This window comes from Solanum stenotomum, chromosome 5 (assembly GCF_019186545.1).
Source record: "Solanum stenotomum isolate F172 chromosome 5, ASM1918654v1, whole genome shotgun sequence".
NCBI classification, from domain to species: domain Eukaryota; kingdom Viridiplantae; phylum Streptophyta; class Magnoliopsida; order Solanales; family Solanaceae; genus Solanum; species Solanum stenotomum.
The window spans coordinates 55,058,989-55,131,077 of record NC_064286.1 but is presented as its reverse complement, the minus strand read 5'-3'; the positions used below and the strand labels follow the sequence as shown (position 1 = coordinate 55,131,077).

Genomic DNA, 72,089 nt, shown 5'->3' with positions numbered 1-72,089 from the left:
CCTTGAGGTTTTGATAGAATATGTGGTAGTTTGGAAGTATGGTAGCAATTGTTTTTTTAAAATCCCTGTTGATTCATGTTACGTCCACATTCTTCATAGTTAGTTTTATTGCATATTAATTTAAAGATATATATACGAGCTTGAGAATCAACCGAAACTAGAATTTATTCATAGTTTGTATGTCATATGTACCTTCAAATATATGGATTATACCTTACCTTTGAATCCTTTGTTTGAGAGACACATATGTATAGTTTGTTCCCTTGAAAGTTTGTAGTATTTGTGAGTATGCATTAAAGCAATATACTTGTTGCTTTTTCCACTGTAACTAGTAAGGTGCAAATTTCAAAGTCATTTGAGTCATTTGACTAGTCCATAATATTTCTATTGATAAATGATTGTCGGTTGAGTTTAGAAATCTAAATATTGTTCATTGTTTTTATTTATTTATTTTTATTTTATTTTTAGAATAAATATGTTAGAATAATCCTGTCCTATGCTAATATGATTTTTTTTCTTGTATGTGTCACTTGCAATGAGTTCATATGAACTTTTTCCATCACGGGCATTTCGAGTCGAGATAAAACCCAACTTGAGTTCTTTATCGAGTTAACCTTGTCGTTCCAAGGATAGAAGCTGATATACAGGAGGCGGAAGAAGATGATTAAGCTAATGTACAACTTATAAATAGCCATCTACATATACATTTGTGTATACATATGCGGCAAAGAAAAATGGGCCCAAGCCCCTAATTTGTGCTAAATTTAGACTTAGGACAGGTGAGCCTAAAGCCCAAGTCTAATTATCTCCTCTCCCTATCTTATTATTTGTATTTTATTGCATTTGACTAACGCTTTGATTATCTTATGATTTAATTTAATTAAATTCCCCAAGAATGGTCGTTTCATTTTACTTTCGAATTAAAGTATAAATATATATTTTTTATTTTTTTTTACTATTTAATTTTATTTTTTTTTAAATATTGGCCTTGTCATTAAATTATTTTTCTTTAGAAAAAAAAATTCCCTCTTGGTTCATTTTCCCTTAAGATAAATAAATGACAATAACAAAAAATAAAGTGATGAAAATAATAATAGTAATAAATAAGTTTATTTACTTAGTTAAAAGTTAAGTAAGTTAAAATAAATGAGTTCATTTACTTAGTTAAAAGCTTTTAAAAAAAATAATAAGTTAAAATAAACGAGTTCTTTTATATAGTTAAAGTTTTTTAAAAAAAAATAAAAAATTAGTTAAATAAAAATGAGTTCTTTCACTTAGTTAAAATTTTAAAATTAGTCAAAGTCGTTATGAATCCTTTTACTTAAGTTAAAATTTCAAAATTAGTAAAAATCATTTTGGTCAAATTATCGGTCAACCGCGAGTTAGCGGGCATTCCGAGGGCCTAACACTTTCTCGGAATGTACATTTGAACTCGAACCCTTTTTCAATTGACTTTATCTGTTNTCAGTTAAAATTTCAAAATTAGTCAAAATCATTTTGGTCAAATTATCGGTCAACCGCGAGTTAGCGGGCATTCCGAGGGCCTAACACTTTCTCGGAATGTACATTTGAACTCGAACCCTTTTTCAATTGACTTTATCTGTTTAAGTTTTTTGAAAAATCTTATATTTTTTATTAAAAATTAAGCGGCGACTCTGTTCTTTTGTAAATTCGATTTCTCTTAAACCATAAATGTAATCGATTTTTCAAAAAACTCAGTCATTTTTCCTTTATCTATCTTTAAAGTAAAACATAAATGACGACTTTGTTGGGGAGTTAATTAAGTTCTAACCATAAGATTTGACTTATGTGATTAATTGTTATTGACTGTTGAATTGGTTGTTTGTGCTTAAAGTGCTTAAAGTGCTTAAACTGCTATAACTGTCATTGTATTTAATGGCATCTTCATATTATATGTATAGATTATTAAGGACAGTTTCTGCATAATCGCAGCCGGACTTTTTATACTCAACCCTTTTTCGGAAGGATCGGCAATTTATTGGTACGTCATGCGTCCAATGGTTGTCGTGAATTCCAGCCTAAGTTGTCCACTTGGGTTCCTGGTCTTTCAAAGCCACTCTTAGTCAACTAGCGTAGAGCGAAACCAAATATCAATTTTAGCGCATTTTGAACTAGGTCGACCCAACAACCAAGGCGTGTTGGGCCCATTAGATGCCCACCTTGTGTCTATTTGGCCCATTTGCCAATAAAAGGACAATCATACTTATGTATTTTAATTGAAGGATGTTTATGTCATTTTTAAACAAATCGATTATCAAGTGGGGGTGGGGGTTAACTTACCTTTGTTTGTTTTTCTTGTAGGATGAATTCGACATTTGAGCCGTTGAGAACCCGAATGGTGACTATACCTAACTCTTACCTCCAAGTTTGGTGGAAATTCATGAACAAGGAAGATAAGAAGAAAGTTCAAAGACACATAGGCCATCTCCCGTCATTAATGGAAATGGTGGCTTACCCCGAATTGATTGGAACAATGGTGAAATTTTGGGACATCGACAATATGATATTTTGGTTAGGGGAAGTAGAGTTGACCCCGACTATAGATGAAGTTCTTGCAAGTTACGAGAGCGTCGGCATGTGCAACAAGAGGAAGCATCAACCCGATACTGATCTTCTCTTTCCAAAAGTATGAGATTTTGCCGAAATCAAAGAAAAATTGTCACTCGTCAAAGCTGAATGGATGGACAGGCTTCCCGGGCCAAATATTCCACTTCGAAAGTTGTATTATCGATTTGGACGTGCAAGAGCTTATGAGAAGTTCAAAGAAGAGTTTGTTTCGGAAGAACAATGGAAGGAAACACGCCCCCTAGCTTTTGCGATATGTCTACTTGGGACAATGGTGTTTCCCCAAGGACCAAACTACACCATCCATCCAAGTGTAGTAATGGTTACTCATGCTATTTTTTATGGAGTAGGCTACGGGTCTGCAAGAAAGTACTATAATTTGGCTCTTATGATCCTTGCCGACATTTATAGGGCATTTGATAGATGTAAAAGCGGCACACATTTCTTTCAAGGGTACAACCTGATACTTCAATGTGGATGATGAGACACTTGATCAAAGCTCATGATCCAACAGAACCAGATCCCTTGGAAAGACCGAACAGGCTCGAAAGTCACGATTGGTGGGTGCAACGTAATCATTTCAACAGGACTGGAGGCCAAGAGTTTTGGTACCCGAGACTTCAGGGTTTGAGAGAGGAAAATATGTAGTGGTTGATTCAATGCTTGGTAGTAACAAAACAAATTGTGATCCGAAGTGGAAAGGCCCCCTACTTGATATTTGCTGGGTTAAGAGGAACTCGGCCATATGCTCCTTCTCGAGTACTTAGACAGCTAGGAGGGAAACAAGAGCTTCCTCAGATCGAAGACATGACAAGATTTGCGACGAATCATGAAAATGGCGAAGTCGCTTTTAATAAAAATATGCTTCAATTATGGAAGACTCGAAGGGTATTGGGTGAGCCTGTGCCGAATAGGTTTCGTCCAGAATGTTCTAAGGATTACAAAGAGTGGTTAAAGAAGAGTCTCGCCGGAACTATTGAGCCCAATCCAAATGTTCCCCATATTATTGCAGATGTTGGAGCCAAGCATCAAATTCGACTTTATCAACTCCAAGAGAAGTTTGATAGAAATGAGTTAGAGCATCAACGTCGACACTCAAAAGACGCCAAAATCATAGCTCAGTTGAAGCAAGAGCTACAAAAATCCAGGCAATTTATGTTAGAATTAGATGATAGCATGGAGCAGCAGATTCAGTTGGTCGAGAGGTTCAGACATCAAGAAGGGCTCGGTTGGCAAGAGATCACCTATAGGCGAACAGATATGCTATATGGGAAGAGGTCAACATAGCCAAGAGGAGCAGACTTGGAAAAAGATCAGAATGAGCTTGGAGTTTGTTATCATCCACTGCATGGAATTGCTTTATTTGTACTTTGTCTTGTAATTTATTTTTCGAACTCTTTTCCCCAATTTTATGTTTGTCAAACATTTTTGAATGCTATTAATGAAACATTTTGGGGATAACGAATTGGCTTAAAAAGACATATACATCCTTCAATCCGCTAGGCCTACCCTTGGCACAAAAGGGTCACATAAATGTTCAGGACGCGATATTTGTCTATTTACTTGTGTGCTTTAACTGTTTATGTGATACGTTGCTTTGAATGAGGACATTTTTAGCCCACTCCTTGTCAAAATTTTCTGAAAATGCCAAATACAAGTCACTACCAAAATGTCCGACCAAAATTTCACGAGTCTTGAGTTTCCCAGCCAGAAATAATAGCTTACTACCAAATCCTAAAATACAACTCTATCATCTCAGGAAAGGTGAAATTGCCGCTATGATGGAAAAAGGCAAGGATATCGACATAGAGCTAACCGAGGAGGATTTGAGGATGGAATTGTAGCGGCTCATGCAAGAGATCCAAGAAACCAGAAAAAGGAGAATAGAAGTGGAGTTCGCCACCGCGGTCGCACAAGCAGCAAATGCGGCACTAGACGCGAAATTGGCAGCCAAGAGGGCTAAACGCGATGTTATAAGTGAAATGACAGTTGTTGTGCGGAAGGAACATGACGTCTTCAAGAAAGACATAACTATGAGACTTCAAAAGATACGCGGGAAATGCTCTTTATTCAATAAAGAAGCAAATAATGGTCCCGAAGACACTCACCCTGAAGCTACTGAAGGAGATGTCGATGAGGAAATCATTTATATGTCTCTCTTCCTTGGACGTCTAAAAGGAGGAGACCAAAAGATCACTCTCCTGGCTTATGAGCGAACACATAGCGTGGGAGCAAGAGTCGTGTCGTGTGCTCTCATTTACGAGCACCTTAAGGCGTCAGGTATGTTGAAGCCTCTCGAAGGAACCACTTTTGGGTTTGGGCATGAAAGCTCTCAAAAGACATGTGCCTACCACCCGAACCAAAAAGGACACACTATAGAAGAATGTGTGGAGCTTAAGGCAGCAATCCGCAACCTGATCAACGTTGGGGAGATCCCGTATATGTGGGGTGGGAACACCGTCCTTACCTGTGACCAACAGGAGCCTAGTATGTCGGTCACTAAGGACACTTTGTTTTATTGTCACTACTTCACGTCTTTTAAGAAAACTTTGCTGGACATCTACAGTCTGTTAGTTCAAAAAGGAGTCTTGGCCTCTATCAGAAAGGATGACGAAGTAATCGATCCAGTTGGAATTGAGATCTGGAAGCCCTGCCCTTATCATGATGCCATCGATTACAACATTGGGAGGTGCCTCAAGTTTCACTATGACGTGGAATCCCTCGTCAACATGGGAAAGATTCAAGTTGAGTTTTTCCCCCGTGGCTAATACGGCAGTCAGAGGAAGAAGTTTCGGTGAAGGCACCATCTATCTTTTAGGACGCTTTATTATCTGTTTTTCACTTTCCTTGTAATCACCAAAAATGAATAAATGAAAATGAAATTCCCTTTTGTATTCGAACTACGTAGGGCCTGAATTCTCCTTGGGAGATACGTAGGCAGCCTTTCAAGACCCGGCCCCTATCTTTTTCAAATTTTCTTTTCCCCCTCTTTCATCCTACAAGGAAACATTGAGTTCAGATCAACAGATGCCAGAAGATGCAGCAAGAAGACCTTAGCTCAATGCAATTTAGCCTTTCTAAGTCACTAGCTCCAAAATGAAAAGAGCAAATTCGTGCTTGTTCAAAAGTCAGTCCCATTATTCGTGGGTTAACATGTTCTCAGACAAAACAACTTTTATGTGTTTACCTGCTTTCTATGTGATATCTTGCATTATTCCTCCAAAACTAATACTGACAGATTTGCCTTTGAGTTGTTTTTCTCTACAGGTAGTTAGAACTGATCTGTGTTGATACACTGGCTGAACACCCCTATTTTACTAGATCAAAAGGGCCTACAGATTCCTTTCCCAGTCAAAGTTCACAAAAGGGAAAAGCAGCAATGGGTGATAACAACGAAGAAACCGGCCTTACTGATGTCGTAGTGGTTCAGCCCGTCCTTGCCGACCAGAATGAACTGATCCTGCAATTGATGCAACAAATTGTTAAGATGAGGGTCGAGATACAGAAAAAAAAAGATTTGCCTCCTCCGATATTTGCAGTCAACACTCAACCAGACGAAACACCTCCAGCTCAAACTCCCCTTCCTAACGTGGAACAAGCTCAGAACCCGCCTTCAAGTCCTGCTCGTAATCCCTCCGTCATTGACCTTACCACCCAAAACCCCCACTACGCCTCAGCCTCTTATCCAACACCACCCCCTCCTCAAAATACCAACCTCCAAGCATCACTCCTTCCCCCTAATACAAACCACCAAACTAGCCTCNCCCCCACAACCAAAACGCTAATAACCCACGCACTTCCCTCCTTCACCAAAACCAATACATCAACGCCCAGACTTATCCCCAAAACTATCACACCCCTTTAAATGGCCAGAGTCCCTCTATCGCTCTGTCACTACCGCAAAAAGCCGTTTTGCAAATTTTAGTCCCCAACGAGCATGATGTCATGGTTCAGAGCTTGACCACTATGAGGAGAAGGAGAGAGACTAGAGGTCAAAGGAAGAGACCGGCAAGATAAATATGAAGGAGGAAATTAGAAAAGTCATGAAGGATTTGACATGTGCATTCACCTGAATTTGGACCTCCCGAAAGGGTTCAATGTGGCAAAATTCGACATCTTCGGAGGAACGGGGAACCCTTTGGCACACTTGAGGGCCTACTGTGACCAACTCGTGGGAGTTAGAAAAGACGAAGCTTTGTTAATGCGGCTTTTTAGCTGAATTTTAAGCGGAGAGGCTCTAGAATGGTTTACGTCTCATGAAATGAAACAGTGGTCTAGCTGGAACGCTCTGGCTAAGGACTTCATCGAATGATTCGCCTACAATTTGGAGATCGTTCTTAATCATTACTCCTTGGAGAAGATGAAGCAGAAGCCGACCGAAAGTTACAGAGAATTCGCATATAGATGGCGAAAGGAGGCAGCTAGAGTCAAACCTCCTATGTCAAAAAAGGAAATTGTCGAGGTGTGTGTGCGGGTGCAGGAGCCCTAATATTATGACAGAATTATGTTGCTCGTTGGAGCAAAATTTGCTGAGATAGTCAAGGTAGGTGAGACTATCGAAGATGGATTGAGAACCGAGAAGATTGTCCGTGTTGCTGCCTCGCCCGAATATTCGGGCTTGTTGAAGAAGAAAAAAAGAAGATGTGTCCTCTATCTCTTACGTGGGGAAAAAGACCCCAAAGAAATCCTCATCATACCAAGGTCCTTCTCGACCTTCACAGAGTTCATACCCGACTTGTTATGCACAGGCTGATTACCAGAATACCCTTCCCCCTAGTTACCAAAATACCCCCCTCCCAGTTATCCAAATACTCTCCCTCATAACTACCAAACTCCCCCCACTATCTACGAAACTGCCCCACCAGATTACCAGACTCCATCTCATCACTACTGAAATGCCGCCCCCAACTGTGCCAACATTCAGACAAATTACCAAACGCCTCCCCCAATGTACCAAACCCCAGCTCAACTTTACCAAAATACCCCATTGAACTACCAAGCTCCACAACCAAACTATCAAACTACCAAACTAACTCATATCCCAGATATCAAGCCCCCCGTCCAAACGCTCCAAATTACCGTCAAATGCCTCCTCCTCAGCAAGGCAATTACGATCCCCCCCCCGTCCTAGATTTAAGAAGAAGCCTACTAGAATTTTCACTCCACTTATTGAAAGCCGAACAAAGTTGTTTGAACGATTAACTGCGGCAGGATATATTCATCCAGTAGGGCCCAAGTCGGTTGACACTAGCTCAAAGTTTTACAGACCTGATCAGAGGTGTGCGTATCACTCCAATAGTATTGGACATGATATCGAGGACTCTATCAACCTGAAGCATAAGATCCAAGACCTGATTGACCAGAATGTGATCTCTCTTCAGACAGTCGCCCCCAATGTCAATAGTAATCATTTGCCAAATCATGGAGGCATCACTATCAATATGATAGAGACAGATGATGATTGGTGCGTGACAAAGGCAATAGTTTCGATTGCTCCTGATGAACTGGAAAAGGCTATAGCTTCGTTGAGCATTAGAGAGAAGAAAGAGTTTATTCGACCAAAATTTGTGATTGAAACGGTTGTTACCCAGGGTATGACCATATTCAGCAAGTGCTACACACCGGAAGAGTTAGCTCAAGGAGGGCAGAAGAAGGACCAAACAAAAAGGCCGATCAGTGAGGCCGAGGCCGAGGAGTTCTGGAGAAAAATGCAGCCGAAAGATTATTCGATTGTGAAGCATTTGGAGAAGACGCCGACTCAGATCTCTGTATGGGCCTTATTGATGAGTTCGCAGTTACATAGGCAGACTCTGATGAGGGCTTTGGATAATACTTATGTGCCTGTGGGTACTAATAGTGACAATTTAGCAGCCATGATAAACCAGGTCATCCGAGGACACCGAATCAGTTTTTGTGACGAAAAGCTACCCTTTGAAGGGAGGATGCACAACAAAGCTCTGCACGTCACATGTATGTGTCGAGAAGAGATAATTAATCGCTTCTTGGTCGATGACGGATCAGGTCTTAATATTTGCCCACTTTCGACTCTGAGGCAGCTGAAATTCGACTTGGGAAAGCTTCACCAGAACCAAGTCAATGTGAGGGCCTTTGATGGAGTGCAAAGAAACACATTGGGTGCAGTAAACTTGGATATTCAGATGGGTCCTGCGGATTTTAATGTAGAGTTCCAAGTGTTGGATATCAACACCAGTTACAACTTGCTTCTGGGAAGACCATTTATTCATATGGCTGGGGCTTGTCTTCCACCCTTCACCAACTAATGAAGTTTGTTTGGAAGGACAAGGAATTGGTCATATATGGTGAAGGGAGTCATTCCAATGGATATGCACCGATCGTTGATGATGTCTCTCGAGGTTGTGATTTCTACACGGTGGAGCTGGTAAATGCCACCGGTGATGACTTGGCTCCACAGCCTCCTATGCCTGCCGTGTACAAGATGATTGCTACTGTCATGCTCCAAAATGGTTTCGAACCAAATTTTAGTTTGGGGAAGCATTTTCAAGGAATCATCGAGTCTATCCAAATTCTCGCCAAAGGAGCAAAGTTTGGTTTGGGATATGTCCCAACAAATGACAAAGCAGAGATGAAGAACAAGAGTGTCGATCAAGCATTAGTCAGGCCAATTCCTCATCTGTACCAGTCATTTTCGGTGCGAGAAAATGTCAACGACGGTGGTCTCAGGGAAGGAATCTAGGGCATTTTTTAGGAGATTGATGCGGTCATTGAGAAAGAGGCTGGGACATCAGGCATCCGTGATGCAGAACATGAGGAGCGATTGCAGAACTGGACCTCTAAACCACTCCTAATTTCCTGCTCATCTAGATAGAAAAGACATGTGTCTTTGTTTATTTTAAAATCGGNACCAGTCATTTTCGGTGTGAGAAAATGTCAACGACGGTGGTCTCGGGGAAGGAATCTAGGGCATTTTTTAGGAGATTGATGCGGTCATTGAGGAAGAGGCTGGGACATCAGGCATCCGTGATGCAGAACATGAGGAGCGATTGCAGAACTGGACCTCTAAACCACTCCTAATTTCCTGCTCATCTAGATAGAAAAGACATGTGTCTTTGTTTATTTTAAAATCGGTGGTAGTTCGGAAAAGGCCGGAGACCCACCCTTTATGCAGTTTTATTTATTTGAAGTTTTTAAATTCCCTTGTGATGTTTAAACAAGCAAAATGGTCCTCGGGCTAGGCTAAAGTTTGTGCTTGTTTTTTCAATTTAAATAAAAACCTGTTTTATCAAAAATGTTTATTTATCTGTTTATATTTTACTTTTCTAACTTTGTCTGTTTATGATTTCAGTAATAATAATTTAAAACCTGTTAATGTCATGTCATGTCATGAACCGAGTGAACAAAATGAGGCAGGTAATGATGAGTGCAAGGAAGACGAAGAGGAAAATAAGGTACCTAAACATGTTGTTGAAGAGTTTCGACAATTCGAGAATCAACACAAGCCAAATCTTGAAGAAACTGAAACTGTGAATCTCGGGGATGAGGAATGTGTCAAAGAAGTCAGAATCAGTGTCCATCTGACTGAAGCCCAAAGAAGAGACCTCGTTTATTTGCTCAGGGAGTACATTGATGTATTTGCCTGGTCTTATAAAGACATGCCAGGGTTGAGTACGAATATGGTGTCCCACAAAGTGCCGATCAATCCAGATTTCAGTTCAGTAAAACAAAAGACTTGAAAGTTCAAGCCTGAGTTGAGTTTGAAGATCAAAGAGGAGATTACAAAACAGATCGAGTCTCAAGTACTGGAAGTGACGCAATATCCGACTTGGTTAGCCAATGTTGTTCCGGTTGCCAAGAAAGACAGAAAGATCAGAATTTGTGTCGACTACAGAGATCTCAACAAAGCTAGCCCGAAAGATAATTTTCCATTGCCAAACATTCACATTCTCATTGATAACTGTTCCAAGCATGAGATGCAGTCGTTCGTGGATTGTAATGCGGGTTATCACCAGATCTTGACGAATGAAGAAGATGCAGAGAAGACAGCTTTCATCACGTCTTGGGATGTATATCATTATCGGATGATGTCTTTTGGTCTCAAGAATGTCGGTGCTACTTATATGAGGGTCATTACAACCATCTTTCACGATATGATTCACAAAGAGATCGAAGTGTATGTAGATGATGTAATAATCAAGTCCCGCGAGAGTTTGGATCACTTAACTCACTTGAAGAAGGTTTTTGATCGTTTACGCCGATACAATTTGAAGTTAACTCCCGCCAAGTGTGCTTTTGTAGTGCCAGCTGGCAAGTTGTTGGGATTTATAGTCAGCAGGAGGGGCAATGAGCTTGACCCTTCCAAGATCAAGGCAATCCAGGAATTACCTCCCCCGAAGACCAAGAAAGAGGTGATAAGTTTCATAGGAAGGTTGAACTACATCAGTCGGTTCATATCATAATCCATTGTGGTGTGTGAGCCCATATTCAAGTTGTTGAAAAAAGATGTCACGGCCAAGTGGACCGGAGAATGTCAAACTATTTTTGATATCATCAAGAACTATTTGTCCAATCCACCGATGTTGGTCCCTCCACGAGAAGGGAGTCTGTTATTGCTATATTTGTCGGTCTCAAATAACGCATTGGGATGCGTACTTGGTCAACATGACGAAATTGAAAAGAAAGAACGAGCAATTTATTACTTGAGCAAAAAGTTCACCCCAAATGAGGCTCGCTACACTCTTTTGGAGAGAACATGTTGTGCTTTGACTTGGATCGCTCAAAAGTTGAGACATTATATGTCTTCTTATACCACATACCTTATTTCCAGGATGGACCCGTTGAAGTATATTTTCCAGAAAGCAATGCTGATCGGGAAGTTGGCTAAATGGCAAATGTTTTTGAGTGAATTTGACATCGTCTATGTGACTCAGAAGGCGATAAAGGCACAGGCCTTAGCCGATCATCTTGCAGAGAATCCAGTTGATGAGGAGTATGAATGACTCAAGACTTATTTCCCTGACGAAGAAGTTTCATTCGTAGGTGAAGATATTTTTGAAGCGTACCCCGGATGGAGAGTATTCTTTGATGGAGCGGCAAATCATCAAGGGAAAGGTATCGGAGCGGTCTTAGTATCAGAGTCCGGCCAACACTATCCTATGGCAGCCAAACTCCAATTTAATTGCACAAACAACATGGCTAAGTATGAAGCTTGCATCCTCGATCTGAAGATGGTAATTCATATGAACGTTCATGAGTTGTTGGTTATTAGAGATTCAAATTTGCTAATTTATCAAGTTCAAGGAGAATGGGCTGTGAAGAATCCAAAGATCACACCGTATGTGCAGTATATACAGAAGTTGTGCAAGAGATTTTGCAAGATTGAGTTCAGACACACTCCCAGGACACAAAATGAGTTGACCGATGCTCTCCCCACTATTGCCTCAATAATTAAGCATCCAGATACAAGTTATATTGATCCAGTGGATATAGAGGTAAAGGAACAGCATGTTCATTGTTCACACGTCGAAGCGGAACCAAATGACTTGCCGTGGTATTTTGACATCAAGAAGTATTTAGAGGACGTGACTTATCCTGAGAATGTAACGTTCAACCAGAAGAAGTCGATACGCCGCATGGCCCTCAATTTCTTTGCAAGTAGGGAAATCCTTTATAGGAGGACTCCAGATTTAGGTCTTCTCGGATGTGTTAATGCTAGTGAAGCTGCAAAGCTTCTAGAACAAATACATGCCAGAGTTTGTGGTACTCACATGAATGGGCTCACTTTGGCGAGAAAGATCCTTCGAGCAGACTATTTTTGGATGACTATGGAACATGATTGTTGCAAGTTCGTGCAGAAATGTCAAAAATGTCAGGTGCATGGAGATTTGATTCGAGTGCCACCTCATGAACTCAATGCTATGAGTTCACTTTGGCCATTTGTAGCTTGGGGCATGGATGTCATTGGTTCGATAGAGCCAGCCGACTCTAACGGACATAGATTCATTTTGGTTGCCATTGATTACTTCACCAAGTAGGTGGAAACAGCTTCGTATAAGTCGGTGACCAAGAAGGTTGTAGCTGATTTTGTTCGCAACAATTTGATATGTAGATTTAGAGTACCAGAATCCATCATTACTGATAATGGAGTGAATCTCAACAGTCACTTGATGAAAGAGATATGTGAACAATTCAAAATTACTCACCAAAACTCANNCAATGCTATGAGTTCACTTTGGCCATTTGTAGCTTGGGGCATGGATGTCATTGGTCCGATAGAGCCAGCCGACTCTAACGGACATAAATTCATTTTGGTTGCCATTTATTACTTCACCAAGTGGGTGGAAGCAGCTTCGTATAAGTCGGTGACCAAGAAGGTTGTAGCTGATTTTGTTCGCAACAATTTGATATGTAGATTTAGAGTACCAGAATCCATCATTACTGATAATGGAGCGAATCTCAACAGTCACTTGATGAAAGAGATATGTGAACAATTCAAAATTACTCACCAAAACTCAACCGCCTATCGTCCCCAAATGAATGGAGCCGTAGAAGCTGCCAACAAGAACATAAAGAAGATTTTGAGGAAAATGATTGATAATCGCAGAGGTTGGCATATACACTTTGTTGGGTTACCGAACGACTGTCAGAACATCAGTTGGAGCTACTCCGTATCTGCTGGTATATGGAGCAGAAACGGTCATACCTGTAGAAGTTGAAATACCTTCGTTGAGAATAATCCAAGAAGCTGAATTGAGTGATGCTGAATGGGTTCGAAAGCGGATTGATCAGTTAACATTAATTGATGAGAAGAGAATGGTTGTTGTTTGTCATGGTCAACTGTATCGACAGAGAATGATTCATGCTTTCCACAAGAAGGTAAGAGCCAGAATGTTTGAGGTTGGTCAGTTGGTCATTAAAGGATGCAGCACAACGTGGAACCTTTTCTTAGCAGCGAACTGGGACATAGTCCAAAGAGGAGTGTCAAACTCTTAGGACGCGAGCAAAGGAGCGACTTCCACCATAATCAAACCGCACCCCTATCAGAAGGCATGTGGGTTTACCTTTGAGTTTGACGGTTTCAGTTTCGCATCTGGGAAATTTTGGGTTCACAGAAATCAATTTTCCAATCTGAGTGACAATGCACCAAGAGCTTTGAGAATTATGTCCGCATAAGTTCTTAATTATGGGTGTGAGCTGCACCACATTCATGGCTAAGAGGTTATATGACTCTTTTTCATACTCGACTTATTTGTCACTCCTCCAGAACCAAAGGACATCTTAGCATAATAAATTTCCTTTTCAACCGATTGAGTCGAACTACAAGCAGCATGATTCCCTAAGTCAAGGGATATGCAGGCGGGATCAGTGTTGAAAACTCGATTGTATTTCAACATTCGCTCTTAAATATTATATTCGAGCATTTTGATATCTTCATAATTTGATATCAGATCGCTTTTGAATTCTTTCAAAATCATGCGTTAAATCAAGCGTATCGAACTATAAGTGGCCTAAATTCTCATGTAGCCTGAGATATGTAGGAAACCCATTTCCGGGGTTCGGCCATAATTCCTAAAGTCCGTACCAAATTACTTTTCCAAAAGATGAAGATGTGGTCGGTTGAAATTGGATTAGTCAATTTCATTTTCCTCGAATTTCTTGCATCAATCCAAGCAAAATGAGGGACAGTTGTTGACACCCAATTTTGACCCTCCCCGATAATAATTAATTTCTGAGTTTTTTAATTTTCAAATGATTTAAAATAATTGACTTTATAAAATTCAAAATATTTTTCAAGTTAGTTTTAAATGGTTTGTCACTTTTTATNGGACAGTTGTTGACACCAAATTTTGACCCTCCCCGATATTAATTAATTTCCGAGTTTTTTAATTTTCAAATGATTTAAAATAATTGACTTTATAAAATTCAAAATATTTTTCAAGTTAGTTTTAAATGGTTTGTCACTTTTTATAATTTTTGAATAATATGTGTATACTTTTGAACTTTATAAATATTCAAAAATCGTCTCAAAAATATTTTGTTTAAATAAATGTTTGGTTAGTTGGTTTAGTTATTTAATAGTTTACAATGCCGAGTTAATTAGTTAGTTTATAATTAAATTAATTATTATATAATTATGTGTCTAATTAGTATATTTTATGAATGTTCGAAAATTGTCTCAGAAGGATTTTAGCTTCATTTAAACATTTGGTTATTTAGTCGTTTACATTGTTAAATTAATTAGTTTATAATTGAGTTAATTATCTTATTTCGTTAAGATTAAGAAGCTCATTAATTAATTAATATTGATTTGTCTTATTTAATTATTAGTCGAACTTCTCCTAATCAACTAAGTTTGACTACATTTGGCTATAATTTAGATTCGTGTGGCCAAAGTCTAAATACAATTCTAGCTTTTTTTTTAAAAGATCAAATTTGGGCCTCTTTTATCTTCAGCAGACCATCCCTCCAACTCCTTAGACCCAACTACCTTTTATTTTCGGCCCAAGTCCAATCAATTCCCAATACCCGGCCCACCAATTCCCCATTTCCAAGGAGGAATCGATAAAGGATCCTCTTTGTGTGCTCGCCGCTCAAAAGGCTTGTCGGAATCTCGTTGTGGTGGTGAAGTTGCCGTTCCTCCGCCCGTTCGTAGTCCCCGTCCGCTGCCCCAAAAGAGGTCCGTTCTTTTTTTTTCTTTTTTTTTTCTCTCCCACCCTTCTCTCGCTTGTTTAAATCGAGAACGATGAAGTGCTATGTGTGATGTGTCGGAAGGCAATGGATTTATTTTATATTTTTTTTAGTTCCGATGTTCTATTTTTGTTCTTAGAATAGTACTTTGTTGTTTTGTTCTACTTGGGGTTGGTTTCATATTCACTTTGGTTCCAATGTTGACCATATATGTTTATGGTTTTTCTCATACCTCTAGCTCATTGTTAGTCTTTAGGTGGCAAAATTTTCAGCCCGTTAATGTAACCCGTCTCGTTGTCCAAATGTCGTTGTTTTGTTGAAATTTTTGAGGACCCTATTACTATCTTCCTATCGAAATATGTTTGTGCCAGTGTATTATGTATACGTTAGTCTAGGTCTTCCAGTTGACCTTGAGGTTTTGATAGAATATGTGGTAGTTTGGAAGTATGGTAGCAATTGTTTGTTTAAAATCCCTGTTGATTCATGTTACGTCCACATTCTCCATAGTTAGTTTTATCGCATATTAATTTAAAGATATATATACGAGCTTGAGAATCAACCGAAACTAGAATTTATTCATAGTTTGTATGTCATATGTACCTTCAAATGTATGGATTATACCTTAGCTTTGGATCCTTTGTTTGAGTGACATATTTGTATAGCTTGTTCCCATGAAGGTTTGTAGTATTTGTGAGTATGCATTAAAGCAATAAATGACAATAATAAAAAATAAAGTGATGAAAATAATAATAGTAATAAATAAGTTTATTTACTTAGTTAAAAGTTAAGTAAGTTAAAATAAATGAGTTCATTTACTTAGTTAAAAGCTTTAAAAAAAAAATAACTTAAAGTAAATGAGTTCTTTTATTTAGTTAAAGTTCTTTTTTTAAAAAAAATAAAAAATTAGTTAAAATAAAATGAGTTCTTTCACTTAGTTAAAATTTTAAAATTAGTCAAAGTCGTTATAATCCTTTTACTTAAGTTAAAATTTCAAAATTAGTCAAAATCATTTTGGTCAAATTGCCGGTCAACTGCGAGTTAGCGGGCATTCCGAGGGCCTAACACCTTCTCGGAATGTACATTTGAACTCGAACCCTTTTTCAATCGACATTATTTGTTTAAGTCTTTTGAAAAATCTTATATTTTTTCTTGATTTTTTTATTAAAAATTAAGTGGCGACTCTGTTCTTTTGGAAATTCGATTTCTCTTAAACCATAAGTGTAATCGATTTTTCGAAAAACTCAGTCATTTTTCCTTTATCTATCTTTAAAGTAAAACAATATATATATATATAGTTTAAGACCATAAAATCATAAAGTTTTTTAAGAAGAAATAACTTTAGTTTTCAAAAATAATCAATAGTACTGAACCTAGTTACGTTGTATCAACATGATATTATGTTGAACAACAAGGAGTTGATCGATTCTTAGCAGGGAGAAAGATCGAGAATAAAGAAGTTACTCCCTCCATTTTAAATTAATTAAATTGTTGAGGAAATTTCACACTTTTTAAGAAAAAAAGATTAAGACACAAATTACTAAATTAGACATAACGTTCAATTTTTACCCTTATTAATTATTGTCAAATTTATGATTAAAATAACTAAATATTAATTAGTCACTAATTTCAGTACTAAATAATGAAAGGATAAATTGAAAGAACAGTCTAAAAGTAGTCTTGAAAACTGAATAATTTGATTAATTTTTCAATTAATTTGAAATTGAGGGAGTATGATTAAGAAGGAAATGATACTTATGATCAAGACATTTCAAAATAATCAATAGTACATCAAAGGTAATATATAGGAACTCATTCATTCAAAACACATCTTGGATTTATTAAGAAATCAAAACAACAAGATACAATTGCTGACACCCAATTTCGACCCTCTCCAATATAAATTAATCATCAAACTTCTTAAATTCCAAACAAGTTGAAATAATTGACTTTATAAAATTCAATATATTTTTCAAGTTAGTTTGAAGTAATTTTGTCACTTTTATAATTTTTTGAATAATATATATGTTTTACATAATTATGTATTTTTTAATTAGTATATTTTATGAATATTTGAAAATAGTCTCAAAAAGATTTTGTTTTAATTAAATATTTGGTTAATCAATGTTGGTTATATAATAGCTTATATTTTTAATTATTTAGTTTACAATTAAGTTGGTTATTTTATTTCGTTAAGATTAAGAAGCTTGTTAATTAATTAATATTAATTCATCCTCTTTAGTTTTAGCTGAATTCACGAATATTCATCCGATTTTAGCTAAATCTTAATTAACTTGGCCGAATTCGCAAACCATAAAGCCATTTCTTAATTCCAATGTAACTTACCTTCTTAGACCCTTTTTTAGACCAATTTTGGGCCTTTTCTCTCAATTCCAGCAACCCAAAACATTCCAACAACAATTCCCGGCAATCCAAACATCAACCAGCAACCCTTAGTTGCAAGACACAGCCCACCATCCCAGCCCATTAACCTCCTGACCTGACCCAGCCCCTTTTCCCCTTTAATTTCAACGCATACAACAAACAATACGTACAACAATGCCTAAAACAGTACTATGCGTCTTCCCCCTTTCCAGACCCAGCGATTTCAGCGCAATTCTCAGCAAAGGATTGTCCTTGCAGCCATGAGATCATGCCACGTAACTCGCCAAGGATGTTGAATCGCTTCCAACCGTCCGACCCCCTTTTCCCTTTCAGAATGAGTCAAAACCTCAAGAAAAAGGTGTTTAGTCGGAAGGGTGAAAAGAATTGATGGCATTTGAATTTTGAATGGATCCTATTCCTATCGGTTTCTATCCATTTCCCCCCCCCCCCCCCATTTTCTACCCTAGCTCCTATTCTATAAAGGCTGCCCTCAAGTTCTTGAAGAGGGGGATTTTTTTTTTTTGGAGTTTAAATTTTTTTAGAGAACATTAGAGAAAAGATTGGAGATTTTCTTCTAGTTGAGGGAAAATTTGGAAAATATAAAGGAATCGACTAACTTTTTAAAGATAAAATATACACAAAAAATTGTCAGCTACACCATTGTTTAGGACCTCTTGGAATTCAGATTTCGGCTTTAGTTCTTGCTCTTGTTGTTTTCTTGTTGTTCGTCGGAATTTTGGGAATCACGTCTCGATGGTGAAAGTTTGTTTCCGTCCTGCTCGTAGCCGTCCGAGTTTCGCTGTCTAAAAGAAGGTAAAAACCTCTTCTCTTAGCCTTGTTTGTTTTGTAATGTATCCCTTTGTTTTTGCGCTTAACGGAGATTTCTTAGTCTGGACCGAAATTATGTTTTTGTTGTTGAGCTCGTTGAGGTATGGATAAGCATACTTGATGTTTCTCTCCTTTCGTTTGGATTGTTGTTAGTTGCTCTTGCGCTAGTTAGGACTTTTTGAATGATGGAGCTTCTGATTTTCGTTTCGTTTTCTCATATTTATCTTTCTCTATGTTTAAACTCATTTAGTGGTAATCTAGTCAAATAACATTTTTAGCTCCATCATCTAAGCTGGTCACACTTTTCTTGTCTGTTTGAGACTATATCTCCTCACGGTTTCCTTTTGTTTTTGTGTTTAGAGGATAACTATGCGCTAAATACTTTGTTTGTCATTTCTCTGCTTTCGTTTTCAGTAGTAAAAATATTGTTTGCGCATCTAAGTTCTCTTCTTTTTCCTATTATTATGTCTCTCCCTTCTGTTTGGTTCGACGTCAAGATGATTTAGCTGTTAAGCTCGGTGGATCATAAATGTTTCTATTTCTTTAAATGTCGGAGTTTATTTACGTTGATTCTCCGGCAGTTTGTTTATATTTAGTTCCCTGGAAATTGTGTGTCAATTGGGCCAAATTTGGAAGCATGACTACATGTTACTGTTAAGTTTTTTTCATTGCTATATCACCAGCATGCTTGGTTTCTTTATTGATGCTTGTAGTATAATCTGCTCTTATTTTCTTCCCCCCTTGAATAACCTCTAATTTTATTTGTCCAAGTATATGTGTTTGTTACTTTTAGGTGTTGAAAGTTGCTTAAATTGTCGGAAGTTGCTCTAGTTAATTTTCCAAGTTCCCATATGCCATGTAAAAGTTAGTTTGAGCCACATATTTTATTTATGTAGCAGCGATTCATTAAAGATGTATTAACTTCAAATTTCTTTTCTTTTTTTTTAAATGATAGTAATATAAATCAACTTCCTAGCATTGCATATCATAGCATGTATTTATTTATGATTTGCATTAGTGAAGTTTGCTTTAATTTTCAAGCGTGTATTATTAATGTATCCTTGTAAAAAATCTAAATGTGTGTCCGTCGGATTCCTATAGTCATTGGGTATGGAATTAGTTTATTTTATACTACTGATTGATCTAATTTCTTGGTTCCTCTAAATATTATGTTCTTTCCCTGATCCTCTTTGTATAACATTGATACGGTGAACAAATCATATGCATCTTTGCCTTCTTTCTATTCTATGTATCTTGGTTGTATTGTATAAATTTAAAATGTCCTCCATGACTAATTCTTATCTTGTTTTTTTTTGTGGTTTTTCTATGCTTGAATCCGCCTTGGGTCCTCATGGACTTCTCCATTCCCCTTTGCATTCCGATTTGGGCAGTGAAAGCCCAAACTTGCTCTTCTTGCTCGAGTTGGCCTCACTACTAGGTTAGTGAAATTGATGTACAGGTTGAAAACAACGAGATAAATGCTGAAAATTGAATTTTCAACGTCCGAAAAAGTCAAAAATAGGCTGATATACCTGCTGTATACACTATACAGCCGGAAAATACGAATACGGTTTAAAAAATGAAAATACAACTTGCAGGGGTCCCAAACAGATTGTATACATCTGGTATACGGTTCAATATACAGGAAAATAGGCCAAAACAGGACCCATATACAAAAATATACCTTTGATGTATACACAGGTCTTTGGGGTGGAAATCGGCCTAAAGTCCAATAGATTAGGCCCAAATTTGACATGCTCTTCCTTTCCCTCCTTTATTATTTTATTGTATTTAAATAATACTTTGATTATCTTATGATTTAACTTAATTAAATTCCCCGAGAATGGTCATTTAATTTTATTTTCGAATTAAAGTATATATATTTTTTTTACTTAGTTTTTATTTTAATATTAGTCTTGTTGACATTTTATGAACTATTCCCCTTTAGAAAATTCCCCTTTAGTTCATTCCCCCTTAAGATAAATAAAGTGATAAAAATAATAATAGTAATAAATAAATAAGTTAAAATAAATGAGTTCTTTTACTTAGTTAAAATTTAAAAATTAGTCAAAGTAAATGAGTTCTTTTATTTAGTTAAAGTTTTCAAAATATTAGTTGAAGTAAATAAGTTCTTTTACTTAGTTAAAGTTTTTTTTTTCAAAAAATTAGTTAAAATAAAATGAGTTCTTTTACTTAGTTAAAATTTTAAAATTAGTCAAAATCATTTTTAGTCAAATCGCCGGTCAACCACAAGTTAGCGGGCGCATTTCGAGGGCCTAACACCTTCTCGGAATGTACATTGAACTTCGGACCCTTTTTTATTTTCAATTGATTTTATCTGTTTAAATCTATTGAAAACCCCTTTAAGATTTTTCTTAATTTTTATTAAAAAATTAATTGGCGACTCCGTTCTTTTGGAAATTTGATTTCTCTTAAACCATAAGTTTGATCGATTTTTTGAAAAATTAGTCATTTTTCTTTTATTTATCTTTTCGAATAAAACAGAAATGGCGACTCTGTTGGGGATTTAATTAAGTTCTAACCATAAGATTTGGCTTATTTGACTGATTGTTATTAATTGCTGATTGTTTATTTGCGCTGAACGTGTTTAAATTGATATAACTATCATTGCATTTCATGGCATATTCTCTCGTATGTATAGTATATTAAAGGATGGTTTTGCGGAATCGCAACCGGACTTTTTTATACTCAATCCTTTTTCGAAACGATCGGCAATTTATTGGTTCATCATGCGTCCAATGGTTGTCGTGAGTTTCAGCCTAAGTTGTCCACATGGGTTCTCGGTCTTTCAAAGCCACTCTTAGTCAACTAGTGTAGAGCAAAACCAAATCTCAAATTTAGAGCATTTTGAACTAAGTTGACCCAACACCCAAGGCGTGTTGGGCCCATTAGAAGCCTACCTTGTGTCTATTTGGCCCATTTTCCAATAAAAAGACAATCATACTTATGTGTTAATTGAAGGATGTATATGTATTTTTAAAACAAATCAATTATCTATGGGGTGGGGGTAGCTTACCTTTGTCTGTTTTTCTTGTAGAAAGAATCCAGTACATGAGCCTCTGAGGACCCGGATGGTGACCATACCACATCCCTACTTACAAGTTTGGTGGAAATTTATGAACACAGAAGACAGGAAGATAGTTCAAAGACACATAGGTCATCTCCCGTCATTAATGGAAATGGTGGCCTATCCCGACATGATTGGAACAATGGTTAAATTTTGCGACAGCGACAGCATGGTATTTCGGTTCGGGGAAGTGGAAATGACACCGATTATTGAAGAAACCCTTGTAAGTTACGAAAGTGTCAGTATGTGCAACACCCGAGAAGGTTGTTGCCTTGGTGCCGAGAGAAACTCTTATCCGACCAAAATTTGTTATTAAAACGGTTGTTACTCAAGGCATGACTAGATCTGGCAGGTGCTACACCCCGAAAGAATTAGCCCAAGGGGGGCAGAAAAAAGATTAGACTAAAAGGCCGATTAGTGAAGCTGAAGCCGGAGAGTTCTGGAGGAAAATGCAGCCGAAAGATTATTCAATTGTGAAGAATTTGGAGAAGACACCAGCTTAGATTTCTGTATGGGCTTTGTTGATGAGTTCACAACTGCATAGGCAAGTTTTGATGAAGGCCCTGGATGATACTTATGTGCCCGTGGGTACCAGCAGTGACAATCTAGCAGCCATGATAAACCACGTCATCCGAGGACACCGAATTAGTTTTTGTGACGAAGAGCTGCCCTTTGAAGGCAGGATACACAACAAAGCTCTGCACGTCACCACCATGTGTCGAGACAAGATATAAATAGTGTCTTGGTCGATGACGGATCCAGTCTTAATATTTGCCCACTTTCGACTCTAAGGTAGCTAAAATTTGATTTGGGAAAGCTTCACCAGAACCAAGTCAATGTGACGGCTTTTGATGGAGTGCAAAGAGACACATTGGGTGCAATGAACTTGGATATTCAGGTGGGTCCTGCGGAATTCAACGTCGAGTTCCAGGTGTTGGATATCAACACCAATTACAACCTGCTTCTAGGAAGACCGTTCATTCAAATGGCTAGGGCTGTGCTGTCTACCCTTCACCAACTAATGAAGTTTGTTTAGAAGGACCAGGAATTGGTCATTTATGGTGAAGGGAGTCATTCCAATGGGTATGCACCAATCGTTGATGATGTCTCTCGAGGTTGTGATTTCTACACGGTGGAGCTGGTAAATGCCATCGAAGATGACTTGGCACCACAGCCTCTTATGTCTACCGTGTACAAGATGATTGCTACCTTCATGCTCCAGAATGGTTTCGAACCAGGTTTCGGATTGGGGAATCACTTTCAAGGAATCGTCGAGCATATCTAAATTCCTGCCAAACGAGCAAGGTTTGGTTTGGGGTATGTCCCCAAAGATGCTGACGAAGCAGAGATGAAGAACAAGAGTATTGATCAAGCATTGGCCATGTCAATTCCTCATCTGTACCAGTCATTTTCGATACGAGAAAATGTCAACGATATTGGTCTCGAGAAAGGAATCTGGGGCCTTTTTGAGGAGATTAATGTGGTCATCGAGGAAGGGCTGGGACATCAGGCATCCGTGATGCATAACCTGAGGAGCGATTGCAGAACTGGACCTCCACACCACTCCTGATTTCCTGCTCATCTGGGTAGAAAAGACATGTCTCTTTGTTTGTTTTAAAATCGGTGGTAGTCCGGAAGAGGCCCGAGACCCACCCTTTATGCAACTGTTATTTGTTTAAAGCTTTTAAATTCCCTTGTGATGTTTAAAAAGGCAAAATGGCCCTCGGCCATGGCCAAAGTTTGTGCTTGTCTTTCAATTCAAATGAAAAGCCTCTTTTATCGAAATTTGTTTGTTTACTTATCTGTTTATATTTTACTTTCCCAACTTTGTTTGTTTATGAATTCAGTAATATTAATTTAAAACCTGCCAAAGTCATGTCATGAACCGAGTGAGTGAAATGAGGCAGGCGATGATGAGTGCGAGGAATATAAAGAAGAAAATGAGGTACCCGAACATGTTGCTGAGGAGTTTCGACAATTCGAGAATCAATACAAGCCAAATCTTAAAGAAACTGAAACTGTGAATCTCGGAGATGAGGAATATGTCAAAGAAGTCAGAATCAGTGTCTATCTGACTGAAGCCCAAAGAAGAGACCTGGTTCGTTTGCTCAGGGAGCACATTGATGTATTTGTCTGGTCTTAAAAGGATGCCAGGGCTGAGCACGAATATGGTGTCCCACAAGTTGCCGATCAATCCAGATTTCATCAGTCCAGTAAAACAAAAGACTCGGAAGTTCAAGCCTGAGTTGAGTTTGAAGATCAAAGAGGAGATCACAAAGCAGATCGAATCCCAAGTAGTGGAAGTGACGCAGTATCCGACTTGGTTAGCTAATGTTGTTCTTGTTGCCAAGAAAGACGGAAAAATAAGAATTTGTGTCGACTATAGAGATCTCAACAAAGCTAGCCCGAAAGATAATTTCCATTGCCAAACATTCACATTCTTATTGATAATTGTGCTAAGCATGAGATGCAGTCGTTCGTGGATTGTTATGCGGGCTATCACCAGATCTTGATGGATGAAGAAGATGCAGAAAAAATAGCTTTCATCACGCCCTGGGGGTATATCATTATCGGGTGATGCCTTTTGGTCTCAAAAACGCTGGTGCTACTTACATGAGGGTTATGACGATCATCTTTCACGATATGATTCACAAGGAGATCGAGGTGTATGTAGATGATGTTATAATCAAGTCCCGCGAAAGTTCAGATCACTTGACTCACTTAAGGAAATTCTTTGATCGTCTACGCCGATACAATTTGAAGTTAAATCCCGCCAAATGTGCTTTTGGGGTGCTAGCCGGCAAGTTGTTGGGATTTATAGTTAATAGGAGAGGCATTGAGCTTGACCCTTCCAAGATCAAGGCGATCTAAGAATTACCCCCTTCGAAGACCAAGAAAGAGGTGATGAGTTTTTTAGGAAGGTTTAACTACATTAGTCAATTTATAGCTCAATCCACCGTGGTGTGTGAGCCTATCTTCAAGTTGTTGAAAAAAGATGCCTCGACCAAGTGGACCGGAGAATGTCAAACTGTTTTTGATACCATCAAGAACTATTTGTCCAATCCACCGGTGTTGGTCCCTCCACGAGAAGAGAGTCTATTATTGCTATAGTTGTCAGTCTCAGAAAATGCATTGGGATGCGTGCTTAGTCAACATGACTAAACTGGGAAGAAAGAGCGAGTCATTTATTACTTGAGCAAAAAGTTCACTCCATATGAGGCTCGTTACACTCTTTTGGAGAGAACATGTTGTGCTTTGACTTGGATCGCTCAAAAATTGAGACATTATTTGTCTTTTTATACCACATACTTTATTTCCAAGATGGACCCGTTGAAGTATATTTTCTAGAAAGCAATGCCGATCGGGAAGTTGGCAAAATGGCAAATACTTTTGAGTGAGTTAGACATTGTGTATGTGACTCAGAAGGTGATAAAGGCACGAGCCTTGGCTGATCATCTTGCAGAGAATCCAGTTGATGCAGAGTATGAACCGCTCAACACTTATTTTCCCGATGAAGAAATAGCATTTATGGGCGAGGATATTTTTGAAGCGTACCCCGGATGGGGAGTATTCTTTGATGGAGCGGCGAATCATCAAGGGAAAGGTATTGGAGCAGTCTTAGTGTCAAAATCTAGTCAGCACTATCCTATAACGGCTAAACTCCGATTTGAATGCACGAACAACATGGCTGAGTATGAAGCTTGCATCTTCGATCTGAAAATGACAATTGATATGAATGTTCACGAGTTGCTGGTTATTGGAGATTTAGATTTGCTGATTCATCAGGCTCAAGGGGAATGGGCCGTGAAAAACCCAAAGATCACACCGTATGTGCGGTATATACAGAAGTTGTGCAAGCGATTTCGCAAGATTGAGTTCAGACACACTCCCAGGACACAAAATGAGTTGGCCNACAATTGATATGAATGTTCACGAGTTGCTGGTTATTGGAGATTTAGATTTGCTGATTCATCAGGCTCAAGGGGAATGGGCCGTGAAAAACCCAAAGATCACACCGTATGTGCGGTATATACAGAAGTTGTGCAAGCGATTTCGCAAGATTGAGTTCAGACACACTCCCAGGACACAAAATGAGTTGGCCGATGCTCTCGCCACCATTGCTTCAATGATTAAACATCCAGATACAAGTTATATTGATCCCTTGGATATACAGGTAAAAGAGCAGTTTGTTCATTGTTCACATGTTGAAGCAGAACCAGATGGTTTGTCTTGGTATTTTGACATCAAAAGGTATTTAGAGATCGGAACTTATCCTTAGAATGCAACGTTCAATCAGAAGAAGTCGATACGTCGTATGACCCTTAATTTCTTTGCAAGTGGGGAAATCTTTTATATGAGGACTCCAGATTTAGGTCTTCTTAGATGTGTTAATGTTAGTGAAGTCGCAAAGCTTCTTGAACGGATACATGTTGGAGTTTGTGGTACTCATACGAATGGGCTCACTTTAGCGAGGAAGATCCTCCGAGCCGGTTATATTTGGATGACTATGGAACATGATTGATGCAAGTTTGTGCAGAAATGTCATAAATGTTAAGTGCATGGTGATTTGATTCGAGTCCCGCCTAATGAACTCAATGTTATGAGTTCACCTTGGCCTTTTGTAGCTTGGGACATGGATGTCATTGGTCCAATAGAGCCAGCCGCCTCTAACGAACACAGATTCATTTTGGTTGCCATTGACTACTTCACTAAGTGGGTGGAAGCAGCTTCGTACAAGTCGGTAACCAAGAAAGTTGTAGTTGATTTTGTTCGCAACAATTTGATATGTAGGTTTGGAGTGTCAGAATCCATCATCACCGATAATGGAGCGAATCTCAACAGTCACTTGATGAAAGAGATATGTGAACAATTCAAGATTACTCACTGAAACTCAACCACCTACCGTCCCCAAATGAATGGAGTTGTAGAAGCTGCCATCAAGAACATAAAAAAGATTTTGAGGAAAATGATTGATAAACGCAGAGGTTGGCATGAGATGTTGTCATATGCTTTGTTGGGTTACCGAACGACTGTCAAAACATCAGTTGGAGCTACTCCATATTTGCTAGTATATGGAACAGAAGCAGTTATACCTACAGAAGTTGAAATACCTTCATTGAGAATCATCCAAGAAACTTTATTGAGTGATGCTGAATGGGTTCGCAAGCGGATCGATCAGTTAACATTGATTGATGAGAAGAGAATGGTTGTTGTTTGTCATGGACAACTTTATCGGCAGAGAATGATTCGTGTTTTTCACAAGAAAGTAAGAGCCAGAATATTTGAAATTGGTCAGTTGGTTCTCAAACACATTTTTCCTCATCAGGATGAGTACAAAGGGAAATTTGCACTAAATTGGAAAGGACCCTACATGGTTTGTAAAGTGTTATCTGGAGGTGTCTTAGTCCTGTCGGAGATGGATGGCACCGAATGACTGAAACCAATCAACTCAGATGCTGTCAAGAGATACTATGTGTGAAGCTTCAGTTTGTATTTTCTGTCACTTCCTTGTAAATGTTCCATTTGCTTGTAATCACTTTGTTTAAATTTTTATCCCTTTTGTAATGAACTACGTCTGACCTGAATTCTCAAGAATGAGATACGTAGACGGCCTATGTCGGCCTCGGTCACCCCTTTATCCCCTTTTAATATTTTCCCTTGTAATGAACTACGTCTGACCTGAATTCTCAGGAAAGAGATACGTAGGCGGCCTATGTCGGCCTCAGTCACTCCTTTATTTCATTGTTCTTAGTTGTTGTAGGTTTATATTTCAGTGCTTATTCTTGTAGATCTATTATTGTGTTATAAAGGAATCAAATCAGTTAGTGTCTTTAACATTGAATCTGTGTTGTAGCTAGAGTTAGCTATGGTGAGTTAGTGAAGTCTAAATCGATTAGGGTTAATTGATTTAGTAGGCAACAGAGTTGTTGCTTTGAAACTTGTTAGTAACAGAGTTGCTACAGTGAGGGGGAAGGGATTTAGAGTTAAATTCCTAGATTGCAAAAGCTTGTAATCTGAATCTTTGCTCCTTGATGATAATGAAGTTGAGTTGAGATCCTATGAGTGCAGGTCATGGTTTTATCCTCCCTTGAGCAAGGGGTCGGGTTTCCACGTAAACTGCTTGTGTCATTTATTTTAACGCTTTTATTTAAGTTACTGTTCCATCTGAGTCAAGGGACCTGGTCCATTGACGTATAGTGGATGCATACATTCTATCAATAGTGAACCCCAAATGAAATAACAAGATTCAAAACTGACTTGTTATAAGAAATGACAAAAAGAATCCAAACTAGCAAACATCACAATTACAATTTTTTTGGAGAGCTTGACTCCGAATTATTTTGGAGGTATGGTTCGGTCCCTCTTGTGTTTCCACCTTTCTGATGAAATACAACATGTACATTTAGGCGATAGCCTATTAATTTTTTAAAAAATCACACTTACAATTGAAAATAAACAAATTCTTCAAACAATTATTTCATCAGCACTTGTTAATTAATTAACCTTCCTGCAGTTGACACGAATTTGGCCTCGCTTTCCGGTCAATGGCTTGATATCACCCATCTTAATCATAGACTCAGCAAAATCTTTCGAAAACATTCCTAAGTTTTTACTATATTTCTCAACAAGACCATCGGTCTTTCCTCCACTAAATAGTGCTTGATCAGAATGTAAAAGCCCTTTCTTGGACCTTAAGTCACTAAAATATTTTGAGTCGAAAAGAGCTGGTGTTGGATCAAGTGGAGCAAGATTGGAATCACCTCCACTACGTGGACAATTTGCTTGGCGTTGTCTTCTAAAGGTGGGATCAATGTTAGTCTCATTGTAAATGCGATTCCTGAAGGTGAAACATTGAGCAAACCCTAGTGTATGGGAACCGGAGAGAGCAACGAGGTCTTCCTCATCCAAACCTTGCTTCTTGAAGTTTTTGATAAGTGCAGCTAAGTCCATAAACGGAGTCGGAATATTGTCGTTCGCCGCGGTTCTACTTGCTGTAGTCGAGTCTCTTCTTCCGAGTTTCACTTTCCAACTTGGTCCATGTAGCTGTTCATGTAAAAATATCATGTTAAGAAACAAATTCATAATTAAGCTAGAGAAGTATATAGTTATTTTAAGATAATAAGGGAGTAGTAATAATACGTACAGCAACTACAGAGTCACGAGCTGCAACAGCTAAGATGTCAGCACAAGATACAACTGGACGTCCACAAACTTTATCAACCTCTGATTTAATTTTATCAATCACCTCAAATCCTCTAGCTGAATTGTTATTAGCACGAGAAGTCTTTTCACTATTAATAGTAGAAGTTTGATCAAGAAGAATCGAAGCATCACAACCCTGCATTTAAAAAGAAGTAGAAGAATTAATAACGACGTATATATATAGCAACCAAAGTACCAAATATTAAGTGGGAGATAAAAAAGAAACTCACATTAACGAAACAATCATGAAAATGTAAACGTAGCAAAGAAGCACCCATTCGTCTCTCTTTTCTGACTGCATCCTCAACAACCCGTTTAATGGTTGGTAAAGCTTTGGGACAAATATGGTGGTAGAAATCATCGGACAAGTCCGAAAACGCCATGCCTGCTAGAGAAAACATGACTAACACATAAATAAAGAGAAAGCTACGAGAAGCCATTTTTTTTTTAATGAAGTTGTACACTTCTATTTGTTGTTAATGATTATGAGTGATGATATATGAGAGTAATATCTGGATGTATTTATAGGTCAATAAAAATGTCTACGAATGAGCCAACTTTGACAATTTCTAATTAAGAGGACAATTCATGCACGAAATGTTCAGACTATGTAATTTATATCAATTATTTTTAATGCAAATTTAGTTGGGGCTGCGTCTCTCGTTTTATGATTAATTAAAATAAAATATAACCTGCTACTTATTAGGAAATGTGTAGATTAAAATATATCAATTTTGACTTGACATTTATATAATTGTACGTTGTAGTTTCCACTTTGTGTAGCGGAAGCATTTTTTTAATGATTTTATCTGCTGGATTTTGTGTGTGGTTGGTGTGTGGTGGGGTGGGGGCTGCGGAGGAATATTCCAAAACCAATTGAAATTTTTAAAAATTATTCTCAATTATTTAGGAAAAACATATATTAATCTATATATTGCATTGAATAGGCCAGTAAAAGGGGGTAAGACATTTTCTACTAGAGTTTCCTGTTTATAACAATGCTCGAATAGAAACTAGTAACTAAAGATAACAAACAATTGAAAACTAAGGGTGTGTTCGGTTGGTCAAATATGTTGAAAAATATTTTTTTCTAAGAAAATCAGTTTTTTTAAAAATGAGTTTTCTAATGAAAGTAGTGAACATAAATTTTACTAGTGACATTTCACATTGATTGTGTCCTTTCCATCCTCCAACAGACCTCATTTCCAACCCCACATTAGCCCCTACCTCCCTACCCTCACCTCATTTTCTTTTATGGTTCATATTAAGTTGTTTCACCTTGAGTTATGAACACTCGAAGGTGATGGGGGTTTGGCTTTGACCCCCTACCCTGTGTATTGATAATTATGGTTACATAAATGGGTGGATGTGAGTCTTACCTCCACAACACATGACCTCTCGTAGTATTTTTCTGAATTTATATAAATGTTTTAAGGATAATATAATTTTTTGTGCTTATCTATACTAAAAACTAAAAAATAAGTAGAAAATTCACTTATTCTCTAAAAACATTTTCCTTTATACCGAGCACAACCTAAGAACCACTTTCTACAAGGATATATATATAGCGAAAAGATTTACTTCATGAGAATGGTTATTTAGACTGATATTACATAAGAAAATTGTTAAAGACATATATAACGAAATAAATATAAATATGTTCTATTTAACAATTTAAATTTATAGATGAAATAATCATATATTGTCAGTATGATATCAGAGCAGGCATCGCTACCCACTGTCCAAAAAAATAAGGCCGGCATGTGAGCCAAGTGGTGTGTTGATCAAATAAATATGTTCTCTTTCGGATAACCTAAGCTCCCATGAGATATATAGTCAAACAATTCGAAAGAGTAATTAAAGAGTTTTGCACATTAATTAATACTAATATTATATTACAAGAAACTACCAACTCTAGATTTGGATCATTCATTAACTATTTATAATTTAATTCAATAGTAATCAATCATATGACACTTGCCGTACCGCACTCACCAAAACTATTTTTTAAAAATATATGCTGAAGAAATTATGCAATCAGTAGATCAACAACTATGTTTGAATAATATGTTTTGTGTATCTTTAATTTTGTCAACGCATTAATAAAGGTTTTAATAGTATCATGTTTCTGCATGCATGAACATATATTAATTGGAAAATGAGACTGATGAAAAACTGTACTAAATTGAAGTCGCTAGAGAAAATGTCATAAATTTAGCTCCTTAATTATATACTTATTAGTTTTAATCCTTTAAATATTTTAAAATTATCAAATAATTTGGTCTTTATCTATTCTTTTAATATCAATTGCTTAGGTTTATATTAACGGAAATTATGCTTCTGTAAAATTAAACTTTTAACCCTTTTTTTTCAATTGTTTCTATCTCTCTGCTACTTTTTCTTCAAATTACTCTTATGAAAAGGATCATAACCTCAAAAATTCAAAATTAAATTTATGAAGAAGGTAGATATTAGATATTAGTCCTAATGTTATTCAATGAAGGATAAAATGAAGCATATTATTGTTGTTAATGATTTGCTAAAAACCAGATTAAATTCGACAAAACTAAATTTTTTTTATCAGCTAAACTAATTAATTGTAGATAATTCCAGAGCCTGTTCTAGACTACTTTTGCTAGAGTTCCATTGAACTCAATGGTGCATCATGTGTGACTTTTTGCTGGATGAAATAAGATGCACGTCCAATTCTGGATGTAATTTATATATTAAAAAGATGTGTTTAGCCAAAAATAAAAGTGCCTTTAAGTAGAAAAGTTGTTTTTTTTGTTACTAGCGATAAGCTATAAATTTCTATTTTCTTCTGAAAGTAAAGCAAAAAAATTATAGTACTTTTTTCATTTTAAATTATTTTTTCAATATATTTTAACTTGATAAGGAGTCTAAAACCTTAAAAAGGACTTTTGAATCTTGTATATTTAAATTAAAAATTTGTTAAATATATCAAAATGTCCTTTAATATTATGATATTAACATGCGATCAATGTGAAAAATTGAAACTAATAAAAGAGTTGCTAATTAAAAAGGTAACGAGATATACACTTTTAAGCGGAATAAAAAGAAAAATAGGACAAATAAATTTAAATGGAGAAAGCTATAGTGTAGTGACAGGTCTCCTTAAAGTTAACTTTTACATCTGAAGTTCGAATTCTGGCGTGAGCATTTCATTTTTTTAGCTTTCTTTTTCATTTAGTTTCAGTTCCTAATTTTCTCACTTTTTTTATAAATAAAAAATCGTGCTAAAAATGTGCATTTGAACCCAAAAAAGTTTAATTAAGGTCCAAATTCCTAAAAGGCTAAATCACTTTTCACTTCCCAAATTCCTATTTTTCGAATCCTGTGAGTGAAAATCCTGAATCCGCCATTACTGGTATTTATTTATCAAAACTCTAGTCAGCTGTCTTATCCCTTTTCCCTAAAAGTTAGTGCACTAATAATATTGACTTAAAAAGATTCATTCCATACTTTCAATCATACAATTCATGAGTGATTGACTAACTTAAACTTGGTCGACATATGATGTCTATTAATCAATACTCGTGTTATTATACTCATATTATACGAATTTAGCAGGTCAAGGCTTATCCCGACCTAACCCTTCCCAATTACAATAATCCTAAATCTATCAGCAAGACATCTTTGAAGTATGGCAACACGACAATGTTTTTAGGTTTAGCAACTCTCAAAAGAATAAGGCAGACATTGACAAACTCTAACAACACTTTTTTTTTTTTAAAGTAATGCAATTTACAAACTTCCCTGATCCTTTTGAAGGATAATATTATTGTATCCGGCACTAATAATGGTGGATGCCAATGCTATGCATCATTGTAAAAGTAATCGGGAAGGGGATTACAATGTGGAGAATCGAACCTTCACCAATAAGGTCGGAGGTTAGGTAGTCAAACCAACTGATAACAAGAGAATATGTTTGAGTTTAGAAAGTATTTATTTTCTACAACAAATAGGAAAAGGGGCTAGTAAAACACGATATCCTTTTTAACAAGTGCTCCTGCACATATTTGAAATATAAAATAGATAAAGTGTAAGAAGAAGGAAATTAAACCAAAAAAGAAGAATATATTCGAAAAATAATATTAAAATAAAACTTTGAAAAATCAATGTAATTATCAAAAGTATTCTTATTTAAGAATTGAAATCTTCATATCAATAATTATATTGAATTATATGTTGATCGAATAATTTGAGACTTTGGTATGATCAACACAAGTAATAGTTTGTCCCACTCTGTATAACAGGGCACTTATTTATTAGTTTTTCTTTTTGCATAAGTAGACAAAAAGCGCTTTTAGAAGAAAAAGAAAATAAATTTACCCTCCTCTTTGACTTTTATTTGAAGCTATTACTTTTTACTTTTGTTGGTAGTCGAATGATGAAACAAATGATTAGGATTTGAAAACTGAAGAAAGATATAACAATTTTCTCCAAGGGTATGACCAAAAGGTTACTCATGATAAAAATGGTTTCTTTCGATTGATATTATATTATATGAGGGAGGGAAGTAATCGTGGATAATATTTTATATTGGGGCATCTAACAACTACTAATTGACAGCCAAACAAAACATAGTATTCCTTCGTCTTAATTTAATTTATACGATGTAGTTTAATTGATGCAGTCCCTCAGTTTTTTACGATTTTTATCACAAAACTTGAAGAATAAGATCGATTTTTGAATGCAAATTTGCAGTTGAAGAGTATAAATATAAATGATGAAAATATTTCATGAACGAGCATGTGAGGTTGAGTGATAGAATTGACCAAAGTCATAGAAAAAACCTGGGTTCGATTATGAATACCTACATTTTGTATGTATATCTTTGAAAAATCGATCGACCACGTTCGTCAATTTCACGAAATCGGCAATGTACACACTATAGTCAGTCGCCGTTGATTTTCACTCATTTTTAGTAGTGATAGACTATTGAAAAACGTCTATTAGAGGCCTAAAGGTACTGTTGCAAAGAGATGTATTTTGTGGCCTATATATGGCACTCTATTGAAAATAATATATATTTTTATTCTTGTTGCATATGACTAATCATTTATTATTGTGATCATGCATTCATAGTCATAGTCATGGAATGTGATGCCAATGTAAAATTTTGATTTGCATGCTTGAGGGGGAACTATTTTCGGTGGATATATGAACCTCACGAGTCCTCCATGGATCCTATCTCATGACAACATTGCATATAATTCTCATTTTGCATTGCTTTGCACTTTTCTTGTCTAGTTATTATTGAAATTTGAAACTCCGATTAGTTGTCTTATCCTTTTTTCCCTGAAAGTAAATCAAAAGGAAATAGGAACTCATTCATTCAAAACACATGTTGCATTTATTGAGCAATCAAAACAACAAGATACAATATCTCGATAATTAACAAATTACCACACAACTCTACAATGTCTCTCCATTCACAATTAACTTATTTTATGGAACAGAGGCTCTTGAGTAAAAATCACAATTACGCTGAAAAACAATCAAATTCTTCAAACAATTATTCATGAATCAACATTATCTTAGACGTTCACCTTCCTGCAGTTTACGCGAATTTGGCCTTGATTCCCTGTCAATGGCTTGATATTTCCCATCTTAATCATAGACTCGGCAAAATCTTTAGAGAAACTCCCGAGGTTGGTACTATATTTCTTAACAAGATTATCAGTTTGACCGCCATTAAATAGTGCTTGATCAGAGTGCAAAAGTCCTTTCTTGGACACCAAGTTACTAAAATATTTTGTGTCAAAAAGAGCTGGAGTTGGATCTAGTGGAGCAAGGTTGGTATTGCCTCCATTGCGTGGACAATTGGCTTTGCGTTGGCTTGCAAAAGTGGAGTCGATGTTAGAGTCATTGTAGATACGATTCCTGAAGGTGGAACACTGAGCAAATCCTAGAGTGTGGCCACCAGAAAGAGCGACAAGATCTTTCTCATCCAATCCTTGCTTCTTGAAGTTGTTGATAAGTGCAGGTAAGTCCAAAAATGGAGGTGGGATATCATTGTTTGCTGTGGTTCTACTTGCTGTAGTAGAATCCCTTCTTCCTAGTGGAACTTCCCATGTTGGTCCACCTAGCTGTGTTCATCAAATATCCATCCATTATTTTAGAACTAATATAATAATAAATTGACAAGATCGAGTAAAATGAATAACTTACTGCAACTACAGAGTCGCGAGCTGCAACAGCCACAATGTCTGCACAAGACACAATAGAACGTCCACAACATTTATCAACCTCTGACTTGATTTTGTCAATCACATCAAATCCCCTAATAGAATTGTTATTAGGTATTGCAGTCTTTTCACTGTCAATAGTAGCCGTTTTGTCTAGAAGAATTGAAGCGTCACACCCCTGCATTTACAAGAAATTATATATTATCTCATGAATATAAATTTGTAATATTGAAAAGAGGAAAATAAAAGAATCTCACATTGACAAAACAATCATGAAAATGTAAACGTAGCAAAGAGGCACCCATTCGCCTCTCTTTCCTGACTGCATCCTCAACAACTCGTTTTATGGCAGGCAAAGCTTGGGGACAAACATGATTGTAGAAAGAAGGTGAAAGAGAATCTGAAAGTGCCATGCTTGCTAGAGAAAACATGACTAAAACATGAAGAACAAAGAAGCTATATTTCAAAGCCATTATATCTATTGCTATAGTTTATGAAGTTGCTACACTTTTATGTGTTGTGCTTTGGTGTGCTTTAGAGTGTAAAATGTGTGTGTATTTATAGTTAGGACAAATGTTGACTATGGCAACACGACAATGTTTTTAGGTTTAGCAACTCTAACAACACTTTTTTTTTAGTAATGCAACTTACCAACCTCCCTGATCCTTTTGGAAGGATGGTATCCTTTATACATACAAAAAGATATGAAGCAAATGCAAGATATATATTACTACATAACTCTATGTTCAAATATTTTCATTTTATTTTTTTGAAAATTGTTGTGCTGCCAGTGCTAATAATGGTGGATGCCAATGCTATGCATCATTGTACAAGTAATCTGGAGGGAGAAACAGGGAGGAGATCTGTGGGGAATTGAACCCTCACCAACAAGGTAGGAATTCAATTAGTCAGCCAACTGAGCTACACAATTGTCCTGAGAACAAGAGAATAAGTTTTAAGTTTAGAAAGTATATATTTTCTACAACAAATAGCTAGGAAAGGGGGCTAGTAAAACACAAAATCCTTTTTAACAAGTCTTCCTGCACATATTTGAAATAAAATAGATGAAGTGTAAGAAGAAGGAAACCAAAAAAAAATAGAATATATTCGAAAATAAAAATAAAATAAAATTTGAAAAATTATTGTAATTATCAGAAGTATTCTCATTTGAGACTTTGAAATATTCATATCAATAATTATATCGAATTAGATGTTGATCGGGTAATTATTTGATAAGCGCTTGTTCATTAGTTGAGACTTTGGTATCAACACATGTATAGTAATTTGTCCCACTTTGTATAGCAGGGCACTTATTATTTATTACTCTATAATTAGTGTTTCTTTTTAGCATGGGTGGAAATAAAGGCTTTTCGAAGAAAAAGAAAATAAATTTAACCCCTCCTTGACTTTTATTTGAAGTTACTTTTTTAATCTCTTTGATACTCTAATGACGAAACAAATGATTAGGATTTGAAAATTGGAAGAATGATATAACCATTTTCTCCAACGGTATGACCAAAAGGTTTACTTCATGATAAGAACGTCTTTATTCGATTGATATTATATTATATGAGGTGGGGAGGGAAGTAATCGTGGATAATATTTTATATTGTGGCAACTAACAACTACTAATTGACAGCCAAACAAAACATCGTTTTTGTCTGTCCTAATTTATACAATGTAGCTTAATTGGATATATAATTTTATTAAAAACAAATTGTGGTCTAAAATAAATCATAGATATTTATGTGACTATAAATCATCATCGCATTAGGGATAAAAATGAGTGTTTTAAAGTTACATTGCTACTATATATATTGGAATATGTCATCCTTTTTTAAGCTGGCTAAAATGGAAAGCATGCCATATAAATTGGAATAGAAGGAGTACTAATAATTTGTAAAATGTACATGTCGATATAAAAAATATAAAAATAAACTAGATATGATGTGTTTGACACGAAAAAATGCTTTACTGGAACATAAGTGACTTTCTTATTTATTTTTTAATATTTGATTAGTAAACAGAAATATACCAAAAGCATTTAATATAATATAGACAAATACTATGAATCTATGGAGATTGGAGTGTGATGAGGAGGCAATTTTACTAAGTTTGTCATATTTAAGAACTTGTTTTATTTGAAAAAATAATAATTTAATCCACCAAACATTGAAAAATTAGAAAACGTCTTTCAAAAATTATCTCCATATATATATACCAAACGCATTTAGTGTGGACTATATTATGAAGGAAAAAAAGATCTTTTGAGTAGTTGTACAAAATGTCAACGCTAACAACATGGAAATAAAATAATTGTAAAGAAGCAATTGGTTAAGACTGATGTTGAAGGTCTTAATTAGTTCCTTTAAGTAATAGAGTTGAATACTATTGTCACAACTATATTTTATTGTATCATTCATTAATCATTACTTATTCTTATAATTTATAAATTAATTGAAGACTATATATATAATATGATCCCTTGGCATAGCGTGTGTCACCGAAAAATCCTTTATAATATATAGTAATAAAATATGATGAAGAAGAAGCACGATCAGTAGATCAACAACTACGTTTTAATACTACACTTTATGTCTCACAATTAAGGTGCATTGGTTCTGCATGGATTGACATATGTTGATTTATTTATTTTTCGAGGGTATCAAATAATGAGTTAAACTGATATATCATATATTTGTATTTCTTTGGTTCTTTTGTTTAGTCGGTTCAAAAATTTTGAAAAATATTTTCTATGCCAAAATAAATTATTATTATTAGTATTATTTAATTAAACCATCCATCTTGGTATTTACCTCCCGTAGTGAAGGAGGGTAAAAGTATCAATAGGGTCGGGTCAACAATAAAGTGTACCCTTGCGGATTAGGGGTGGGGCATATCGGGTTAGCTTGTCGACACAAATTATTATCATATTATGAAGTCATGATTTGAATATTGCAATCAATTTATATTTTTAAAAAATTTAATGATTGAAAGATTAAAATCTCATAATACTAATGTTGGGAAATTTGTAAATAGTAAGGGATGAAGGTACTCCGTCGTTTTAATTTATTTTTCTTTTTAGTCCGTTAAAAAAAATTGTTTTTTTTTTCTTTTTCTATAATTTCTTAAATAATTTTTCACATGACATATTTAAGACCACAAAATTAAACGATATTTTGATGTAAGAAAATTATTTCTTAAGCTTCATTAAAATATAAATCAGATAACTATATTAAAACGAAGAGAGTATGTTTTATTTCTCAAAAAATCCCCTTACGGCCGTTTGTCCCTGTAAATTTTGGAAGAAAAAAATAATGTAAATCGGACAGACTAGCTCAAGGTTATGACCGTATAAAGTTTCTACCATTTATAACTTTTTACTTCTATTGCTTACTGAGAAGGCTCAATGCCTATAAAAATTAGCCATCCGGTTTAGGGCCCCAGATTCGAGGGCCTCCATTTTTTAGTTATAACAGAATTATTATAAGAATTTTTTAATTAAAAAAAAGTATATTATCTTTCTTTTAATTCGTTTCGATACATAAAGAATGTTTCTTTTTTTTTTTTATCAATTTTTAAACTTAACTTCCAAATGACATGTATAAGATCACAACTCCACAAGATTAAAAAATACTTTGGTTGGTATATATATATATATATATATATATATAGTTTAAGACCATAAAAACATAAAGTTTTTTAAGAAGAAATAACTTAGTTTTCAAAAAATAATCAATAGTACTGAACCTAGTTACGTTGTATTATCATGATATTATGTTGAACAACAAGGAGTTGATCGATTCTTAGCAGGGAGAAAGATCGGCAATATAGAAGCTACTCCCTCCATTTTAAATTAATTAAATAGTTGAGGAAATTTCACACCCTTTAAGAAAAGAAGATTAAGACATAAATTACTAAATGAGACATAACTTTTCATTTTTATCCTTATTAATTATTGTCAAATTTATGATTAAAATAATTAAATATTAATTAATCACTAATTTCAATACTAACTAATGAAAGGATAAAATTGAAAGAACAGTCTAAAATTAGTCTTGAAAATTGAACAATTTGGTTAATTTTTCAATTAATTTGAAATTGAGGGAGTATGATTAAGAAGGAAATGATACTTATGATCAAGACATTTCAAAATAATCAATAGTACATCAAAGGTAATAGGAACTCATGATTCATTCAAAACACATCCTGGATTTATTAAGCAATCAAAACAACAAGATACAATCTCTCTCTTATTAGCAAATTACCACACAACTCTACAAAGTCTCTCCATTCACCGTTAACTTCTTTTATGTAAGAGAGGCTCTTCATTAAGATCTTTCACAATTACAATTAAAAACAATAAAATTCTTGATTAACATTATCTTGATTAGTTCACCTTCCTGCAGTTTACGCGAATTTGACCTTGTTTCCCTGTCAATGGCTTGATATTTCCCATCTTAATCATAGACTCAACAAAATCTTTAGAGAACATTCCTAAGTTTTTACTATATTTCTCAACAAGATCATCGGTCTTTCCTCCACTAAATAGTGCTTGATCAGAATGTAAAAGCCCTTTCTTGGACCTTAAGTCACTAAAATATTTTGAGTCGAAAAGAGCTGGTGTTGGATCAAGTGGAGCAAGATTGGAATCACCTCCACTACGTGGACAATTTGCTTGGCGTTGTCTTCTAAAGGTGGGATCAATGTTAGTCTCATTGTAGATGCGATTCCTGAAGGTGAAACACTGAGCAAATCCTAGAGTGTGGCCACCAGAGAGAGCGACGAGATCTTTCTCATCCAATCCTTGCTTCTTGAAGTTGTTGATAAGTGCAGGTAAGTCCAAAAATGGAGGTGGGATATCATTGTTTGCTGTGGTTCTACTTGCTGTAGTAGAATCCCTTCTTCCTAGTGGAACTTCCCATGTTGGTCCACCTAGCTGTGTTCATCAAAAATCCATCCATTATTTTAGAACTAATATAATAATAAATTGACAAGATCCAGTAAAATGAATAACTTACTGCAACTACAGAGTCGCGAGCTGCAACAGCCACAATGTCTGCACAAGACACAATAGAACGTCCACAACATTTATCAACCTCTGACTTGATTTTGTCAATCACATCAAATCCTCTAATAGAATTGTTATTAGGTATTGCAGTCTTTTCACTGTCAATAGTAGCTGTTTTGTCTAGAAGAATTGAAGCGTCACACCCCTGTATTTACAAGAAATTATATATATTATCTCATGAATAGAAATTTGTAAGTATGCAAAGAGGAAACTCACGTTGACGAAACAATCATGAAAATGTAAACGTAGCAAAGAGGCACCCATTCGCCTCTCTTTCCTGACTGCATCCTCAACGACTCGTTTAATGGTTGGCAAAGCTTGGGGACAAACATGATTGTAGAAAGAAGGTGAAAGAGAATCCGAAAGTGCTATGCTTGCTAGAGAAAACATGACTAGAACATGAAGAAAAATGAAGCTATTCGAAGCCATTTCAAATGCTATATAGTTTATGAAGTTGCTACACTTTTATGTGTGCTTTAATTTGGTGTGAGGAAGAGTGTAAAATGTGTGTGTATTTATAGGCAGGAAAAATGTTAACTATGCCAATACAACAATTGTTCTAGGTTTAGTAATAATGTCATTCTTTTTAATATTCTCACCTCTTGGAAATTGAAAAGTTTAATTATATCGAATTACATGTTGATCAAATAATTATCTGATAACAGATTGAGTTCATTAATTAGTTGAGACTTCGGTATCAACACAGATAGTAATTTGTCCTGCTCTGAATAGCAGGGTACTTATTGAGCTTTTCTTTTTGCATATTTGGATAAAAGGCTTTTAAAATAATCGAGATTGTATTGATTTTTTCAAAGATACTTTCTACTTGTTGATACTAAGATTTAAAAATTGACGAATGATGAGGAAAGGAGACAGTAATTGTGGATAATATTATATTTTGTGGCGACTAACAACTAATTGACAACCAAACAAAAAATTGTAATAATTTGTAAAATGTATATATATATACATATCGAAATATAGAAAAAGAAATAACGATGTGTTCGATACGAAGAAAAATGATTCTCTCCGGAAAATAATTTTCTTACTTAATTTTTGATGTTTCATAACTAAACAAAAAATAAACATCCTTTGTATTTATACTAATTGTGTCAACACTAACAACATGCAAATAAAATAATTGTAAGGAGGGTATATAGCTATTGGTTGATTAAGATGTTGAAGGTCTTAATTAGTTCCTTTATGTAGTAGGTTGAATAATTGTCACAGTTATATTTTATCGACTCATTCTGTCTGGGGTAAACGTTGTTTGGACATGTGGCGACACGAGAGGAAGGACACGTGGCGCCAATGGGTTGTTTCGATCCCCGACAAGATTTCGGATCGACAATTCAAAAGGTGAAACGTGTAATGTGTGGAAATCTGAAGTTTGAAGAATGAAGAATGAACAAGGAACAATCCAAGAGCCCGAAGTATGCCATGGAGAGTACAAAAGGACTTGGGTCCTAATGACATGGCCAAAAGGTCGTGTAGATAGTCTGAGCACGATAGAGAAATATTAGTTGGCATCACTAATAACATTACCACATGGTCAACACCTATTCGATGTGGTACTTTAGACCTCAAGTGGAGGATTTTTATTGGCCGATACTTTATCTTTATAACCTATATAAATAGTTTATTTTACACATTTTAGGACATTTTGATCCCAAAAAAATACAATAGCAATACTTTATATTCTTGTGCACCAAGCTTTCTTTATCATTAGTCTTTATCTTAGTAGCATTTATTTCATCGAATCGTTCTTAGAGTTGAAGCTAGCAATACAAGATCTAGCTCTCTCATATACTTCATTGAACCTCTGAAGCTTTATACGATCTCTTATTTACTTTATTAATATTTTGTTGTTTTTTGTTTACTATCATCACAATATTCAATTGCTAATAATCAAATCTAACGAGTTAAACTAAGACATATTAAAATAGTTAATTTGAAAATAGATTCGGATAAAAATGATTGAAAGTTCTTCATCAAGAAATGCACAAATCCATTAAAATCAATAAGGCTTTGATATCAGTGTTATATTTCTTTTTGGAGAACTACGCTAACGCCAAGGTAGAAAATAATATGAATGAAAATTTGTTTTATATAAATATTAAAATTACATACCTTTAATTTTTATTAAGATAATATAGATTAATATGCATCATTACAAAATAGCATGCAGCTAGTATTACTCAGGGTAGAGGTTTTTACTACATTGTATTAAACTTTTGCTAAGACTAAGAAATTAATATTCTACTGAATCAATTATAAGACTGCTTCTACATAATTGAACAACTCATTATTCTAGAAAAAATATAACAATAATAAATGCAATATCCAACAGTCTGTCCATGTAGAACCAATTAATCATAATTAATGGTATGAAATCCCCAAAAAAAAGGACATGAAGGATATTATTTAAACGTAGTTGTTGATCTACTGATCACGCTACTTCTTCATCATACTTAAAAAAGAATTTTTCCGTGACACACGGTATGCCAAGGGACCATATGATATATATAATCTTGGATTAACTTATATATTGTAATTTATAAGTAAGGATTAATGAATGAACCAATAAAATATAATTGTGGCAAGTATTCATCTTTATTACTTGAGGAACTTATTAAGACCTCCAACATCAGTCTTAGCCTTATTTGTTTGTGATTAATCGGTTTGAATTTGAATGATTTAGATTTTAGACTATTAAGTGTATTGATTTATATTAAGATTTAAGCACTCGTTTGATTTGAATAGGTCTTAATTGTTATGATCTTGAAAAAATCTTAATATCATTAAGACATAAAATGGTAGGAGTATATTTTTTTAGACTAACTAAAAAGGAAAGAGTGTAATACAAATTGAGACACTAAGTTTTTTTTTATCAAGTTAGATTTGTTAATCGCCACAAAATACACTGAAGGAAAATCACTTTGTATATGAAACGTATATACAATACAAATGGGGCAATGATAAATATTGAATAACTCAATAAAATATAACTGTGGCAATAGTATTCAACTCTAATTAAAGAACTAATTAAGACCTTCAACATCAGTCTTAACCAATTGCTACCCCTCCTTAAAATTATTTATTTGCATGTTGTTAGCGTTGACATTTAATATAGTATGGAATAACTTTTCAAAAAAGTTTTCTAATTTTAAATGTTGATAAGTTAATTTTTATAAATATTTTTTTTTAAAAAAATAAGTTGTTAGTTTTTTTCTAAAAAACGGCGTATGTAATAAAATTATAAAAAAAAAAAACAAAACAAATCTCATAAGCCGGATAGATGATTAATCTATATAGATTATCTCCTCTCCACTTCCACCACAAAAAAAATAAAAATAAATAACTTTCACATTTAGCAAACATAAAAATCAGATTGTATAAATCATTGGGGGCATCAGATTTGTATAAAATCGCTGGCAGCCTCTCATTTGTATAAATCGTTGGCAGCCTCTCGTTTGTATAAATCGATGGCAGCCTCTCAATTCAATTTTATGTGTTTGTATATCTGCATAAAATTTGAATTTGTATACAATTGAATCAAAATAAGGCGTTTGTATATCAAATCTCTCTCTCTCGCTTTATACAAACACAAATTTACATTATATTTTGTATAATCTGTGTTTGTATAAAGCGAGAAAGAGAGAAAGGAAAAAGAGAACTGGGCGGGGGAAGATTTGTATTGTATAATTATAAGTGAATAGGACGAAGATATATGTATTTGCATGTGTATATACAATTTTCTCTCGCTTTATTCAAACAGAAACTCAATTTATACATTTGTGTTTGTATAAAGTGAGAGAGGCGAGGGAGAGACTGGCGAGCGAGAGAGGGAGAGTGCTGAGCGAGAATTTCAGGGAAAGAGGCGAATGGCAATAATTTGCTACGGATTATAATTAAATCAAACTGTTATTATAGCATTTAATTTGAATTAATACTTTTGAGACTATTAACTTATCAAACACCAAAAAATAACTAAACAATCACTTACTTTAAAAAAAATTAATTTTGATGAAAATCATTTTCCTTCCTACCAACACATTGAATGAAACATACAATATCAACAATTGAAAAGTATCTTAGAATACAAGTCTAGGATTATTTCAAATGCCTTTTTTCCAATCATACAAAAATAAAAACGCAATAAGTACCCTGCTATATACAGAGTAATAGGACAAATTACTACCTATGTTGATACCAAAGTCTCAAATAATTAGTTGATCAATAAGTAATTTGATAAATAATGTGAAGCAATTACCCTTTTCAATTCACAGGAGGTGAAAATATTATTCATAATTACATTGATTTTTGAATTCTCTTTTACCAATTCCTCTTATGATGTTAGTTATCGATTTATAATTATTAAATATATAATTTAAAAAATGCAATTTTTTTTCATCCGGGTATTCGGTACCGAAGGTGGAACTAATCGCGGGCAAGTCCGCGCTCCCTATGTTAAAAAGCTATGTGATAAACAATTTGATCTTATATGCACATGTATTTGTTACACATTATACCTTATTTACTTGTCTATCTAAAAATAATTTTTTTATTTTATAATCAAAACTACCTAACTATGTAGTAGTAACACTATCCTTCAAAAGGATCAGGGAAGTTGGTAAGTTGCAATACTTAAAAAACCAGTGTTGTTAGAGTTTGTCAATGTCTGTCTTATTCTTTTGAGAGTTGCTAAACCTAAAACATTGTCGTGTTTCCATAGTCAACATTTGTCCTAACTATAAATACACACACATTTTACACTCTAAAGCACATCAAAGCACACATAAAAGTGTAGCAACTTCATAAACTATATAGCATTTGAAATGGCATCCAATAGCTTCTTTGTTCTTCATGTTTTAGTCATGTTTTCTCTAGCAAGCATGGCACTTTCAGATTCTCTTTCACCTTCTTTCTACAATCATGTTTGTCCCCAAGCTTTGCCTGCCATAAAACGAGTCGTTGAAGATGCAGTCAGGAAAGAGAGGCGAATGGGTGCCTCTTTGCTACGTTTACATTTTCATGATTGTTTCGTCAATGTGAGATTCTTTGAGTTTCCTCTTTTCATACTTACATATTTCTACTCATGAGATAATATATTTCTTGTAAATGCAGGGGTGTGACGCTTCAATACTTCTAGACAAAACGGCTACTATTGACAGTGAAAAGACTGCAATACCTAATAACAATTCTATTAGAGGATTTGATGTGATTGACAAAATCAAGTCAGAGGTTGATAAATGTTGTGGACGTTCTATTGTGTCTTGTGCAGACATTGTGGCTGTTGCAGCTCGCGACTCTGTAGTTGCAGTAAGTTATTCATTTTGCTCTTGTCAATTTATTATTATATTAGTTCTAAAATAATGGATGGATTTTTGATGAAGCTAGGTGGACCAACATGGGAAGTTCCACTAGGAAGAAGGGATTCTACTACAGCAAGTAGAACCACAGCAAACAATGATATCCCACCTCCATTTTTGGACTTACCTGCACTTATCAACAACTTCAAGAAGCAAGGATTGGATGAGAAAGATCTCGTCGCTCTCTCTGGTGGCCACACTCTAGGATTTGCTCAATGTTCCACCTTCAGGAATCGTATCTACAATGACACTAACATCGACTCCACTTTTGCTAGCCAACGCAAAGCCAATTGTCCACGCAGTGGAGGCAATACTAACCTTGCTCCACTTGATCCAACTCCAGCTCTTTTTGACACAAAATATTTTAGTAACTTGGTGTCCAAGAAAGGACTTTTGCACTCTGATCAAGCACTATTTAATGGCGGTCAAACAGATAATCTTGTTAAGAAATATAGTACCAACCTCGGGAGTTTCTCTAAAGATTTTGCCGAGTCAATGATTAAGATGGGAAATATCAAGCCATTGACGGGGAATCAAGGTCAAATTCGCGTAAACTGCAGGAAGGTGAACGTCTAAGATAATGTTGATTCATGAATAATTGTTTGAAGAATTTGATTGTTTTTCAGTGTAATTGTGATTTTTACTCAAGAGCCTCTGTTCCATAAAATAAGTTAATTGTGAATGGAGAGACATTGTAGAGTTGTGTGGTAATTTGTTAATTATCGAGAGATTGTATCTTGTTGTTTTGATTGCTCAATAAATTCAAGATTTGGGAATGAATATGAAATTTCTTCATGACCATATCATCAGTAGAAATTTTTGTTCTCAAGTAGCCTAAGCATGAAAAAGGACACAAATTTCAAACCTTTGCTGTGTAGTAAAAGTAACTATTCCCTATGTGCTTGCACATCCTCTGTGAATAATGTTTGTGGTTGTTCCAGGTTTTGATTTATATTCCCTCATTGTATAGTTTGTTAATCAATATACAAGGTAGGGATCAAAGTCCAACAGCCATCACTCCAAAAGTAAATATCTTGATTAATAAAATATTTTTAAAAAAATTGAGATTTCAATTGGTCCAAAATTTGAATGAATTTTGTCACACCCCGAGCCTACACCCTGGGCGAGACTGGCACTCGGAGACCATTGTTGGCCCCAAGCGAAGCCTTGGCCTGGCTACTCAACTCAGCGGAAGACTTAACTCAACACAATATAAGTTCATAAAACAACTTAAATGATCAAATCTGCCAAAATGGCAACTTATGTCTCAAAATAGAATATCTGTAAATACATAGATGAGAGACTCAACTACTGTCTGACTGTCTATGAAGCCTCTATAATACCGAGATGGATGTTGGGACAGACCCCACAACATCCTAATAAGAGAAACTAGGAAAGTGAATAAAAGAGTCCTCCGGAGGAATGCAAAGAAGCTCACCACTGACTCTGGAGTACTCGACTAGATCAACGGCGCGTTGAATGTTGATCCTGATTACCTACGTCTACATCATAATAAGATGCAGGCCAACTGACATCAATACATTGAATGTACGAGTATGCGAGTTGGAATGTTAAACAACAACTTAAGCTTGAAAAGAGTAAGAAGGAACACTTACCTTGGCTCTGTACAACTCATGAATAATTGAACTCAATATAAAGCAATAAGACACATGCAATATATATAAAGCTTTTAAAACAGTGTAAACAATTTAGTTTGTTAAAGATAAAGCAATAACAAACTCAATTTTACTTATATACAAAAGTAATATAACTTTTGTGGGAGACTCTTTAACCGACAACCACCACTATGAGCTCTAGTGATGATACAACATTATACCTCACGTTGCCCAAGGACCATCCTATACCTCACCGTGATATAGGACCTTACTTAACTTAGTGGATCTACTAGCTTAACTTACGTGATCATCTAAAAAGTATGACCCGTTAACTCCCATGTTGGCTACATGGTTCTTATGGAGAGTTGAGTTAATATGAACTCGCGTTCCCAATTGGGTGCTCAATACTACTCCCAAAATATAATTTAGCTCATATGTGTTTTAAACACCTCTTTCTTTAGTTTGAGATAATTGCTCAAAGTTTAGCCCAAAGGCTCTTTTGGAATCGATGTTCCCTTTACTGAAAACTAGTCCAAAGGCTCTTTTGGAAATCATAGTTCCTTTCTTGCTCAAATGTGAAAACATTTATAAACTTCTTTGGGAATACTTAGTTCCCTAATAACTTTTGAGATATGAAATCAACTCTTTACTCTTTACTTCACTTGAAACTTGAGCCTTAAAACGAAGTTTAAACGTTTAATAAAGACTCTTGAAAACTTTAAGAAACTTTGCTTTGACTTGCTTCTTAACTTCTAGACTTGACTCTTAACTTCTTTGACTTTGATCTTAACTTTCCTTGAATTAGATTATGGATTCAAAGTTCATGATCTCATGTTTATGGATGATTTCATAATGTTTAGATGTACCTTAGAGTGTTGGAAACAACTAGAAAGCATAGGTTCATTGCTGAGGAACAAGTACGAAAAGGTGGGGAACAAATGGGGGGAACTAGCGTCCCTAGCGCTCTGAGAGGCGCTGGGCGCCAGCCCTCAAAGTTCAGAGAACTTTCTGTGGTGCGACGCGCCAGAGGCCAAAGTTCAGAGGAACTTTCGTGGCACTTTGGCAAGCGCGGCGCCCCAAGCCTTTGCCCAGAAAATCCCCGATTTTCTCCTTCGTTTTTCATCTCTAAACCCTCCAATCTTCCCTAGTTATTTCCCCAAACACTTAGGGTCATTAGTACTCTCAACTTACATCAGATCTAACTCGAAAATCCACCCGGAAACACGAATCAAATCAACAAGAAACTTCAACAACACAACCAATCAAGAACTTAATGATGTCCTTCAAGAACTTCACTTTTTAACATGTAAACAACCCAAAATCACTGAATTGAAACAAGTTGGTGTGTGGGTGAACTAACCCATCACTAAAAGATCTCACATACCTTAATAGGGATCTCCCCTGATGAAATCCACTCCAAAAGCTTGACGTTCTTGGCGAAATCTTGGTTTTTCTCCCTTTATTTCTTCTTTTCTCTCTTCTCCAAGCCCTAAGCGTATTTCTCAATTATCCAAACTAACTAAGTCATGTTTTTACCCCCAATAAATTCCTAAAAACGAATTAGGAAATTAATTAGAGAAAAGACTACTTTACCCTTCCCTAAATCCGGATTGGGACTTTCCTTAATCCAACATCCCAACTTCCGAAAGGCATATCTCACTCATACGATGTTGAAATTGTGTAAACTCAGCGGCGTTGGAAAGATATATCCAAGGTCTTTCCAAGCATATCAATATATGTTCCAAACTCATCATGAGCTAGGAGTTATAGCTGTTTAAAAATGTCCAAAACTCACTTTCTTAGCTTAGACAAAAATTTCCAGATTTCCTTATTCTTTCCAAAAATCAATATTTTTATATTTTCAACTATTTATAGTCGTTTCTAGGTGCGAGATGTTACAATATCTCTCCCTTGGGAACATTCATCCTCGTATGAGCTTTATTTCACAAAGCTAAGGGTGGTAACATCTAGTTCAAACACCCAACAAGTAAATGCAACAATCAACATGCTCATTCATAATTCAAAGAGTACTAAGAAGAGAATTAGTACCTTGATCTGCATTCCCTCTTGATTCAAAGAGATGTGGATATCTCTTCTTCATATCTTCTTCAGCTTCCCAAGTAGCTTCCTCAACAAATTGGTTCCTCCAAAGGACTCTGACTGAAGCTACTTCTTTGGTCCTCAACTTGCAAACTTGGTGATCTAAAATTTGAACCGGGATCTCCACATAAGATAAGTTATCCTTAATCCCAACATTTTCAGTTGGTATAATCAATGAAGGATCTCTCATGCATTTCTTCAACATAGAGATGTGAAACACCAGATGAACTATTGCTAACTCTTGAGGTAGCTCCAACTCATAAGCTACATTACCAATCCTCTTGGCTATGCAATAAGGTCCAATATACTGGGGACTAAGTTTCCCCTTCTTACCAAACCTCATGACACCCTTCATGGGTGAAACCTTCAAATAAACCCAATCATCTACTTCTAACTCTAATGGCCTTCTCCTAACATCTGTGTAGGATTTTTGACGACTTTGCGCCGTTTTCAACCTCTCCTGAATCACATTCACCTTCTCCATGTCTTGGTGAACTAAATCTGGTCCTATCAACCTTGCTTCACCAACTTCCAACCATCAAATAGGAGATCTGCATCTTCTCCCATAAAAAGCTTCATAAGGAGCCATTTGGATGCTAGAATGGTAACTGTTGTTGTAAGCAAATTCGATGAGAGGTAGGTGATCATCTCAATTCCCTTTGAAATCAATCACACAAGCCCTCAACATATCTTCTAAAGTCTGAATAGTGAGTTCTGCTTGCCCATCTGTTTGAGGATGAAAGGTAGTACTTAAGTTCACCTTTGAACCCAAGCCTTTTTGAAAAGATTTCCAGAACTGTGCAGTAAATTGAGCACCTCTATCTAAAATAACGGAGACTTGGACCCCATGAAGTCGTACCACCTCCTGAATATATAACCGGGCATAATCCTCTGCTAAATAGGTAGTCTTTACCTGTAAAAAGTGGGCTGATTTCGTCATTCAGTCGACAATTACCCAAACAGAATCATGTTGTCTGCGAGACCTTGGCAAACCTGTGATAAAATCCATATTAATCATCTCCCACTTCCATTCCGAAAGTTCTATATTCTGAGCCAAACCACCGGGCCTTTGGTGCTATACTTTCACTTGTTGGCAATTTGGACACTTAGCAACAAACTCTGCAATGCCCTTTTTCATGTCATTCCACCAATACACTTCTCTCAAATCGCGATACTTCTTTGTGGAACCCAGATTAATGGAATATCTGGAGCTATGAGCTTCCTCCATGATCCTCTCTTGGAGTCCACCCACCATAGGTGTTGACACCCAATTTTGGACTATATTAATCATTGAGCTTCTTAAATTTCAAATGATTTAAAATATTTGACTTTAAGAAAAAATCCGAGCATTTTTCAAGTAATTTTGTCATTTTGTATTTGTATTATTATTACTTATTTATTTAAGATAATATATATATTTATGTATAATTAGTACATTTTACGGATGTTCGAAAATTGTCACAAAAAAAAATGTTTTTAGTTTTATTTAAATATTTGGTTAATTAGTTTAATTGATAGTTTATATTTTTGAGTCGATTAGTTTATAATTAAGTTAATTATTTTATTTTTGTTAACATTAAGAAGCTCATTGATTGATTTATATTAATTCGTCTTACTTAGATTTTAGCCGAATTTGTTACTTTAACTCAATTTGAATATTTCTTAAACTCCAAGATCCAACCCTTTTAACCTCACTTTAAACCCATTTTTCAGACCCAACTTGGGCCTATTTAAAACAGGCCCATTACTTTCAGCTTTCCAATTTCCCTTTTTCCCACTAATTCCCAGCCCACTCCCATTTCCTTTCCAAATCAGCCCAATTCTAACAACATTACAATACATACAGCAATAGCATACCAAACCGACCCAGCACCCGTGTACTCTCGTTCTTCTTCCTCAATACAACGAGCAGAACCCAAAAAATGTGAGAAACAGTCCACTATCGCAGCCCTCAAAGTGTGACCCGAGTCCAGCACGCCCTGTACGCGCTGCATCTCCTTCTTCCACGCGAATCCAGCAGCTCACGTGAACCAAACAGCAGCAGTGTGCATTTTTCTTCTACCTCACACGTCAATATCCAACAACTCCCACAGCTTTCTCTGCAACAGCCGCCCACCTCGATCTTTTCGTCCGAAATTTGGGGGATTTTGGTTGATTTTTGGTACAAACGAGCAGCTCTTTGGTTCTTGAAATTTTTTGAATTGAGGATTGAGGAGGAGAATTCCGAGTCTCCCCTCATTCTCACTTGAATTTTTATCCTTTTTCCCCCATTATTTTGAACCCTAGTTTCGGCTATATATTCTTGGATCATTCATTTGTAAGGGGGGATTTTTTTTTGGGAGTTGAAAAATTTGGTGTTAAAAAATAAAAATAATAGTTAGAGTAAGTATTAAAATTAGCTAGAGTTTGGAGGAAGAAATCCACTTGAGTGAAAAGTTCTTGAAACTTCCCGTTTGTTGTGTTCTATCCATTCCAATCTCGCCGGAGCCTCGTGTGGTGGTGAAAGCTCTTTCGTGGTCAGTTCGTTAATGTCCTAGTTGCTGCCCAGGAAAAGGTAACATTTCCCCCTTTATAATATCCCTCATTTCCATTAAGACATGACGTTACTAGCTGCGTTTGTTCTCTGTTATTCGCTACCGAGCTGTGGGTGTTTTTATTAAGCGACTTTAGTGCCTACTCTTAGTGCTGATTCAAAGTTTTCTTTTTGCTGTTTTGTAGTCGGTGCTTCTTTGTTTCGAATTTTTTTCATCGCTTGCTTCTCGTTTATTTGTCTTGACGTTTGAACTCGTATCCCCTTGTTTTCGTTGTCTTAAACATCCGGGTTTATTCACTTTGTTACTGTTAATGTTCTTTGTTTTCCTTTTGAAATGAGGGCAGAGCCTAAAAAATAAAAAAAATAAAAATCTTTGAGTATGAAGTTGTATATTGTTTTAGCTATTGTTTGATGGGCTGTAGGAGTTGGGTTTTATCCATTTTCGGGAACCATGACGTTCTTATTGTCCTGCAGGTCATGTTTGAATTAAGTTTATGTCTCTATTTTGCTTAAATTTTAGTCGAAATCGCTTACCATTTGTAATCTAGTTCCAATTGCGAGCTTTATAGAATACTTAAGACTATACCATGTGGTCTTTCTCACTGATCAGATTGTTGTCTGGCATGCCCCCTTTACACTTTAAGTTGTCACTTGTCCATTGTAATGCCATATGCCTTTGCTACATCTATGTTTGCTTGCTTTACCAAGATTATTTTCTTTCATATGTATGTATTCTTGGTTCTCTCCAAGCTTGGACTCTCCACAATTTAGTATTAGGATTTTGTTGATCATACTAGTTTTGATTACTTCCTTGTTTAGCCTTATTTTTACCCTTAAACTTCAATGGTTTTTTTTCTTGTTGAGTTTGTCACTATTAAGGGGCCAAATGTCTGTTGATTAATATTCAGTAGCTCATCTTTTGTATTCTTAGAAGTTCTAACAGTAGACCTTGGCAGTGGTCCCCTTTTGGTCTTGAGATAATTAAGTTGATTTTAATTTTCAATTAAGTTATGTCTCATTTGCTTCCTTATCTTCGAATACTAATTTTGTTTTTTCTTTCTTTTGTTGCGTGAACCTTTCCCCGAGCCCGTGGTGGACTCCTTCTCTCTTGCATCCTCGAGATGAGCCGTAGAGGCTTAATTTATTTACTTTTTCTCCATCGAGTCCGCCCCCCAGCAAGCAGGGACTGATGTACAGGTCTTGGAGAAGTAAAAAACGGGCTGTATACATGACCTATACAGCTGTATACACAAGTATACACGGAAAAAACAGCGATATACAAGTCCAAAAATTGAAACAGGTGTTCTGAAAGTTGAATTAGGTTGTATACATTCGGTATACAGTCTTATATATAAACAAAATGGGCTGGGTTCATACGATATACACTGATATACAACTAGTGTATACAAAAACGGGATTGAGCCTAAGCCTAAAATCAGCAGCGAATTTGGCCCAAGAAGGGCCCAAATTCAATTTCTCCCTACTCTTTAATTATTCAATTATGATTATTTATTGTTTATTGTGTGTTGACTCTAACTTTTAAATTATTAACTAACATAATTAAATTCCCCAAACGATAAGTCATTTTCTTTGTATTGGCTTACTTTTTAATACACTCTTTTATTTGTTTTGTATTCATTTATCTTACTAATCAAATATATTGGCCATATTTTATCTTAATTAAAAAAAAAAATTTGTTCTTTAAAAGTTATGTTTTGAATGTCTCTTCCTTTAATCATCTTGCTTATTTAAATGGTTTTAAGTTAACACTTTTCTCAAATGAACCAAAAATAAAAATTGTGTGTGTTCTCTTTTTACCAATTGATTTAAAATGGTCTCATGCTTTAATTTATTAAATTGGTTAAAATTATTATTTTAAAAAAAAAATAATAAAATTTTAATCTAGTTTTTTTATTAAAATTCTAATCACTTGTATCACAAGCCAAATGTGTTATTATTGAAATCTTTTCTCTAAAAAGAGGATGTGCCATTTATCTAATTATTTTTCTTGAATTAATTAAATATTGTAATTTATTTAAATATTCCTATGTTAAATTTCTCAAAATTAGTCAAATCATTTTAAGTCAAATTGCCGGTCAACCNGTGTCCTCTTTTTACCAATTGATTTAAAATGGTCTCATGCTTTAATTTATTAAATTGGTTAAAATTATTATTTTTTAAAATAAAAATAAAATTTTAATCTAGTTTTTTATTAAAATTCTAATCACTTGTATCACAAGCTTAATGTGTCATTATTGAAATCTTTTCTCTAAAAAGAGGATGTGTCGTTTATCTAATTATTTTTCTTGAATTAATTAAATATTGTAATTTATTTAAATATTCCTATGTTAAATTTCTCAAAATTAGTCAAATCATTTTAAGTCAAATTGCCGGTCAACCACAAGTTAGCGGGCATTTTGAGGGCCTAACACCTTCTCGGAATGTACATTGAACTTCGAACCCTTTCATTTTTCAATTGATTTTATCTGTTTAAATCTTTTGGAAACCTTATAGTTTTTTCTTGATTTTTACTAAAAAAAAAAATTAAGTGGCGACTCTGTTCTTTTGAGAATTTGATTTGCTTAAACCATAAGTTTAATCGGTTTTTAAAAAACTCAGTCATTTTCCCTTAACGTATATTTTTAAATAAAACAATAGGTACGTACAATCTTTCTTGATATCTCAATACACCATCTCTCCCTTGTTCAAAAGCTAATACTCTTTGCTTATGAACATTTGCCTTTAAGTCTAGAAAAATGGGATCTTGGTCTTACTTTTCTTTCACTTCTGACACTAGTGATGATTCAGCCCCATTCGTCACCATTATTCCTCCTTCTGTGGAATCCATCAGTCGGACTCTTAAGCGTGCAAGTCTATGCACATCTTTCGCTAACTCTCTCTTTTTTTCATCAACATGGGCAGTACTACCCATAAACAACCTGCTCAAGGCATCAACAACAATATTCGTCTTACCTGGGTGATAAAGAATATTCATGTCCTAATCCTTGAGTAATTCTAACCACCTCATTTGCCTGAGATTAAGCTCTTTCTGGGTGAACACATATTGAAGACTCTTGTGATCAGTGAATATATCAACATGTACACCATACAAATAATGGCGCCATATCTTCAAAGCGAAAACTACATCAGCCAACTATAGGTCATGGGTTGGATAATTCTTTTCATGAACTTTCAACTATCTGGAGGCATAAGCTATAACTTTGTCATTTTGCATTAACACACAACTCAAACCAACTCTAGATGCATCACAATACACCACAAAGCCTTGAGTACCCTCTGGTAAAGTTAACACTGGCACTAGTCAACCTCCTCTTCAATTCCAGAAAGCTTTTTTTCACAAGCTTCAGACCATTGATACTTTGATATTTTCTGAGTCAACTTTGTCAAAGGAGATGAAATGGACGAGAAACCCTCAACAAATCTCCTATAATAGCCAGCCAACCCCAAGAAACTCCTAATATCAATTGGAGATGTGGGTCTAGGCCAATTCTGCACTGTCTCAATTTTTTGAGTATCAACTCTAATACAATCACCGAAAATAATATGGCCCAAGAATGCCACAAACTCAAGCCAAAATTCACATTTAGAGAACTTAGCATACAACTCTCTATCCTTCAAGGTCCGAAGAACTATTTTGAGATGACTAGCATGATCTTCTTCATCCCTTGAATAGATTAGTATGTCATCAATGAAGACGATAACAAACATATCTAAATAAGGTTTGAAGACTGTTCGTAAGATCCATGAACGCTGCTGGTGCATTGGTCAAACCAAAGGGCATGACCAAGAACTCATAATGACCATATCTAGTCCTGAGTGTTGTCTTTGGAATGTCACATTCCCTAACTTTCAACTGATGGTAGCCTGATCTGAGGTCAATTTTTGAAAAATATGTGGCACCCTGAAGTTGATTAAATAAATCATCTATCATTGGAAGAGGATACTTATTCTTGATGGTAACCTTATTTAATTGACGATAATCTATACACATCCTAAGGAAACTATCTTTCTTTCTCACGAACAAGACCTGAGTGCCCCAAGGTGAGACACTTGGTCGAATGAAGCCCTTGTCTAACAAATCTTTCAACTGCTTTTTCAACTCTTTAAACTCTGATGGTGCCATTCTGTATGGCGGAATAGAGATAGGACGAGTATTTGGAATTATGTCTATGTCGAAGTCTATTTCTCTCTCATGAGGGACTCCGGGTAGATCATCAAGAAAAACTTCTGGAAACTCTCTTACTATAGGAATTAACTGAATAGGAGGTACCTCAACACTTGAGTCATTAACTCGGACTAAGTGATAAATGCAGCCCTTTGAAACTAACTTTCTCACCTTAAGGTACGAAATGAAATGACCCTTAGGCACTGTTGAACTACTACTCCACTCTATGACTGGCTCATTAGGAATCTCAAACTTGACAACTCGAGTTCTGCAATCTATGGAGGCATAACAGGCATGAAGTCAGTACATACCTAGAATGACATCAAAATCTACCATGTCTAGCTCAACTAGATCAGCCATGGTGTCTTTATGATTGATGGAAACAGGACAATAACGATAGACTCTTTCTGCTAGAATAGACTCCCCAATAGGTGTGGAAACACAGAAGGGTTCACAAAGTTTCTTAGGAAGAATCTCAAACTTATTTACAACATAAGGAGTTACAAAAGACAAACTTGCTCCTGGGTCTAGCAAAGCATAAACATCAAAAGTAAAGACTTTGATCATACCAGTGACAACATCTGGAGAGTTCTCTTACTCATGGTAACTAGTGATTGCATAGAAGCGGTTTGCTCCTTCGCCAGTACCAGAAGTAGCTCTTCTAGGTGTCGCCCTGTCTGGTGGCCAACTGATGAAGATTGGGTTCTATTGCCCGGATTTCCACTACCTTGCATATTCTTAGGGCACTCCTTCATGAAGTGACCCTCTTGTCTACACTTAAAATAACTTGTCTATCCATCACGACATTTACCTTGGTGGGTTCTACCACACCTAGCACATGCAGGAGTCAAACTACCTCATTGTGCCACACTACCTTGGGGTTGTGCTGGTCTAGCCCTGAAGTCCTGCCAATTCTGGACATTATAGTCACCTTTGTTTTTGGGTGCAGGTGCACTAGTAGATGATGGTCCTGGCCCTTTTTGCTTCTGAAAGGACGAACGATTCACACTGCCCTTCTGCTGCCCAGTCTCATTCCCATTCTTAGCTTTCTTGTTTTTATACTCTTCCATGTCTCTCAACTTCTCCTCTTCAACCTACTGCACATAAACCATCAGCCTTGAGATGTCTATGTCGCCTATCAGCATCGCAGCCTTGCCCTCTTTGCTCGATAAACGACCCAAACCAGCAACAAATAAGCTCATTATGCTCCTCATGTCCTTAACCATTTCAAGAGCATAACAGGACAGCTGGGTGAACTTCAACCCATACTCATGCACACTCAAGAAATCCTGTTTCAGTGTAAGAAATTCTCGTACCTTAGCCTCCTTCAATTCTCGGGGAAAGAAACTCCCCAAGAAGGCTTCTTCAAAACAAGCCCAACTAGCAGGTGGTGTATTCTCAGGTCTACCCCCTTCCACTGATCGAACCATGTTCTAGAAACATCCTTCATTTGATATGCAGTTAGTTCAACCCTTCCAGCGTCAACAACATGCATCACCTCAAAAACTTTCTTCAGTTCCTCAACAAAATTTTCTGAATCTTCAGTAGTGACCAAACCAGTGAAACTTGGAGGATTCATTCTTAAGAATTCGTGAATCCTCGAAGTGTCAGTCACATCTTTCCTTGGTCCTCTTGGCTGCCCAACCTGGTTAGTCACTCCTTGGCCCAACATCCGGATAGCCTCACAAAATTTGGCATTAGTGACCTCGCCTTGAGGTTGCACGTTTGGTGCATTAGGTACCCCTTGCTCTTGTGGTTAAACATTTCTCCTAGTTGGACGACCTTGTGCTGCTCTTTGTGAAGGCATGGTTATCTGAAACACGCAAGCATGAATAAGAGGGAAACTTTTAGAGAAACTCTAGCGCACGAGATGGATATGAAGGAAGTAAAGAATTTCCTAAATGTTGCAGCCTTCTAAATATAGATGTGGCGCGCTTCACACCGATAACTAGGACTCTACAGACACGACTTCATAGACTCCCTAGGACTCTTGAATTTTGTATTTTGATACCAAGTTTATTACGCCCCAAGCCAATACCCTGGACGTGGCCGGCAATCGGAGACCATTGCTGGCCCCAAGCGAACCCTTGGCCTAGCTACTTAACTCAGCGGAAGACTTAACTCAACACAATATAAGTTCATAAAACAACTTAAATGATAAAATCTGCCAAAATGGCAAGTTATGTCTCAAAATAGAATATCTGTAAATACATAGATAAGAGACTCAACTACTGTCTGACTGTCTATGAAGCCTCTATAATACCGGGATGGATGTAGGGACAGACCCCACAACATCCTAATAAGAGAAACTAGGAAAGCGAATAAAAGAGTCCTCTGGAATGCAAAGAGGCTCATCACTGACTCTGGAGTTCTCAACTAGATCAACGACGCGCTGAAAGTTGATCCTGGTTACCTGCGTCTGCATCATAATAAGATGCAGGCTAACTGGCATTAGTACATTGAATGTACGAGTAGGCGAGTTGGAATGCTAAATAACAACTTAAGCTTGAAAAGAGTAAGAAGGAACACTTACCTAGGCTATGTACAACTCATGAATAACTGAACTCAATATAAAGCAATAAGACACATGCAATATATATATATATATATATATATATATATAAAGCTTGTAAAACAGTGTAAACAACTAAGTTTGTTAAAGATAAAGCAATAACAAACTCAACTTTACTTATATATAAAAATTATTTAACTTTTGTAGGAGATTCTTTAATCGACAACCACCACTATGAGCCCTAGTGATGATACCACATTATACCTCACGTCGCCCAAGGACCATCATTACCTTACTTAACTTAGTGGATCTACTAGCTTAACTTACGTGATCATCTAAAAAGTATGACCCGTTAACTCCCATGTTGGCTACATTGTTCTTATGGAGAATTGAGTTAATATGAACTCACGTCCCCAATTCGGTGCTCAATACTACTCCCAAAATATACTTTAGCTCATATGTATTTTAAATGCCTCTTTCTTTCGTTTGAGATAATTGTTCAAAGATTATCCCAAAGGCTCTCTTGGAATCGATGTTCCCTCTACTGAAAAACTAGCCCAAAGGCTCTTTCGGAAATCATAGTTCCTTTCTTGCTCAAATGTGAAAACAATTATCAACTTCTTCGGGAATACTTAGTTCCCTAATAACTTTTGAGAAATGAACTCAACATTTTACTCTTTACTTCACTTGAAACTTGAGCCTTAAAACGAAGTTTAAACGTTTAATAAAGACTCTTGAAAACTTTAAGAAACTTTGCTTTGACTTGCTTCTTAACTTCTAGACTTGACTCTTAATTTCTTTGACTTTGATCTTAACTTTCCTTAAATTGGATTATGGATTCAAGGTTCATGATCTCATGTTTATGGATGATTTCATAATGTTTAGATATACCTTAGAGTGTTGGAAACAACTAGAAAACGTAGGTTCATCACTTAGGAACAAGTACGAAAAGGTGGAGAACTAATGGGGGCAATTGGCATCCCTGGGGCTCTGAGAGGCGCGGGGCGCCAGCCCTCAAAGTTCAGAGAACTTTTTGTGGCGCTATGGCTGGCGCGACGCGCTAGAGGCCAAAGTTCAGAGGAACTTTTGTGGCGCTCTGGCAGGCACGGCGCCCCAAGCCTTTGCCCAGAAAATCCCTAATTTTCTCCTTTATTTTTCATCTCTAAACCCTCCAATCTTCCTTAGTTCTTTCCCCAAACACTTAGGGTCATTAGTACTCTCAACTTACATCAGATCTAACTCAAAAATCTACTCGGAAACACGAATCAAATCAACAAGAAACTTCAACAACACAACCAATCAAGAACTTAACGATATCCTTCAAGAACTTCACTTTTTAACATGTCACTACAAGAAAAGAGTAAAATTGTGACGGAATATTTGGAACGGAGAAGTCTGTCACAAATTGTCTTGGAATTTTGACGGATTTGTGACAGATTAATCTTATATAAATAAAAAAAATTAAAAGAATATTTTTACCTACTAAAATTCTGATAGTGACAGATTTGTGACAGATTTATAACAAATATTTAATATAAGTTTTGTCACAGAACATTTCCGTCACAAAATGATAGCAAATAAAAATAAATGAATATATGTCGTCACAAAATCATCACAAAAATTATGACGGATTTACATTCCGTCTCAATTTAATAAAAAAACAATAAATTATAAAATCTTTAACTTAATGAACCATTTTTTCTGCGAAAATTTTAAAAAATATTAGATGACCTTTTAACTTTGCCCCAAAATTTTCAACACTTTTAGTTTTCACTACAAGAAAAAACCTTTATTAAGACCAATATATAAGGCTGAGTCTATATATATTCTTGTCTCTAAAAGTATATCTATTGGGACGAGATTATATTTTGGTCCTTATTGGTATATATTATTGTGAAGACATTAAATTCGGTCCCTAAAAAAGTTACTAGCTAGTCCCTAAATGCAATTGGATGCATATTTTGAGGCTTGAGCGGGAAAGTCTTTCTGCCAATACGAAAAGTTTTTCTTTTATCAAAATTTGAGGCGCTAAAAAATTAATTCTAAAAGTAAAAAGAAAAAAACTAATTCTCAAAATAGAAGCTTGTCCTAAAAGTTGCCCTAATCTCTTCAGATCACCACTACAACTGAGCATGAATGAAACCCAGTTGCCCTAGCTAATCTCAGCGATGCTTTGCCCCTTGAATGGATAGATGTGTATCCTTCTTTGTGCTATTGTTATCTCCCCTAATCTCAATGACATTCTTCCATTAAATTGGTAAAGGTGTCTTCTTCTTCCTCGGGTTGTTGCTGCTCGATCTGGTTGAAATAGAATCCATTAAAACTTTGCTCGAGATAAAATTTCAGGTGTGTTCATTCTTCTGATCAAATTGTTGTTGCAATGTTCGAAATATAATCCAACACAACTTTGCTTGGGACAATATTTCAGATGGGTTCATCTTCCAATCGAGTTGTTGTGTTTCTTTCATAAGTTATATGAATGACGTTTTTTTCTTGTGTATTCAAATTACTTCTTCTTCATCTTTTTTAACATTTATTAGGTTAATGATTTCAACTTCAAAAATTATTGGGTGTTGAGATTTTGTGACCATATACATGATACAGAAATATACAAGTATATGACTTGTAATTCAATGACTCATCTTCTTGGTTACAAGTAAATATTAGAAACTCCAAGTATAAAAACATAGATGTGAAAGACTGATTTTGTTGTTGTGGAATTATAGGTTGAAGTAGGACTATGGAGAACCTGTCGTTTAAATCTGAAATGACTCTCTGTTTCACTATTTATAAGTCTTACATATTCACAATAATGGGGTATTAATCTATTCCTCTTGTTCAAGTATTCAATGACATTTCTTTGAATATAAATATAAAGGCTTCTTGGGATTTATTAGTTTAAATTACTACGATGGATGTCACTTAAGTCTAATTACAAATTTAGAGATTCAATTCATTTTTAAAAGAGACAAAAAAAGAATGGCAGGTGATCATTTGTTACATTGAAATCCAAGTGTAATTCCAACAGAAATTATAAGAAAAAGTCAAAGAAGGTACTATTAGATGTCCATTTATCCATGAAGTATGCAGCTTGTTTTCTGCCCACATGTTGTTATACATAGCAGCCAGCTGCTCTCTTTTAACATTTCCTGCCCATATGTTATTACTTCAGCTTGCCTTTTATGTTATTCACTCAGTTCGTTTGTTTCTATTTCCTTCCAAATGTTGTTAAGTTGTGGTTTCTAAAAATATATGTTGGATTTTTGTCTATAAATATATGCAAAATTAGTTACTGCTTAGAGAATAGTTAGAGTTAAAATTAGTTACTGCTTAGAGGCGCAACATTTAGAACATATATAGTACATTAATTTTCTGCTCTGCTGCGATCATCTGCTCTGTTTTAACATTTTCTACCAACATGTTGCTCCTTGCGACTATGGTTGATCCTTAGGTTCCCCAGCCTCTGGAGCAACTATCTGCATTCAAAAATTATATTAGTTGTATGAATCATGACTTTGTCAATCAGGTGCACTATTTTTGCTGAGTCAATTTCAATTTGTAGATTGGAGATATTCCGTAGAGCCGCCATTTTCAGTCTTATTACCATAGCTAGTAGTTATGAATGTAGAGAAAATTTATTCTTGCTTAGAATCCTGTTATCCAAGAGACGTTATTGTCACGCATGACTCCTCCAACTCGCCCATTTTTGGTAGATTAGTTATAAAAGTCATCAGTGTTTAGTTTGTATCCAGACTCCGACGGTACCCACCTTTGTTTGCACCTAGCAATACTACTCCTACTTATTTATAGTTGTATGAAAGTTAGTGATTGTTTAGAGAATAGTTGGAGTTACATTTGAACTCTTAATTTATTTAAACAAAGTCAGTTAGATGAGGAGACAAGTTGAGGTGAGGTGACGAGACAAGACGAGATGAGTCGAGAGACTGATGCATTGCCTTCAAATAAAAGTAAGAAGGCGAAACATTTAGAACATAGTACATTAATTTCTAAATTAACAACAATTGTACATATCTTTTATGTTGGCTCTGTTTTTTATTTTCTACACAACTTCATAACGACATAAATTTTTTAAAAAAAAATTCTACTATGTTGCAACAATATCGCTGCCAGCTACCCTGTTTTAACGATTTATGTCGAGATGTTGTTAATCTAGCTTGTCTTTTATGCTAATTTATTCTATTTGATTATATTATCTACCTAATGTTATTTAGTTGTGGTTCTTCAAAATAGATGTTGAATTCTTGGCTAATGTATCTCAAAGTTTTCTAATAGATTTTTCTTATTTCTTGCTGCTTCTGCTGATGTTTCTGGATATCACTTGACAAAGACTGAAATTTTAAAGTTTTCTGCTGGACTTTTGTTCATTCTTCAGTGAAGATGTACTAACTCATTATTAGTAATTTGTTATGAATGTTTTGCAAACCTTTGGATGTTATCACTAAAAAAGATATTGTTGTCGTACGAGTAGAATAAAGCTTATAAACTGAATACATCTTTGGCATATTTATTTTTACATGATCACCTTGACATGTAATATTATTTAAAATAAAATAGTACACTATTTCTAGTGTACATTTAAATTGTATAACACTAACTACTATAGCATTAATTGATTGTTTATAAATTTGAATTCAATATATTTTGCTACCTCTAGGTTCTAGTGTCATATGAAATTAGTAGTCATCATGTAAGTTTTAACATGTTTATTATTTGTGTCAGAGTATATAATATGAGTAACTCTGATCGTGAGTGGACGTATGTTAGAATACTGGAAGATGGATTCATAAATCCAAAGTTTATTGATAGAGTTGAGAACTTTGTTGCATTTGCAAAAAAACATCCACAGTGCATGGATGGTGAGAAGTTAAGATGTCCTTGTAATCATCGTAAGTGTCGAAATAAAAATATTTTGGATGAGTTTACAATTATGACACATCTAGGAACTTATGGCTTTCTACCGGATTATTACCGTTGGTATCACCATGGAGAAAGTTATATTTCAAATCCAAGTGTGCTTAATGATCATCAAGAAGAAACTTCTGGTGAAACCGTGAATCCTCAATCCCATAATGCATTTCGGTCAATGGTTTTTGATGTTGCTGGGCCTTCTTATAATGGTAACATGGAAGAGGACCCAAATCCAACAACACAACATATTTATGATATGCTCAAAGCATCGGAACAAGAGATTTGGACAGGAAATCCACATGGACATACACAATTGTCTGTTGTTGCTCGTTTGTTAAATCTTAAGGCAAAACATCATTTTTCAGAAAGGTTGTATGATGAGTTATGTCAGTTTATATCAGAATTGATGTCAAGTGATAACAAAATGATCGATAGCTTCTATGGTAATAAAAAGCTAATGCAGGGATTAGGCCTGCCAGTCGAGAAGATTGATTGTTGCAAAAATGGATGTATGCTTTATTTGCGTAAGGATAGTGAACTAATCAATTGCAAATTTTGCTCTCATCCTCGATTTAAGAGATCAAAACATCAACGTTCCTAGAAGAAAACTAATATTTCTTATAAGAAGATGTATTATTTTCCTTTAACTCCACGGCTACAAAGGTTGTATGCATCTAATGCAACAGCAAAACATATGAAATGGCATTCAGAGCATGAAAGAGATGGTGTCATGCGTCATCCCTCAGACTCTCCTACTTGGAAGCATTTTGATCAGACGTATCCACATTTTGCATCTAAAGTTAGAAATGTTAGATTGGGTTTGTCTACTGATGGGTTTCAACCATTTGGTCAATCAGGCCAACAATATTCCTCTTGGCCTGTGATAGTTACACCACATAATTTACCACATTGGATGTGCATGAAGGATGAATATATGTTTTTATCTGTGATTGTACCTGATCCAAAAAATCCAAAACAGAAAATTGATGTCTTTTTGCAACCCCTCATTGAAGAGTTAAAAAGAATTATGGGAGGTGGGAGTCCAAACATATGATATTTCAAGTAAAAATAATTTTCAAATGCAAGTTGCATTGATGTGGACAATAAGTGATTTTCCAGCGTACTCAATGTTGTCGGGTTGGAGTACAACAGGAAAATTAGCTTGTCCTTATTGCATGAAAGATTCTGATGCTTTTTCACTATCCAATGGTAGAAAAGTCTCATGGTTTGACAATCACAGAAAGTTCTTACCACCAGATCATCCATGGCGAAAAACCAAAAAATGGTTCAAGAAGGGTCAAATAGTACATAAGGTTGCATCTACTGAACAATCAAGTTTACAAATACTTAGGGAGATTGAGGATTTGGGACTCATGAAAGTGACAGAACTTTGTTCTGACAAGGTGAATGCAAGAATCTCAAAGAGTAGCTTATGTGGTTGGAAGAAAAGAAGTATATTTTGGGACTTGCCTTACTAGAAAACAAATCTTATTAGGCATAACCTTGATGTGATGCACATAGAAAAAAATGTGTTTGATAACATTTTTAACACCATCATAATGTCAAGGGAAAAACAAAGGACAATGCCAAATCTAGAGAAGATTTAAAAGTACTTTGCAATCGTCCAGAGTTGCATCAGGATGAATCTACTAAAAAGTACCTGAAAGCTTGTTACATGTTAGATGATAATGCCAAAAAAGTGCTTTGTAAGTGGTTGCAAGAGTTGAGATTTCCTGATGGTTATGTGTCTAACATGGGAAGATGTGTTGACATGAACAAGCTTAAACTCTTTGGTATGAAGAGTCATGATTGTCATGTATTTATGCAACGGCTCATACCTATTGCATGTCGAGATTTGCTTCCACGAAATGTGTGGGAACCATTGACAGAGTTGAGTCTTTTTTTTAAAGATCTCACTTCTACCTCAATAATTGAGAAACACATGAGACAATTAGAAAGAAATATTCCTCTCATCTTGACTAAGCTTGAGCGCATTTTTCCTCCAAGCTTCTGGGATTCTATGGAACATCTTCCCATNTTTGCTTCCACAAAATGTGTGGGAACCATTGACAGAGTTGAGTCTTTTTTTTAAAGATCTCACTTCTACCTCAATAACTGAGGAACACATGAGACAATTAGAAAGAAATATTCCTCTCATCTTGACTAAGCTTGAGTGCATTTTTCCTCCAAGCTTCTGGGATTCTATGGAACATCTTCCCATCCATTTAGCTTATGAAGCACGTTTAGCAGGCCCAGTTCAAGAACAATGGATGTATCCATGTGAAAGGTAACTTAAGTTAATCATATATTGTAAGATATATAAATATACTAGTGATACTATATTGACATATACTTACATTATGTTTGAAGGAAACTCCATGGGGTGAAGTATGATATCAAATTAATAATAAAGTTGAAGGTTGTATACGCAACGCATGTTTGGTTAAAGAATCATCAACACTTTGTACGCACTACTTTAAGTCAGACATTTCGACAAGATATAGAAAAGTGCCACGAAATGCGGATGATGGTGGGGTTGGAGAGGACCATCCTGAAATGTTGTCTATTTTCAAGCATGTTGGTCGTGATTTTGGTAAAAAGAAAATAAGAAGGTTAGATGATAGAGAATATCATGCAGCTCGGACATATATTTTGTTGAATTGTGATGAAGTGAAACCGTATATAAAGTAAGTTAATTACCATGATCTAGATATACATATTATTTACATTTGAAGTTATTGAAATAAATTAGCTTTTTTTCTTTAGAATTTTTTAGGATACCTTGAGACAAATACAACCATGTATTCAAGATAGCAAGATTGATGCTAAACTTGAAACAAAGTTTGCATCTTGGTTTAATCAATACGTAAGTACTAATAGATCTAAATTAATCTATACAGTAAATCAATATAATCTTAATGTATGCCTAATTACTTATAATGTCAATAGGCACGTGATCCTTCATCCGGCATTACCAATCAATTCATGAAAGATCTTGCAGAAGGGCCACTGCATAAGGTTCAACCCTTTAATGGATATGTTGTAAATGGTTACAAATTTCACACTAAAGAATACGGTTCAAATAAATCTACAATGAATAGTGGTATATGCATTAAGGGCTCTAGTCATAGTGCAGATGAGATCAATTATTATGGTATATTGACAGAAATTTTGCAGCTAGAGTATCATGCATTACCATTTAAGCGAATCGTATTATTTAAATGTTCTTGGTTTGATCCAACACCAAAACATGGTACAAGAGTACATCCACAATATAATCTTGTTGATGTTAACAAAAAAAGAACTTTTAATAAATATGAGCCATTTGTTATGGCTGTGCAAGCTTCTCAGGTGTATTTTGAAACCTATCCTTCAGTAAAGAGGACACAGAATGATTGGTTAGTTGTTTGTCAGATAAAGGCACGTTCAATTGTAAATGTTCCAAACATAGTAGAAAAACCTCATACACTGAATGATCTAGCTTTTCAAGAGGATAAAAGTCAAATGCATGAAATTGATATTTGTGAAGATGAAACACCTCATATATTGAATGATCCAGATGGTGTTTTTATTGACATGGAGGAGGAGGAGGGAGAGAGGGAAGAGGAAGAGAGGGAGATGGAAGAGAATGATGAGGATGAGGATAATGTTGATGACGGGGAGGAGGAGGATGAGGATGAGGATGATGATGATGAGGAGGAGGAGGAGGAGGATGACAACGAGGAAGGGAAAGAAGAATATGAACATCAAAACAAAGAGAGAAGAAAGTGTAGAGATTAATGTCACTTGAAGTTTTTAAATTTAGTTTTTCTATTAATCTAAAGTTGAATGTATTGTTTTATGCTACACGTGATTTTCATTTTCTTAGTTTTGTTATTATATCTTGTGATTTGTGTTAGGCATCTTATATTATATATCTACAAAATGAACTAATAGAATTTGAATGCTAGTTGATTTTTATATCAAGAACTTTGTTGCTGCAATTGTACAAGGTCTAGGTAATTAAAATTTAAGAATATGAGTGATACGCCATCATCAAATGTTGGTTCTCCTACTGGTCCTAGTGCTCCAACCACTCCTAGTACTCCAGATGTCTCTATTGGGTCTCCTAGTTGCTCATCAACATCTGCTCGGTTGGTCATCTCAGTTGTAGCGGAAAAGTAAGAAAATATATTTTTGTATACTTGATCTAATTTTTTCTAATATAAGTATTACGAAATGTGTTATTTATTTTTAATTTTCTTTCAGATTTGTTCCTAATGGTCATTCTATCTCGAAGACCATCACAGAAACTTTCAAGGAACGACAAGATGCTACTGGCTACTCATGGAAGGATGTCAGTCAATCAACTCGTAAATTTTATTGGCATGAATTTTTGGTAACTATTGTTTTATATTTAAAATTTATAAGTAATTTATTTAATATATGTCTTTATGTGTTTATTTCACTAAGTAATTTTTTTCCAGAAATCATATCAGTGGAATCCTACTGAGAATTCTATAATGGAACGTACATGGAATAAGGTGGCATCCACTTTATACTCCAAGAAAATGTATATTTGGCGAAAAGATACAGTCAAACCTAATTTTGTTTTGGAGGATATTTGGAGAAGTTGGAAAACGCATTGGGCCTCAGATGAATGGATGGATAAATCTCGTATCGCCACACAAAATTGATGTAGTGAGACTGGTGGACTAGGCACTGGTCCAAGCAAGCATACCGGTGGTTCTAGATCAACAGTGGAGCATACTATAAAATTGGTACCAAATTTAGGCAATAGAACTACGTTGTCCACCAAATTCGTGGGATATATTTAAGAAGTTGCATAAAAGAAAGGATGGCAGCTTTGTTGATGCCAAGTCTAAATGCATTAATGTAAGCTGTGTGTGTTCCTCTTCTTTAACCAAACATTGTAGGACTGATCCTTATTTTGTGAAGCTTTTAAAAAAGAAAAAGGTAGATTTTATGCAGTTGTGTGTGTTGCTATTAAGAAGATTTGTTATAATTGTTTGTGTTGCAATTGAGCAAATTTTTGGGGCAGTTTTTTGTGCTGTTTTGTTGGGCAATTTTTTAATGCAATTCTGAAGCAGATTTTATGCTATTGTGGATAGATTTTGTGCCTTTTTTTGTGGCAGATTTTGTGGCAGCTCTTTGTGCTGTTTTTGGTGCAAATTTGAGCAGATTTTGATCATACTTTTGATCATATGTTTTGCAGTTATTTGAGCAGTTTTTTAATGCAATTTTGAAGTAGATTTTGTGCCTTTTTTGATAGATTTTGTGCTGTTTTTGGGATAGATTTTGTGTTGTTTTTGGGTGCAGATTTTTATCATACTTTTTTTTTAATCAAATGTTGAGTAGTTATTTGGACAGTTATTAATGCAATTTGAAGCAAATTGTGTGCCTTTTTTTTTAATAAATTTTATGTCATATTGGGGGCAGATTTTGTTCTGTTTAAAGAGTTTGTGTTGTCTTTTAGGTGCATTTTTTTTATAGAGTTGCTAGAAGCAACTTAATATGCACATATTTGTGGAAAGCTTGAGTTTTTGGTGGTTGATTGTTTGAAAATTTTCAGGATAAAATGGAGGATGTCTTAGCTGCTGCTATTTCTAGCTCCTTAGATGATTCACAAGAAGTTCAAGAACTTGATATAAATAGCTTATACTTTGTTGTTGTGGGTGGAGAAAAAAAACGACGTGTGTATGGTTTTGCCTCTCAAGATTTGGCGTTGTATCAAGATCAAAATTCTGTCACTTCGCGCAATTAACCTGCGGTGTCTGATGATGTTGCTAAAGAGCGCATTAAACTACTTGAGGAAGAAGTGTTGCATATGAGAGAAAATCAAGAGAGAATTCTTCAAGAACGTTTAGAGGCAGAGGTGCAACAACGAGTAGAGCACGCGATATCGCGTTTGAGGCAACAAAGTGATGATCGATTCAAGTCTATGGAGGAACGATGGTCTCGCATGATGAGCGAGATGGCGTTATCCTCATGCTCATCTAGTAATCCTTCTCCTTAAAAGGAAATGACCAAATGTTTATATGTTTAAATATTTGTACACTTTTACTTATTAAAGTTGTGCTTTGACATGTTTTAACATCATAATTTTGTATTATAAATCTAATATTATGTTTGTTATATCATGGTGGTTAATTATTTTTATGTTTTTGACTAATTTACTCTCTCTCTCTCTCTCTCTCTCTCTCTCTCTCTCTCTCTCTACTACATATAGCAATTATTATTTATTAAATTAAAATCAAATTTGTGATGGATGTAATCTGTCACAATTAATTCTAAATTTGATACTAATATCTACAACAGAGCAAATTTGTGACAAAATATTCCATCACAATTTACTTGTAACAAAATATTCCGTCACAAATATTCTGAATATATTTAGAAATTTGTTACAGAAACTATTCCCACTATTTTGTAACGAAATTTTTCGTCCAAAATTATGTCTCAAATTTGTGACGGAATTTAAGTCAAATACAAGGATTTATATTGTCACCGTCAGGTCTGTCACTATGCCGTCACAATAATTTTGTGACGGAATTGAAATCCTTCACAATGAGTTTATGACCCCAGGTTCTGGGACGTCCATTTTTCCGTCACAAATGTTGATTTGTGACGAATTTGTGACAGAATCGCCTGTCACAATTTTGCTATTTTTTTGTAGTGTGTAAACAATCCAAAATCGCTGAATTGAAACAAGTTGGTGTGTGGGTGAACTAACCCATCACTAAACACATACCTTAATAGGGATCACCCCCGACGAATTCCACTCCAAAAGCTTGACGTTCTTGGCGAAATCTTGGTTTTTCTCCCTTTCTTTCTTCTTTTCTCTCTTCTCCAAGCCCTAAGCGTATTTCTCAATTCTCCAAACTGACTAAGTCATGCTTTTACCCCCAATAAATCCCTAAAAACGAATTAGAAAATTAACTAGAGAAAAGACTACTTTACCCTTTCCTAAATCCGGATTGGGACTTTCCTCAATCCAGGAGCCCAACTTTCGAAAGGCATATCTCACTCATACGATGTTGAAATCGTGCAAACTCAGCGACGTTGGAAAGATCTCTCTAAGGGCTTTCCAACAATATCAAGATCTCTTCCTAACTTATCCTGAGCTAGGAGTTATGGCCGTTTGAAAATGGCCAAAACTCACTTTCTTAACTTAGGCAAATTTCCAAATTTCCTTATTCTTTCCAAAAATCAATATTTTCATATTTTAAACTCTTTATAGTCGTTTCTAGGTGCGAGAAGTTACAAATTTGATATCATCTTATCAAAGTTTGAAAAATATAAATACACTCCTGTGACTTACTTTCCTTTTTAGTCCGTCCCAAAAAGAATGACATATTTCTATATTAAGTAACAATTTAACTATAAAATGTTTATTTTACCCTTAATGAAATGACTTACAACCACACAAATTTCTATCATTCATTTTGGACCACAAGTTTTAAAAATCTTCCTTTCTTTCTTAAACTCCGTGCCGAGTCAAACTACCTCACATAAGATAGGACGGAGGAAGTACTTGTTATATATCATGGTTGTTACATGTTTAGTTAAGAAAATTAAATTTAGACAATTGATATTTATATAATATAAATGTGTATCTGAGAAGAAACGAGTGAAATTTATATCAATTAATTTCATTAATAATGTTTTTTCACAAATTCACATTTTCTAGACACCACCAACAAAGTCTTATGTCCTATTTTTCCGAAAAAAGAATTCTCTAGTGGAAGTTTCTTTCTCTTTTTTATCAGCATCATTTAAAAAATTCATGTCGAATATTTCATTTGCATGACTATAAATTTTTTATCAGAAATTCATGTCGAATATTCGCATTTTCCTTATTATCAGTTTTCTGAATCGAAGGTATCTGACTTGTGCCTTGGTAAGTTGGCAACTTTTCCGGCGAAAGTCTTGACACCTCCATATCAAGGTCTTGACCGCGTTGAAAAAATTGGGCTGACATTTGAAATTGTTATGGAAGTCTTGATTCTAAAAGGAGGGGAGAAGGTTTTGCGTGGAAAAAGTTTGACCACTTTTGAAGTTATGACGAAATTAGGAAGGTTCTAAACGAATAGGTGGAGGAGATTTTGTGTGCGCAAATTTTGAGTAAACCATAACCAAAAATCATAATGTAGTTCAATATTGCATTGATTTAGAAATACATTGTGTGATTGCTTATTTAAGTTCCTTCAAATCTTCTTATCTCCTTCCCACTTTTTCAAGTGAATTACTCAACATTATGCATTACAAAAAACTTCACTGTTTTCCTTCAATAAGAAATCTAAGATGATTACATTTTGTCCACAGAGTTCATTAATGGCTGCGATGATTCAAGTTATTGCACATTGTACTTATTTTATTTGGGTCTTGGACGATGATTACAATCTGATGGGAGTTATAATATTTAAAGGAATTTTGAAAGTTTTCAAGATTATCGCTAATTCGAGGCATAAACCAGAAATATTGGAGCAATAGTACACGGTTAATCTCATATTTATTGTGTTAATTTTTATTTTTTGAAAAAATGGGACTGTGTTTGCATAAATTTTGCTTGAATGAAGAGAAGGCTTATAATTGGGAGTGATTGAAAGAAAGAATTTGATTTTTGTTGTTTACTTTGTCCAATATATACAAATAGTCCATTTATGGAAGCTTCCAATAGTAATTGGGATTCTAAATATTTCACGTTTATCTACGGTTTAAAGAGTTATAAAGTGTTGTTCATCCAAAGCACTAGAAAATGTTGTCTAATATTTAATGGGTAATATTGAGAGAAATATTTAGAATATT

General features: G+C 35.4%; 3 protein-coding genes across 5 annotated transcripts; 1 reads left to right on the top strand and 2 right to left on the bottom strand.

Annotated features, from left to right (window-relative positions):
• Positions 1-27,840: 27,840 nt before the first annotated feature.
• LOC125865279 (cationic peroxidase 1-like) lies at positions 27,841-29,244 on the bottom strand. The gene is made up of 3 exons (XM_049545486.1): positions 28,981-29,244; positions 28,692-28,886; positions 27,841-28,591 (listed from the first exon to the last, which is right to left on the bottom strand). The coding sequence occupies exons 1-3, from the start codon at positions 29,188-29,190 to the stop codon at positions 28,043-28,045; spliced, it is 954 nt and encodes a 317-aa protein (XP_049401443.1). The 5' UTR covers positions 29,191-29,244; the 3' UTR covers positions 27,841-28,042.
• Positions 29,245-34,128: 4,884 nt separating this feature from the next.
• On the bottom strand, positions 34,129-40,530 carry LOC125865273 (peroxidase 2-like). 3 transcript variants are annotated; one of them, XM_049545480.1, is made up of 4 exons: positions 40,250-40,530; positions 39,984-40,178; positions 39,388-39,901; positions 34,300-34,349 (listed from the first exon to the last, which is right to left on the bottom strand). In XM_049545480.1, the coding sequence occupies exons 1-4, from the start codon at positions 40,460-40,462 to the stop codon at positions 34,312-34,314; spliced, it is 960 nt and encodes a 319-aa protein (XP_049401437.1). In that variant the 5' UTR covers positions 40,463-40,530; the 3' UTR covers positions 34,300-34,311. The 3 variants fall into 3 exon arrangements, with proteins under 3 accessions (XP_049401436.1, XP_049401438.1, XP_049401437.1); XM_049545479.1 differs by lacking the exons at positions 39,388-39,901; positions 39,984-40,178; positions 40,250-40,530 and adding exons at positions 34,946-35,140; positions 35,220-35,484 and having other exon boundaries at positions 34,129-34,863; XM_049545481.1 differs by lacking the exon at positions 39,388-39,901 and having other exon boundaries at positions 34,134-34,863.
• A 4,277-nt stretch (positions 40,531-44,807) lies between these two features.
• LOC125865274 (peroxidase 70-like) lies at positions 44,808-46,176 on the top strand. The gene is made up of 3 exons (XM_049545482.1): positions 44,808-45,084; positions 45,161-45,355; positions 45,430-46,176. The coding sequence occupies exons 1-3, from the start codon at positions 44,872-44,874 to the stop codon at positions 45,979-45,981; spliced, it is 960 nt and encodes a 319-aa protein (XP_049401439.1). The 5' UTR covers positions 44,808-44,871; the 3' UTR covers positions 45,982-46,176.
• Positions 46,177-72,089: the final 25,913 nt, after the last annotated feature.

Coding starts and splice junctions, on each gene's coding strand:
- LOC125865279 (XM_049545486.1), bottom strand. CDS start 29,190: ATGGCTTCTCGTAGCTTTCTCTTTATTTATGTGTTAGTCATGTTTTCT. Junction 28,887..28,980: donor TTCATGATTGTTTCGTTAAT/GTGAGTTTCTTT, acceptor TTTTAAATGCAG/GGTTGTGATGCTTCGATTCT. Junction 28,592..28,691: donor CTCGTGACTCTGTAGTTGCT/GTACGTATTATT, acceptor TTACATGAACAG/CTACATGGACCAAGTTGGAA.
- LOC125865273 (XM_049545479.1), bottom strand. CDS start 35,435: ATGGCTTTGAAATATAGCTTCTTTGTTCTTCATGTTTTAGTCATGTTT. Junction 35,141..35,219: donor TTCATGATTGTTTTGTCAAT/GTGAGATTCTTT, acceptor TTGTAAATGCAG/GGGTGTGACGCTTCAATTCT. Junction 34,864..34,945: donor CTCGCGACTCTGTAGTTGCA/GTAAGTTATTCA, acceptor TGATGAACACAG/CTAGGTGGACCAACATGGGA.
- LOC125865274 (XM_049545482.1), top strand. CDS start 44,872: ATGGCATCCAATAGCTTCTTTGTTCTTCATGTTTTAGTCATGTTTTCT. Junction 45,085..45,160: donor TTCATGATTGTTTCGTCAAT/GTGAGATTCTTT, acceptor TTGTAAATGCAG/GGGTGTGACGCTTCAATACT. Junction 45,356..45,429: donor CTCGCGACTCTGTAGTTGCA/GTAAGTTATTCA, acceptor TTTTTGATGAAG/CTAGGTGGACCAACATGGGA.